Raw genomic sequence first — 72,089 nt, 5'->3', positions numbered from 1 at the left:
GCCCCATGTCAGCAAACTAAGACTTAATACCTCACTTAGTTGCACTTTCAGCCTCTCCCAGGGATGTAGTCTTACCCATCAGCCTGGAATTTGCTGGTTAGCACTAGTGAGGTAATCCACCTGATAGACCCCTAGAACCCTGCCATCCCCCAGAAAGATGAGATAATCTACACTTTCCTATAAGTCTCCTGTTTTCTACAGCTCTTCAGAGCTTTCTATTCGCTAGATGGAATGCTGCCCAATTCATGAATCGTTGAACAAAGCCATCTTTAAATTTAATAGGTTGAATTTTGTTTTTCAAAGACTCTTTAGGGCAAGCAGGGCAGCTGGCAACCAGGAATGACGTCTGGGGTCATCGGTTCACACAGAGATGTCTACGTTGTGTTCTGCAAGGCAGTGCGTGCCCTGACCCTCTCTTCTGTCTTTGAATCAAATCTATTATTGGCCAACACTTTGTGGAGCTGGGCTTCCTCTGAGGTTGCAGCTGAGTCGAGTCCTTCTCGGTGAGGACAGCTTGAGAACAGCGCTATGCAGACGGCCTTAGCCACAGCCGGCCTTGTGAGTCCATCCGCACCATCCAAACCACAGAACAGTGAGCAAAGCCAGGCTCTGTCTGGTGTTGGGAGAATAGAGCGACCGACTCTGATGCAAACAGGATATTCCTGCCTGCAGGAAGCACTGTGGCCACGTCAACACGGGTCCGAGTTTGGTTTACTCCATTGGATCAGATAGAATGCCAAAATGGATTCTTCCAGAGCTTAGACAATCTGTTCTCTCTCAGGCCAAACATGGAACAGGATTTTAACAGACTGCTGTGCCTTTTCCCAAGAGTGAGGAGTGGCCCAGGCCAAGGACCCATCCTCCTCAGGATCCACAACAGGAAGCTTCTCAGTCTCAAGGGAAGAATGAAGATGAGAGTTCTCAGAGGGAAGGATGGACATTTTAGGTGGAAGTCTGCATATTATTTGTGTGGCAAAATGAAAATAGATTTTTTTTTAAATTTAATTTAACTTTTTAAATACTTTTGCTGAGGAAGATTCCCTCTGAGCTAACATCTATTGCCCATCTTCCTCTATTTTGCATCTTCCTCTATGTATCACCATCACAGCATGGCTGATGAGTGGTGTAGTCTGCGCCCAGGATCCAAACCCATGAACCCGGGCCACTGAAGCAGAGCATGCCGAACTTCACTACGCCATGGGGCCGGCCCAAAATCGATTTTTTTTCTGATTGCGTAAACAATACTGCTTACTTAAAAAATATCAGACAACTCACAAAAGGGCTCAATTGCAGACAGAAGTCAAAAGGACAGCACAGTGACCTCCCTTGGTGTGTTCATCAGTTGTAAATGAGACTATGTATTATGCAAATTAATTGAGCGTGAATGGAGGTGGGCATGGTGCCCATGGTGCGGTAGGGAGCAAGTGTGACCTGGCCACATGTGCTGTGGAGTCTCAGTGGGCACAAGACCTAGCCCACAGCTATGGCATCCCCTACATCAAGATGTCGGCCAAGATGTGCCAGGTGAGCCAGCTTCCCACCCCACAGCTCACCAGGGACCCATCACACCTGCCCCAGCTGGGGAACAGTGCTCACTGCCATCTCCCCCTCCACACAGGGCAGCAGCTCTGGCTCCAGCTCCAGGACCCAGCGGCCCCATGCTCTCTAAGTCTCCATGAACAGCAAGGCAGCGAGGGAGGCCAGGGCTGGGGTGTAGGCTGACACAGGGAAAGGTGGAGGTCCCTGGAGAGAGCTACCCTGAGCCAGGCCAGAGCAATGACCCTGGAGACGTGGCCCCTCTGCCCCCAGAGTACCCTGTGGGCCCCTGTTGTCCCTTACCCCTTTGTGGGCTGTTGGGGACAGGGTAGTAACTCAGCCAGGAGCTGGATGTAGGGTGATCAAGCTCGGAGCCGGAGCTGGGGGCTGCCCTGCTCTGTAGGGGAGGGGCTGAGGAACAAGTCCTGTCTGATGGAGGTGGCCCTGGGGCCTACTACTAGCAGGGCCTGGCTCCTTGTATGTGGGGGTGCAGAGTGGGGAAGAGGCTGGATTCTGCTTGAGCCCATGGCAGGGCCCGCAGGTAGTCCCCACTGAGCTGGTCCCTCCTTCCCAGGGCGTGGAGGTCACCTACATGCTGGTACGTGAGATGGGGCAGCACCAGGTGCATGAGCTGAGCCCCTGGATGGGCGAGGGCGGCGGGGCCGCATGAGCTGCAGGTGCTGCTCTCCTGATGGTGACACCACTGTCTCCACTCTGACAGCTGTGCTGGTCCTTGTGCACAGACGCAGGGCGTGGAGGTGCGGATGTAAGGAGGAGGTGCAGACAGAGGAAGGAAGGAAGTGCCGCCTGAGCCCAGCCAGCCCCAGGTGGAGAGAGTGACCCAAGATCTCCAGGACGCTTTGCACAGTCTTGAAGTGACCCCACTGGACCCCAGCTGTCACCCTCCTCCAGCCCTGTCCTGCTTGGTGGGCACAGGTTGGATCGTAGGAAATTATTTGTTGGTCTTGACTCTGGCGCCAGGCCAAGGTTGGGAGGCTGCAGTGTGTGTGGCCTTGCAACAGGCAGGGCAGGAACTTCCGCTTCGTCAGTCCAGTGGCCCCTCTGTGGGGACAGCTGACAGAGGCTGGTCAAGTGGCCCAGATCTCACCGCCCTCAGCCTCCTGAGGCATCCAGCACTTCCTGGAGAAGCTCTGGGCGCTGCAAGAACAGGCCAGTCTTGCATTTTAACACAAAAACACTTTATTGATCTTTAATCAGCAAGAAGGAAATGGAGGTCAAGTGCGTGTGCCTTCCCCTGCGAGGGAGGCCTCTTAGGGAATGTGGAAACCAGATTGGGGGTGGGCGTCCGCCACCCTGGAGCCTCCTTCTGACTCTAGGTGGGGTCACATTTCCTGAATTTTGGGGATCCTGAAAGACAGTTGCCCATGACTGCAGAGTGAGGGACCTGGGCCCCTAGCCCCACACCCACCAGCATAGCTGTCCTCCTGCCTACGTGGAGCAGTGGCTGTCAGTGCTCTAAGGAGGGCGCCAGCCCCATCAGCTTGGCCTCAGGGTTCTGCCCCATCATGCCAGGTGGCTGCTCAGGGCGTCTGGCTGTCCCTGCCACCTTGTGTGAGGGTGGGCTGGCCCAGCTGCCCCGGCCGCCCCCTTCCTGGGGTGGCCTTTTGCTCCCAGACCTGTCTTAAATCACTGACAAGGCCTTGGGGGGCATGCCCAGGCCCCAGTTGGCCACATACTGCTCCAAGAGGGCTCGCCCTGCTTTGGGCCAGAATCCGGGATTGGCCAAGGCCACACAACTGGGCCTTCCTGGGACTTCTCCCGTCCCAGGGCCTGGGATTCAGGCCAGGCCAGGTCCCTTGGGTCAGGGACTTGTGCCGTGCGAGGGGGGCACTGTCCTCTAGGGAGGCCAGCATGAAGAGCACTGCATGCTACTGGCTGGCCAGGGCTTCAGGGCCACTGCCCTCTCTGTCACCTTCTCCTCCAGAGGATCCCAAGCATCCAGCTTTCCTGTGGACACGCAGGTCAGGGGTGGTGGGGACATGGTAGGGCTCCATCCCAGCCATGCCAGTCAGTGTCCTGAGAGGGATGTTGGCTGCAGGGGCCACAGGCCAGGTGGGGCATCCTAGGCCCCATGGCGTGTCTTCAGGGGGCTGGGTGGGACCTGTTGCTGGGGCCTCTGGGGTTGCAGGGCCGAGCCCATCATACATGCCAGGGGTGGCACAGGCAGGTGTTGAAGGGAAAGAGACCCAGCGTGCAGCGCGAAACTGGTGTCTGGGGCCACCTGCTGGCAGCCTCATGGTTCACTGGGAGGTTTGGGAAGGAACGCCACTGCCGTGGCCTCAGGCAGGCCAGATCCAGAGCCTCCAGGGCCCCCAGAGAGACAGGCAGCCATGGGCCCTACGGAGGCCCCCTCATCCTGCTGCTCCTCAGCCTTGGGGACAGCCTGGCTGGGCTCAGGTCCAGGCTGCTCATGCTGAGCAAGTGGTTCCTGGATGGCCAGCCTGTCCTCTTTGGGGAGGGTCCCAATGCTGGGAGAGGCAAGGAGAGGCCTGGGCACTGGGGACACTCACTTCTGGCCCAGGGGCATTGTGGGGAAGTCTTCCGGTTTCTCTGAAAGTGAGCAGACTGGGTTAGCATCTCTACCAGGCTGTTTGGCCCAGGCAGGGTGGGGCCCCATGGGGTCCTCGTGGCTCCACGTGTCCGCCCTGGCCTGACCCTGAGAACAACCCTCCAGGCTGCTGATCCCAGTGTCTGCAGCGTCTGCCCTGACCCCCAGCCCTGGCCTGGTTTGCCGAAGCTTCTTAGAGCAGAGGATTTGGAAGAGGAGTGGGCGGGGAGGAAGGCCCTGGAGGCTCCCCCGACTATTCACTGCCCCAAGAGGGGGAGTCGCAAGGGGACCATGCACTTGAGCCCACCTGGTGAGGGGGCAGGTCGCACTTCATCCTTTGTAGCTCAGCCAGTGATCATAGAGGTGCTTCAGCACCACGTCATCCCCCAGGGCCCAGGGCTGGGCCAGCCTGTTTTGCAGAAACTCCTGCAGGCCTTCCAGGGGCAGCGCCAGGAGCCGTTCTAGGTGCATGAGTGTGTGTCAGTCCGGGGGGCCCACTGGGAAGGCTCAGGCCCCCACCCTGCCCCCCATGGCATGTTGTGAGGGTGGCTGCTGGGTTCTGCGTGGCGCCTCAGCTGGTGGTCCCACTGGGCCCAGAAGGGCCACAAGCAGTGCCTTGGCAGGGGGAGGCCTGGGCAGCACAGAGCCCACCCCTTGCTGCTGCTTCTGTGGAGGGTGCCCTGCCCAGCTCAGGCCAGAGCAGTGGGCCACCGCCCCCTTGGGCACACTCAGGCTCACACAGGCTCATCTACTTCTGTGCACCTTGAGGACAGTGTATGCCGAGGCCGTGAGCGCGCACTCACCTTCCAGGATGTAGGCATCTCAGAGGTTCAGGGTGAGCGAGAAGGAGGTTTTGTGGGGACAGCTGGCATGGGAGGGGCAGCCTGAGCCTGGCCCACTGGGGGTCTCGGCACCGGGCAGGAACCCCCATTTGCCTCTGGGCCTGCATCAGACAAGGTCCCGCAGCTCCTCATCTGGGTGAACTCATCCCGATGGGGCTATGGCTGCTGGATGAAGGTGCTCCCCACCAGGCCACTCAGGGTCCTAAGGGCCTGGACCCCATGACCGCTAACCTGGGAGATAACAGAGACCGCCCCCACCCAGTGGGAAAACACCTGAGAGGAGGGAGTCATGGGCCACAAAGCTGGCCAAGGGTTCGTCTACACCCCGGGCTGACCCAGCTTCCTCCAGGACCCAAGGTGGAAGCAGCTCGTCTCCTGGGCCTGGAGGTGCATGGTCCTCCTCAAGGAGGGCCCTGGGCTTCGCCAGGTGGAGCCTGGCCCCGGCTGCCCCTCGGGCAGGGCCTGGCTGGGGCTGAGCTCTGCCCTCCCCGGGCTCCGGGGGCTGGGAGCATCTCGGGACAGGGTCTCCCCCGGCAGCCTCACCCAGTCAATGAAGCACTGAAGGAACCACTTGGTCACGGGAATCCCAGAGGTCATCTGCTCCTTGTCCTAATGGAAGGGCAGAGGCTGCTCAGGGCCCCCCCAGTGGGTGCAAACCTCCCTATTGCAGGGGCCTTTGCAACCACTCCCAGGGGCTGAGTGGATGCAGTTCCTGTAGCCCCACCCAGACCCTGCTCACCCTGGCCCCACCAGAACAAGGAAAATGAGTCCAAACTCTCCAGCCACAGGAGGGCTCGGCCCACCTCCCCTGGCCCCTCAGCCAAGGAGACAGCGCCTGGGGGAGGAGGTGGGGCCGCTTCTGCTCACCACGCGATGCTTTAGTTTCTGGCAGTGTTTGCTGAGAACGTGCTCGTGATGCGCCTGGAATCTCGACAGTTTCGGGAACCTAGAATGAAGCCTGAGAAGCCCTCAGGCCCCCAGCCAATCGGAGCCTGCTCACAGTGGGGTGGGGTTGGGCACTGGTAGGTGCCCTCCTGAACCCAAAGCCTCCCCTGCCTTGCAGTGACCACACTGTGTGCCCATGCCTTCCGGAGCCCTGGCTGGACACACACTTCCCAGAGAGCAGGATTGCCTTTGAGGCTCAGGGTGGCCTGGGACAGAGGACCCCCTCACGGAGGCCCAGCCCGGCTGGTCCCCTTGCGGAAGGTCAGGTAGACATCCCGGCCCCAGCGCCCTCCCACGTCCTTATCCCCACTCTCGTCACCACAGGGACCTGGAGGTCCCAGCCCTGAGGGGCAGGGAGTCCAGCCCGCGGGTGGGTGATGGGGTGTGCACGGCCATCTCCTGGGCTCTGGAGTCAGGCTGGGGACACAGGGCAGGGGGAGACGCTTTCATCTGGCCGTGGGCCCAGAGGCAGCTGGGCAGGCAGCCAGATGTGAGGCAGAAGGACCAGCAGGGATGGAAGAATCGTCTGGATGAGGACGGGGTCGAGGGCTATGGCTACAGGACCCAGAGGGCTGTTTGGGGAGGCAGTACCTTTCTCTGATTGGCACATGGACTGAGTGGGGGTCCCAGGCCTCCTCGCTGCTGGGGGAGCTCTGCAGGGAGGCTATCCTGGGCTCTAGTGCTCATCTAGCGGTCCACTGTGGCCACCTACAGTGCATGGCGTGCCTCTGGTTTGTCATCAGTTGGGCCAGTGTCCAGAAGGCATCCTCCTCACTCAGAAACATGAGCAGCATGGCCACGAGCTTGCTCATGCCCTGGCAGCAGCCTGCCTTCTATGTGAACCAGACACACCTGGAAGGACACATTCAGAGGCGCCCCCTGCACTTGCATCTCAGCTTTCAACAAGCTCCTGAACAGACTCCTGCCCAGCCCAGGCTCCCAGGGCCCCGAGGGCGGAGGTGAGGATGCGGTGGGGCCACCGAGATGCACTGGGTCGGGAGAGCTGCTGCACCACGTCAGGTGCCAGCACCACGCAGCCCCAGGCCTGAGCTCTGGCGTGTCCTGGGCCCCCTTTCTCAGACGAGGGATAGGCGCCTCAGTTTGCATGCCAGCGTGATGAGGACCAGTGAGGTCTGGAGCCTCTGCTACCAGTGCAGGCCCGGGGGCCGGACCCTACTGTAGGCAGCCCGTGGAGTCATCTCAGCTGGTGTTCCTCGAGGGAATGTTCTGGAAAGAGCAGGCGGAAAGGGGAGCAGCCACCTCAGAAACCACTTCACTGTCCTCGGCACTCTTATGGAGTTTGGGTTCATGGGAAGCTTCATCCCTGCTGAGTCTCTGATTAGTTATTTGGCATCTTCAGGATCCACACTCAAGCGTGATGACAGCAGTGATGCTGAGGCCCTGCGTGAACCTGGAACACGTTTCTACTGAGACGAGTGTCCAGCAGCCCCGATGAGCCTGGGGGGCCTGGGACAGCCCCCAGGGCGGAGCTGTTTCTGAGTCTGAAAAGGGAAGTCTGCACCCAGCCCTCTCTCAGGTTGAGGGTAGAGAGCAACCATCACTGCTTCTCTGTGACAGTGTGAGCTGGAGTCCCAACTAGTGTGTCCTGTTTGATCACGGATACTCTTAAGAGGCAAGGACCCCGCGGGACACCACACCTGGGCGGCCAGGATGCTCACGGTGCTGTACGTGGAATAGGCCAAGAGCACGTGGAACAAGGCTTGTTGCCTAGGAAGGGGGTGACAGAAGGCGAGTTTGTTTTGCTGATGTGAGTTCCATTTTGTTTGACGGCACAGATGTGATTAAGAAATCAGCGAAATAAGCAGTGAAGTTTCCAGGGCACCTCGGTGTTTAAAAATACTTTGCTCAAAGTCTACAAACAAAGAAATGCAAATATCTCAGCTGTACTGTTTGATGAGTTGTTGTTTTCTTTCCCTCTTTTTCATTTGCCTACATTGGGTTTTCACAAACATGTAGAGCTGCCACATCCACCCCTCCAGCTCTGAAAGGGGCAGCTTCTTCATCCTGAAAGTTCCCCTTTGCAGCTGTTACTGAATGTTCGGTCTATGAACTCGGCACCAATCCAAATAACGAGAACAGAGTTTTGGGTGAGAAGGAAAAAAAACAGTTTAAGTACTTTCTTTTCCAGGCAAAGGGAGTACCAGTTGTCTAACACCTTAGGAACCGCTGGCTCCCCATTAGGACGTAGGTAAGGGGTTTTTAAAAGTTTGCAAGGAATGTGGCTGCTTGTAGGGAGAGGGGAGCCTGTGACCTTGTAAGCATTTTCTCACCGGCCTGCTTTTGGCCTTGTGAGGCTGTTTGCAGGGCTGAGGGGCCGGGGTGGGGGGTAGTAAGGGAATCTGCAGGTGGATGTCCTTGGTTGCTTCCTTGGTGGATGGTGGATTCTGCTGCCAGGAAACTGAGGAGTTGGGGCCTGGGAAGCTTCAGTTTCTTGATATTCTCTGGACATCAGTTTACCTGTAATAAACTTCAAGGACCTGTGATCAGCCAAAGCTTTAGTGTGAGGCCACCTGGGCTTTAACAATTTGTAACTCCTATTTGGTTGTGAAGCTCAGGGAGTCAGAGGTTAAAGAAACATATTTACCTATGAGTAACTGAAGAAGCAGGGAAAGAGATGAGAGTTTTCAGTTTTAACCCCATGCATGCTGGGTTCACTGTAGGGGAACTGATATCAAGGCTGGTATTAATTAAAAGCCTGTAACACAGCCAGGCACTCCCCACTCCATCTGCCCCTGGAAACCAAAGATTCTTCTCCCCATGGCTTTGCCTTTTCCAGGATGTTCTGTGAATGGAATCATGTGTGGATCTGGCTTCTTTCACTTAGTGAAATGTATCCAAGATTCATCCACACTGTTCAGTGAATCCATAACTCATCCTTTTGATGACTGAATTGTATTTCATCTTATAGATTACCACAGTTTATTCTTTTCTGTGGCATGTAACATCTTGGTTGCTTCCAGTTTTTAGCGATCATGAATAGTGCAGGGAATGTTGCATGCAGGTTTTACATGGGCATAAATTTTCAAATAATTGGGTAGATATCTGTGAGCACTTTTTGGTCATATGGTGAACCCATGTTTAGCTTTGTAAGAAACCGGTAAACTGCCCTCCAAGGTAACTGCACCATTTTGACTTCCCACCAGCTGTGAATGGGAGTTCCTGTTGCTCCAAATCCTTGCTGGGATTTGGTGATGTCGGTGTTCTGGATCTTGGCCTTTCTAATAGGCATGTTGTGGCAGATCATGGTGGTTTTAACATTAAGCACTTTTTCATGTATTTTTCTGCTGTGTGTATATATACACACACACACTTAACATATATGCATATATATCTATATATTCATCGTCTTTGTTGAAGTGTCTGTTCAGATCTCATGCCCATCTTTTATTGGGTCATTTGTTTTATTATGGAGTCTGAAGAGTTTTTTATTCTTATTCTTTATGAGTCCTTTAGCAGATATATGATTTTCAAATATTTTCTCCCCCTCTGTAGCTTTCCTTTTTCTTCTCTGAACAGTGTCTTTTGCAGAGTGCAAGTTTCTCATTTAGATGAAGTCCTATTGGTCAGTTCTTCCTTTCATGGGGGTCTTCTCTCTAACTTGACCAGCCTCTTCCTTGGCATCTGTGGCTTTACCCTCTTCCAGCCATCTGGTTTTCCAGTGCCACGAAATGAGTTACCCCCACCCTGCAAAAAAGTGAGAGGTTTAACATAGAGTCACAAACTGGAACAGAGCCACACCCATTCATTTACAGATCCAATAGGCTTTTCAAGACAATGGCAGATTGTCCCCAAGTCGAAAATACTCGCCATCTGGCCCTCTACAGGAAGCCTCATGGATTATGTGCCCAGGTCTGCAAATAGGCAGGGCTTGGCAGGAATGGCTGGGGTCACATAAACCCTGGGCTCCTGTCTCTGTGAGGCCCGCTGCATGCCAGCTATGTCCATGGGTGATGGACATTTGGAGTGGTGGCTCGGGTTTCTGAGGGCTAGTGTAGGCTGACTCACCTTGGACCCAGCCTCAGAGGTTGGCAGGGACACAGCCATACTCTCTGGGCCAAGTCAGTCATGGAGCCACCCAAGTTCTGGGGGCACATGAAGCCCTCTCAGGGAAGGAGTGTCAATGTCTTGTTGTAAGAAGCATGTGTATGGGGTGGGGGTATGGAGTGGCCCCTGTTGGGAGAGACATTCCATGCCTCCCTGGCTGCGCCTAAGCACTGGCCTTAGCTCAACCCCTCTCCTCTTTCTCTCCTCTGAGATGGCCTCTCTGAGGTGTGGGCCTTTGAAGAGTGTCTCCCAATCTTCCCTCTCGGTCCACACAGAGCTATACCTCCTGTGGGCTAGCTACATGCACCCCAAATCTGTCACAGCAGAAACTGCACTCCTGTCCCTCCCATGTGGTCTGTCATCAGTCAAGGTCTTCACCCCACACCCAGATACTCAACGAGAAACCTGAGCTTCTGGTTGGTGAGCTGGTTGGGAAGATGTGAACACTGACTGGATAGTAAGGAATTATAGTAATCTTTGAGGTGTGCTTGTGGTATCCTGGTCATGGGTAAAAAAAGAACCCCTGTTTTTAAAATTCATACTGAGACTTTACAGATAAAGTGAGACCAGATGTCTGGGGTTTGCTGTGACACATTTGATGCTGGGGCAGGGTGTGGTGAACACAGGAGATCGGACTGGACAAGAGTCACTAATATGGGACCTGGTGACTCAATTTGGAGGTTCATCATATTATTCTTTATTTTTATAAATGATGGAAATTATCTAAAATCAAAAGCAAAAAAGTTGGATGGTGCACGGAGGTGACATCAGCAAAATGGCGGAGTGAGCAGACCCAGGACTCTCTCCCCTCCAAACTACAACAAGTGAATTTCAACCAGTAACTCCAATAATACAGATATCATCAGAGACCCACAGCAGCAAAATGACGGAGGGCAGAGAGGCTGGAGCCCCCCTCGGAGGAGCTGGAACAGGGTAAGAGAGAACTTCGCTCCCTCCCCTAGAGACTGGGATTGCTGCGGTGGGTGAGGGAAGGAGCAGGGGAGGGGCTGCGCGGCTGCGGGATCATCCAGGACTTCCACTCCCCATGCAGCAGAAATCCGCTAACGGGAAAGCTTTCGCATGTGGGGACCCCATCAAGCCAGGGCCCTGGGAAACCAGAGAGCAAGAGCTGATCAGAATCCAGGTCGGCGTGCAAAAGAAAGTGCCCCTCCTTCTCCAACCAGGGCTGGGTGCTGCCATCTTGGCTGAAGGCTCAGGGCTTAGAACACACGGCTCTCGACACCCCCCCCCCATCTAGTGGCGACAGGCTGTAACTGCAACCTAATTCTACCACCATGTGCAAAAACTGCTCCTCTACCGTTCAGCAATTTATAAAAGCTCCAGACCAGAAGGAAAACAATAAAAATAAAGAATTAAGTCCCGATAACTTGGAAATAGGTAAACTAAGTGAAAATGAGTTCAGAATAGCTATCATCAAAAGACTCAATAAGGTAAAAGGAAATATAGAGAAACAAGTCAACAAGTTCTGGAATTACTTCACAAAAGAGATTAAAACCATAAAGAAGAATCAATCAGAAACACTAGAGATGAAAAATACAATGGATCAGATAAAACAGAATACGGATTCCCTGAATGCCCGTGTAGACAACATAGAGGAGAAAATTAGCATAATCGAAGATAGACAGGCTGAATGGCTCCAGACAGAGGAAGAAAGAGAACTAAGAATTAAAAAGAATGAAGAAAATCTCAGAGAAATAGCAGATTCAATGAGGAAATCCAATTTAAGAGTTATCAGAACCCCTGAGGGCATGGAAAAGAAAAATGGAGCAGAAAGTGTGCTTAATGAAATTATAGGAGAGAACTTCCCCAATCTAGGGATTGAGGGAGAAATGTGTGTGCAGGAAGCTTTCAGATCTCCTAGATTTGTCAATGTAAAAAGACCTACTGCAAGGCATATAGTAGTAAAAATGGCAAAAAGGAACCCCCATCAGACTTTCAGCAGATTTCTCTACAGAAACCTTACAAGCTAGGAGAGAATGGAGTGACATATTCAAAACTTTAAAAGATAAAAATCTTCAGCTAAGAATACTCTATCCAGCAAAAATATCCTTCAGATATGAGGGAGAAATTAAATCTTTTTCAGACAAAAATTAAGGGAATTTGTAACCAAAAGTCCTCCACTACAAGAAATCCTCAAGAAGGCTGTCATACCTGAAAAAACAGAAAAAGGGAGAAAGGGGTCACAAACCACAGAGTAGGGAGACAAATACATAGAACCAGAATAGGATAGCAAATATTCAACTATAGCATTAGGATAAAGGGAAGGAAACCACCAAAACAAAGACAATCTTATCACTCTAACCACAAACTCATAACACGAATTGGAATAAGAGATGAAAATAATAATTTAGGAGGGGAAGAGGAGAGGGACTAAATCAGTCTAGGCCAAGTAAATAAGAGACCACCAGAAAATGGACTATATTATACACGAGATTCTAAATATAAAGTTCAGGGTAGCCACTAAACTGAAAAACAGAACAGAGACACAAAACGTAAATAAGGAAAAAATCTAAGAAACCCAGCATAAGAAATTGCAGAAGTCAATGGGTAGGCTAAAACACACAGGACAAGAAACAAAGGTAATGCAGGAAAACCAGATAACGAGTGACAGAATGACAGCATTAAGCCCTCATGCATCAATAATCACCCTCAATGTAAACAGATTGAACTCTCCAATAAAAAGACAGAGTGGCAAAATGGATTAAAGAACAAGATCCAACAATCTGTTGCCTCCAGGAAACACACCTCAGCCCCAAGGACAAGCATAGGCTCAGAGTGAAGGGGTGGAAGACAATACTTTAAGCTAATAGCAGACAAAAGAAAGCAGGTGTCGCAATACTAGTATCAGACAAAACGGATTTCAAAATAAGGCAGGTAAAGAGACACAAAGAGGAACAATATATAATGATCAAAGGGACACTTCGTCAAGAAGAAATAATGCTTATAAATATCTATGCACCCAACACAGGAGCACCAAAGTTCATAAAGCAACTATTAACAGACCTAAAGGAAGATGTTTAAAACAACACAATAATAGTAGGGGACCTCAACACCCCACTCACATCAATGGACAGATCATCCAGACAGAAAATCAACAAGGAAACAGTGGAGCTAAAAGAAAAGCTAAAACAATTGGACTTAATAGACATATATAGAACACTTCATCCAAAAACAGCATAATACACATTCTTCTCAAGCGTGCATGGAACATTCTCAAGGATAGACCATATGTTGGGAAACAAGGCAGGCCTCTACAAATATAAAAAAATTGAAATAAGAACACATCTTTTCTGATCATAATGCTGTAAGGCTAGAAATCAATTACAAGAAAAGAGCTGAGAGAGGCACAAGGATGTGGAGACTAAACAATACACTATTGAACAAGCAATGGATTATTAAAGAAAGAAGAAATCAAAAAATACCTGGAAACAAATGAAATGATAACATGCCATACCAACTCATGTGGGATACAGCAAAAGCTGTATTAAGATGAAAATTCATCGCAATACAGACACATCTTAACAAACAAGAAAAATCCAAAATCAGCAATCTTAAACTACACCTAACTGAATTAGAGAAAGAAGAACAAACAAAGCCCAAAGACAGCAGAAGGAGAGAAATAATAAAAATCAGAGCAGAAATAAATGCTACTGAAACGAAAAAGGCAGTAGAAAGGACCAATGAAACAGAGCTGGTTCTTTGACAAGCTAAATAAAATTGGCAAACCCCTAGCCAGACTTACAAAGAAAAAAAGGGAGAAAGCTCAGATAAAATCAGAAATGAAAGAGGAGAAATAACAACAGACTCTGCAGAAATACAACGGATTATAAGAGAATACTACGAAAAACTATATGCCAGCAAAATGGATAACCTAGAGGAAATGGATAAATTCTTGGACTCCTGCAATCTCCCAAAGCTCACTCAAGAAGAAGCAGACAATTTGAACAGACCAATCACAAGGAAAGAGATTGAAATAGCCATGAAAAGCATCCCACAGAATAAAACCCCAGGACCAGATGGCTTTCCTGGGGAATTCTACCAAACTTTCAGAGAGGATTTAATGCCTATCCTTTTCAAGCTATTCCAAAAAATTAGGGAAGATGGAACACTTCCTAACGCATTCTACGAGGCCAACATCACACTGATACCAAAGCCTGACAAGGACAGCATGAAAAAAGAGAACTACAGGCCAATAGCGCTGAAGAACATAGATGCAAAAATTCTCAACAAAATTTTGGCAACCCAAATACAGCAATTCATCAAAAGAATCATACATCATGATCAAGTGAGATTCATACCAGGGCCACAGGGATGGTTCAACATCCGCAAATCAATCAATGTGATACACCACATCAACAAACTGAGGAATAAAAACCACATGATCATCACAATAGATGCATAGAAAGAATTTGACAAGATCCAACAGCCATTTATGATAAAAACTCTGAACAAAATGGGGATAGAAGGAAACTACCTCAACATAATAAAGGCCATATATGACAAGCCCACAGCCAACATCATTCTCAATGGGCAAAAACTGAAAACAGGAACGAGACAAGGATGCCCTCTATCACTACTCTTATTTAACATGGTACTGGAGTTCCTGGCCAGAGCAATCAGGCAAGAAAAAGAAATAAAAGGAATCCAAATAGGGAGGGAAGAAGTGAAACTCTCATTGTTTGCAGACGACATGATCTTACATATAGAAAAACCCAAAGAATCCATTGGAAAACTTTTAGAAGTAATCAACAACTACAGCAAAGTTGCAGGGTATAAAATCAATTTGCATAAATCAGTAGCATGTCTATACTCTAATAACAAGCTAACAGAAAAAGAACTGAAGAACACAATACCATTCACAATTGCAACAAAAAGAATAAAATACCTTGGGGTGAATTTAACTAAGGAAGTGAAAGACCTATACAATGAAAATTACAAGGCTTTTCTGAAAGAAATAGATGACAACATAAAGAGATGGAAAGACATTCCATGTACATGGATTGGAAGAATAAACATAGTTAAGATGTCTGTTCTACCTAAAGCAATCTACAGATTCAACACTATCCCAATCAGAATCCCAAGGACATTCTTTACAGAATTAGAACAAAGAATCCTAAAATTCATACAGGGCAACAAAAGACCCCGAATTGCTAAAGCAATCCTGAGAAAAAAGAGCAAAACAGGAGGCATCACAATCCCTGACTTCAAACTACAAACTACAGTAATCAAAACAGCATGGTACTGGTACAAAAACAGGTGCACAGATCAATGGAACAGAATTGAAAGCCCAGAAATAAAACCACACATCTATGGACAGCTAATCTTTGACAAAGGAGCTGAGGGCCTACAATGGAGAAAAGAAAGTCTTTTCAACAAATGGTGCTGGGAAAACTGGAAAGCCACATGTAAAAGAATGAATATTGACCATTCTTTCTCACCATTCACCAAAATAAACTCAAAATGGATCAAAGACCTAAAGCTGAGACCTGAAACCATAAGCCTTCTAGAAGAAAATATAGGAAGTACACTCTTTGACATCAGTATTAAAAGGATCTTTTCAGACACCATGTCTTCTCAGACAAGGGAAACAATAGAAAGAATAAGTGGGACTTCATCAGACTAAAGAGCTTCTTCAAGGCAAGGGAAAACAGGATTGAAACAAAAAAACAACACACTAACTGGGAAAAAATATTTGCAAGTCATACATCCGACAAAGGCTTAATATCCATAATATATAAAGAACTCACACAACTCAACAACAAAAAATCAAACAACCCGATCAAAAAATGGGCAGGAGACATGAACAGACATTTCTCCAAAGAAGCTATACAGATGGCCAATAGGCACATGAAAAGATGTTCATCATCGCTGATCATCAGGGAAATGCAAATCAAAACTACACTAAGATATCACCTTACACCCATTAGAATGACAAAAATATCTAAAACTAATAGCAACAAATGTTGGAGAGGTTGTGGAGAAAAAGGAACCCTCATACACTGCTGGTGGGAATGCAAACTGGTGCAGCCACTATGGAAAACAGTATGGAGATTCCTCAAAAAATTAAAAATAGAACTACCATATGACCCAGCTATCCCACTACTGAGTATCTATCCAAAGAACTTGAAGTCAGCAATTCTAAAAGTCCCATGCACCCCAATGTTCATTGCAGCATTATTTACAATAGCAAAGACGTGCAAGCAACCTAAGTGCCCATCAACAGATGATTGGATAAAGAAGATGTGGTATATATATACAATGGAATACTACTCAGCTGTAAAAAAGAACAAAATCGTCCCATTTGCAACAAATGGATGGACCTTGAGGGAATTATGTTAAGTGAAATAAGCCAGATAGAGAAGGACAATCTCTGTATGACTCCACTCATATGAGGAATTTAAAAATGTAGGCAAAGAGAAGAGATTCTTGGCTACCAGGGGAAAGGTGGGGTGGGGGGTGGGCACAAAGGGTGAAGGGGTGCACCTACATCACGAATGACAAACATTAATGTACAACTGAAATTTCACAAGATTGTAACTTACCATTAACTCAATAAAAAATTTGAAAAAAAAAAAGTGAAAACAACCCAAGTGTCCACCAAGCGATGAAGGGATAAACACAATGTGGTGTATACATACAATGGAATATTATTCAGCCTTAAAAAGGAAGGAAATTCTGATACATGTGTCATTGCAAATAATCAATAACCAATCTATAGATAAGAAAGAGGGATATTTATTGAGCCTAAAGTGAGGACTAACCCAGAAGCACTCCCTTCTGCAGGGAAGAAAGCCTCTGGAGAAGCGTGGTTCACAGCATTTCAGAACAAAGAACATACATCAATCATGACAGGAATACAATTTTTTTCCAAAGTCACAAGGAGATGTTTTGCTGCAGTTTAGCACATTCACAGCAGGTCAACTTGACCTTAGTTCTCTGGTAAGAAGAGCTTATCTTCAAAGAAGTACTGGTATTGGCATCAGAAAAAGGGAGACACTACATCCTTAATCTTTAAAGGGCGCATTGTTTCCTTGGGGAAAATGAAGCAGATGTACAATGCATGTTTGGTGGGCCATAAGTCACGCTACTCTGGGAAAAACAAGTTTTATGTCAAATTACATTTAAACTAGAATGGTTTCCCCATTTACCTCAATATATGAAAAGTTCTTCTTCTTATTACATTCAATAAAATGGGTGAACTGTGAAGACAGGCTAAGTGAAATAAGCCAGACATAAAAGGACAAATACTGTAGGACTCCACTTATATGAGGTACCTGGAATAGTCAAATTCAGAGAAACAGAAGGAATGATAGAGGTTACCAGTGTCTGAGAGGAGGAGGGAAATGGGGAATTATTGTTTAATCTTACAGAGTTTCCATTTGTACTGATGAGAAAGTTCTGGAGATGGATGGTGGTGATAGTTGCACAACAGTGTGAATGTACTTAACTCCACTGAACTGTACATTTTAAAACTGTTAAAAAGGTAAATTTTGTTATGTATGTTTTACCACAATAAAAAAAAAGAGAAAAGAGTAGTTTCCCCAAGTATAAATAATCTATATGGTATGATCACATCTATTTTTTATGCAAGATAAAATGTGTATATTATGAGTATATGCAAACATCTTCAAGGAGAAAGAATATACTCATCAGTAATATTAGCTCTGATTCTCACTGCTGTAGTGGGAAGATGAGAGATTTCTTTTTCTTTGTTCTTTTCTTCTCCTTCCAAAATGATTCAGTGGGAAAATAAAAGTCTTGCTTTTAAGTGTAAAAAAAAAAAAGAAATGTTATGAAACAAACAAACAAAAAAGCCTTTGGTAGAATAGATTCATTATTGATAATTAATAATTGTTAAAAGTTCATGTTTAAGTAAAATTTAGTTTTTGAGAAGCAAATATCCCTCAATTTATATAATAAAAGAATATTTATTTTTTAAAGCATAATTTGACCGTCAACTGTCAAATATTCTTCCTAATAGTCACCACAGTTTCCTCAAGTCCCATTGTCAGGAAATGTGCTGGACACTAGGGTCAACTAAGTCATGTTTTAGGCAGATCTCCTGCCACACAGCAGCTTACAGTTTTAGTGGGGGAGACATAAAGAAAGAAAACCAGCACAATGGTCTAATAAGCACTCTAGAAGAGGAGGAATCTAGGGTGCTATATGGCACCTGGGGATGAATTGCACAGTGTAGGGCGAGTGGAGCATGTGGAATAGGGGATAACAGGGATATATAATGGGGATAGTAAAGAACTTAAGTGAGTTAAATGAATACGTAAAAGGGGGCAAATATGGCTTTAGTGAGAGTAACATCATCTGCAGCTCGGTAGAGGAAATACCCTGGAGCTCACTGTCAGTCTTAAAATGTTTTTCCAGGGGCCAGTAAATTTCATAGTCACCAACCTCAACTTTCTAAGCTGCTGACTCAATTTTAATTGTGCCAAAATCTATAGCATTTTTCTAAACTGCAGCCAAACCCTCTCTCCTTGCTTCCTAGGAAAGTCTCCCAAAGAAGGAAGAGTTTGTTCTAACAGTTACAGAGAAATGCTGTGTCCCTGTTGGTCTTTCCTGAAATGCCCCTTCAATTTCTCCCTGTCTTATTTCTGTCTAAATTCTCTTTTCTCTTCACGTACAGTTATATCTCATGGATTTTATTATATTGATATGATTTCTTTTTTAAGATGAGGGTCTGGCAGAGAGGTGCTGAGGAGTAGTATAAGTCAGTAGGGTTCTTTTTCTTTCTTTTTTTTTTTTTTTATTTTTTAAGCTTTTTTTAAAGATTGGCACCTGAGCTAACAACTGTTGCCAATCTTCTTCTTCTTCTTTTTTTTTCGCTGCTTTTCCCCCCCAAATCCCCCCAGTACATAATTGTTAATCCTAGTTGTGGGTCCTTCTAATTGTGGCATGTGGGATGCCGCCTCAGTGTGGCCTGACGAACAGTGCCATGTCCGCGCCCAGGATCCGAACCGGCGAAACCCTGGGCCGCTGAAGCAGAGAGCACGAACTTAACCACTCTGCCACAGGGCCAGCCCCTGAGACATTGTTTTTTAAAGAACTGTAACACCACCAAAGCGCGAGTACCTTTCCCCACATTCTGTTCAATAAATGCTTGATAACACTTTTGTCATTCAGGTACCTCATTATTAGTTCAATTTTTATTTACATGTTTCGCTAAACTAGGTAATGTTCCCTACGTTTCTTTTCCATGAAAGTTGAGTTTTTTTGACGTGTCTGATGCAGTTGCCTTCCTTGTTTTTCTACTGAGTGATTTATGAGAGCTCTTTCCATATTACAGAAACTATCACTTGATCCTTTAGCTGCAGTACATCTGGTTTTTTCTTATTGTTGTTTTGGTTTGTTGTAGTCTATAATCTTATTTTATTATAGTATCTTTGACCATACAGTGAGGTTTAGATTTCTATCTAGTCTAAAGGGACAAGATAGCTAAATGCAATATGCCATCCTAGTTTGGCTCCTGAACTAGAATATTTTGTTTTCTTATGCCATAAGTCACACTATTGGAAAAATCTGAATAAGGTCTGTAGATTAGATAATGGTACTTTATGAATGTTAATGCCCTGGTTATGATCATTGTACTGTGCTTACACAATATAATATCCTTGGTTTTAGGAAATGTACACTAAACTATTAATGTGACATATCTGACTTAAACAGCACAGAAAACACACACATATATTTGGAGAATCTGGGGGAAACTATAAGGGAACTCTATGTACTAATTTGTACTTTTTCTATAAGCCTGCAATTATTTCAAACTAAAACATTCATAAAATGCCAACATAAAAAGGAATTACAACTTTCCTTCATGTGGAAAAATTACTACAGATATAGGGGAAATATTTACTAAATATAAAATTGACCAATACTGTTATTTAGAACACAATGCGCTAACACACACACATTCCACAAATCGTTAAGAGAAACAGGCACATAGAGAAAAATGAGCAGGTATGTGACAGATCACCTAACGAAAATATTTTGAATGGCCAAAATTTATAAGGAAGTTACCCAACTTCATCCTGCTTCAGGAAAATGCATGAGTTAAATTCACACGTATCCAAAATTGTCAGTAATTAAAAATGTTGGCATTTTCAAGAGCTAACAAGGATAGAGATTAATGGAAACTCTCACATATTGCTGCTGAGAGTGTAAATTGTTATAAGCATTTTGGAAAACTGTTTGGCATTATGTAGAGAAACAAATGCCCCGTGACCCAGTGATCCTACTCTTAGATCTATACCTTAGAAAGAATGCATGTGTGCACCAGGATACACTTACGAGAAAGGCCAAAGCACCCTTGTTCATAAAAGTGCCAAATAGGAAACCACCCACCAGCTGTCCATCAGCTGTTGAATGGATGTGTAAATTGTGGTGTATGCATACAATGAAACTCCCCACAGCATGAAAATGAATAAACTACAACTACGCACAAAACATGAATGAATCTTTTAGAAAATATTGCTTGAATAAAGGTAGACACAAATGATCTATGGATTCCCCTCTTTTGTGCCCCTTAATACTGACGTTCCTCAGAGTTATGAAGTCTCTCAGGGAATTAGGTGCTGGAGAAAGCCCTATGGGTTGACCCAAATCCAGACAGACCCTCACAAATGGCTTCTACTCTTAGTCATCATTTCCATGCTTTCTGCTCCCCTCTCCATGATATCCTGAGCACTTGAAGGACTTGCAGAAAAGTTTCTCTCCCACATACTCCTAATTGCTTCTTTGGATATTGTCATATACTTTGAACTTGTTTTTAATGACAATTAGTCGGGGCAATAGTGTTTAAGTTATTCTTAATCCTCTATGCAGATGCTGTCACGCATTCATAGATGACTTGGAAATCATTGGTCTGGTAGGAAGGGGATAAGGGAGTAATAAAACCATCACTCAAGGCTCCGTGCCTCATCGAGATCACATGACAGACTCACCTTGTCACCACAGGCTCACCATCGTGGTATCAGAGGTGGATATCCTCTCCTTTTTACCAAGACATGGGGTAATCAGAAACTTGAGGAATAGATGAGATATGGGAAGGCTACTCTGTTGCTGGTTTTGGAAGTGAGACCCTAAAAAGCCTTTCACATGAAGTCAGGAGTATTTCCTGTGTGATGCAGACTGTGCTGTATCTACCTCACCCGACCCTGTACAAACCCAATTACTTCCACAGGCTGCCAGAGACTCTCCTTGATCACATCCCTTTTTAAGTCTGAATTCTCCTCCTATTTCTTCTTTCTTTATTCTCTTCCCTTCCCCTTTCTCTTGACTAAAAGTTAGTGATATTGACCCTGAAGTGAGTTCGCTCACCTGTTGTGCAGCAAGCCAATCTCTGACACTGGACGTAGTGGAAGAAAGTAGGAATTTTATCATCGCACAGCACTGAGCAAGGAGAAAGGGCAGCTAACGCTGAAATCCCAAACTCCCCAAAAGCTAAAAGGAAGGGTTTTTATTTGGGGTTTCAGGTAGGGGAGGGGGAGCATATGGCCTTGCTGGTCGGAGCTTTCCCACCAGCCTGTCTTTGGCCTTGAGACTACTTGCAGAGAGGAGGGAGCCTGTGACCTTGCTGGTCAGCAGCTTTCCCACCAGCATGTTTCTCTTTGCAGGGAGGAGATAATGAGTCCAAGTGCTTGTCCTTGGCTGTGTCTGTCTCCATGGAGGACAGTGGATTCTGGAGCTGGGAAGCCAGGGAGTAAGCAGGGAATGAGTGTTTTGGTTTTAACCCCAAATATGCTGGGTTTAATGTAGGGAAACTGATATCAGGGCGGGTATCATTAGTAGCCTTAAAATTATATGCACAAAAATGAATATTTACATCCCTTCTTCCAAAAATCTTTTAAGTAATTAAATGAGATAAAATCTTCTAAAAAAAAAATATGGATCCTCACACTTTTTAGAAACAGATTTTACATAATGAAATGGGAAAATGTCCATGCATGGAGACATGGAATGTACATAATGAGTGTGAGTGCCTCTTCTTTCCCTTTGGACTCTGTCTGGGTGAGAATCAGTGTGAGAAATAGGGTTATAATGAAAATTTCCTTCAGTTAGTCACTTGAGAAAAAGTTTTGGGTCAATCTGCATTCTCCTCCTTTAGATTGTGGAGTATCAGGGGAAATCTCCACTGCTCAGTCTGAACTCCTCACAATAGCCAGAACCATTAAAATCCAGATTGAAATCCAAATGGAGAAAGCTGCTCATTAACTAATTATCGTCCCTGATGTCCTCTGAATCTAAGGAGAGTTTTAGGACATAAACACATGATTCTAGAAGGAAGGTGCAGGAGGGTCCTAGTCACGTACATTCAGATCCCAAATGTGTGGCCCTGCTGTCTGTTCTGTCTTGCAGTAGAACCTCAGATGGTGTCTTGAAGGGAAAGTAACATGGGAGGGGGAGTGTCAGGCTTAGAGCCCAACAGAGACTGGGATTCAGAGAAATACACCCAACATGGAGCACAGCACTGCCATGCCATGCCTGAAACTGCTGTTTCTGAAAATATTTTCTTCTCTTTGTGAATCTATCTGCTTTTGTCAACTTTCTTGACATCAGAGCTCAGAGACTAAGTTTGTTGGCTTAGAAAAATAAACCATTATTAGAATTCTATTTTGATTATCCTCAAGTCCATCTCATTTCAATTTTGTTGGAAAATGAGCATTGTGTTCAATTCCTGACCTGCAGTTACGTCAGTTCTGAATTCTCATTGTTGAAGACATCATACTGTCCCATCTGTCTCAAAATCTGGATTTTCTTCAATCTAGATTTTAGTTTCTCTCTTTATAGCTCCCCTCTCCATTCGTTCTGATGAATTGCTTTTCAATTCTCTATAGCTTGAGGAAGTTGTTGATTTAAAACACGATTTTTGTTAAAAGGGATGATTCATAAGTTAGTGCTTTCTATATTCAGGTTACATCTACAACTCTAATACTCTAATTTTCCAGAATTTTGCCACTTCCTGATATTTTTTATCTTTGATTTCTAACATGATTCATTCTCTCTCTCTGCCCCTCTCCCCCACCCCCTTCTCTCCACTCTGTCTGTAGGTCACTCTCTCTTGCTTTGCAATGTATTTACTCACTGTTTCCCTAATGCATGGTCATATCTTGTCACAGATTATTAAATGTGTGTATTGACTCTGTGTTAAATTTCCACAAAGGAGAATGATGAGCCATCTGGAGTATCTTCCTAGACTTGAAATCTTTTTCAGGTAGATTTATTCACAGTGAAATGATGAGAAAATGTTCCTTTTTGAGTTCAGGACAAGGTCCTGGCTGTCAGACATACTGTATGTCTCTGTTTCTTATATTATTTAGTGGAATCCTCAAGGATAAAGTTGTTTGAATTTTGATATAGTTATGAAGCCTAATCTTTATAGTGTGATTACAGATTGTATTTCTGTCTTTTATCTGCTGTTTCATCTTCCTTCTGAAAACCTCATGTTGTCTCTTCACATTGCAGAGTCAGGGAGAATATATGTGGCCTCGCAGGGGATAATAGATAACACAGTACACAGGAAGCTCCCAATTCAGGCAGAGATGCCAAATGTCATCATGGCATCTGGAATATGGTTAATGATTCTCTAACTGGGAGAGCAGGACATGATTAGGAAGTCAGCACTGTGCCTTCACAGAAAAAAATTCTGTGACCTGCATGAAGAGGAAATAGCTTTCCTCTTAAGTTAAGGAAATAAGCATTTATGGAAGAGATTGAATAATTTTACATAGCAAAAGTAACAAACAACTTTATCAGTTTCAAAATTCAAATGCTTTCCTAAAATGTTTTTTCTAATTTAGGCAGCTTTCATCTAACATCATCCTGTTTCTTGAACTACCTTTCTATTTCTTTTTCTATTCCTCCTGCTCACAAATTTCTGTTCTTTGGGAACCAATTAAATTATATTTTTGTGTCTCAGTGACTGGATTACAGAGAGGGAATGGACTGATGCGTGCTATCAGGTAATTCAATTGTTTTACAAATGGTAGAGATATAAGGTGGTCACAGATTTAGAAATTAAAGAGCTTAAAGGAAATGTGAGGGCTAAGAATCAAAACCTACACTGTTTCCCCCCTCCAAAAACCCTATGACAATGGCATTCTGTCTTGAGAGTCCAGCTAGTTTGAGACAAGACAGACATTTGGCCCCATTCCATTTCTTCTTTCACTACGAAACTCCTTAGGTTGGTGTAGAGATCCCAATTTACTTGCCATGTGCAAGAACACACAGAAGTTACTTGCGTTGTGGAGAGCTGTCCACCCACTTCTGAGAAATAGACAAGAATGTGTTTGGCTTTCTCCATTCCCACCGCCATTCTCTTGGTCCAGGGTTTCCACAGCTCTCATTTAGAGCATAAGGACAGGCTCATATCAGTCACTGCTGTCACCAAATGGACCTCAACCCACCAAATCTTACCATGTTATACTCTGTCGAATGGGTAACACCATTCTCTTCCTACAGATAGAAATACAAGTTTCTCATTAGTGACTCTCAACTTTGTCCTATTAATCTGTGTGCCTAAGCCTGCATCATTATTGATTGACTATCATTATTGTAGCTTTATATTGTCACAACAGGACAAGAACCCCTCATTTTTTAACTAAGACTCCCTTAACTTTTTTAATTGTGGAAAATACATATAACATATAAAATTTACCATTTTTAACTTCAGTAGCGTTAAGTATATTCACATTGTTGTGCAACCAATGTCCAAAACTTTTTCGTCTTGCAAAACTGAAACTCTGTACTCATTAAACAACAACTTTCCATTTTCCCCTCCCTCCAGCCCCTGGCAAACCACCATTCTACTTTCTCTTTCTATGTGTTTGACTACTCTAGATAGCTCATACAGATGGAATCATACAATATTTGTCTTTTTGTGACTGGCATATTTCACTTAGCATAATATCCTCAAGGTTCACCCCTGTTGTAGCATGTGTCACAAATTCCTTCCATTTTAAGGCTGAATAATATTCCATAGTATGGATATACCACTCTGTGTGTATATCCATTCATCCATCAATGGTTACCTTGTGTTGCTTCCACCTTTTGGCTATTGTAAATAATCCTGCTATAAACATAGGCATACATATATTTCTTCTGCTTTCGATTCTTTTTAATATGTACCAAGAAGTGGATTTGCTGGATCATATCATAATTTTATTTCTAATATTTATTTCTAATATTTTTAATGAATTTCCATACTGTGTTCCATAGAAGCTGCCCCATTTTACATTCCCACTAAGAGTAAACAAAAGTTCCAATTTTTCTACATCCTTGCTAAAAGTTGTTATATTTTAGGGTCTTTTGTAAGTAGTCATCCTAATGGGTATGAAGTGATATCTTATTTGGGCTTTTATTTGCATTTACCTGATGATTAGTGATGTTGAGCATGTTTTCATGTGTTTGTTGCCCATGTGTTTGTCTTTGGAGAAATATCTATTCAAGTCCATTGCCCCTTTTTAAATCATGTTATTTTGTTGTTGTTGTTGTTGAGTTTTGGAGTTCTTTACATATTCTGGATATTAACCCTTTATCAGATATATGATTTCCAATTATTTTCTCCAACGCCTTTTGTTAATTTTTGAGTTCTAGTCTGTGTGAACTTCGGAAGCTGATGATCTTTTTTTTTTTTTTTTTTTTTTTGGTAATTCCTTTGGGAATTAGAATTTCATTTATTTTAAAGAATAATTTGGAAAACATTGAATTCTTTGCAATCATGAGATTTCACATCCAATAATAGGGTATATCTCTTCATTTATTTAATATTCTTTTTTCATTCTAGAATAATTTTTTCAAGTTGCCTCATTTGATTTTCACTCCTTGAAACTTAAAAATTAAATTAATGTGCTGAGATTACAGCACATCATTTTTTATACCTTGAGCTTGTATCAGGGAAGATATTAAATTTTTACATTAATTCTAATTGGGATTCATTTAATTGACTTTAACAGGCATATTATATAACTAGATATGAAAAACAGTGATAAGTTATTATTCACCAACATTTTGCTCTATTTTAAGTTTCCTACAGAATTGATTACATGATAAAATTTTTGAACAGTAGCATTTCTAGTAACCATTGTAATCTTGTTTCTGACTTTAATGGAAATGAGTCTGCTGCTTCACCATCTTGATATGGAACAATTCTTGCATTCTATAAGAACATTTTTTATAGAGAGATCATTAAAGAAATGTTGAAATCAGTTTGTTCATATCATATTTTGGATATCTGCATCTCTATTCCTAAGTGAAATTAGGCCTTAAAATAAAACTTTCAAAAAAATAAAAGGAGACAAATAAGCACAACAATCAACAGTGCTTTAAATATATGACAGAAACATTTGAGTCAATAGGCAGAATTTTTAAAAATTGAGGATATTTAAATATCTCAACCATTAAGTAAGTTTCACTTAATGTATGTAATATGAACTACAGAGCTTAATAGAAGATATCCATTAATATAAAGAGCAAGCTTATAGAAGATATTTATTTGTGGGAAACATTCATAAATATGATGAAGAGATGAACACTGGATTGAAGCCACCTTGATAAAAGTTAACACATACGTATTTTTCTCTCCAGGGTCTGTTGAACCTTAATAAATTAATCTTCCCTTAGATGGAGACAGAATGATGCCCAGGAACTTGACAGTGGAGATTGCATTCTTCTCCTAGACTGGAGCAGGAACACTGAGCATTTCCTCATTTGTTTCATTATATCTTCCCTGTGTTCACTGGAAAGGGTGTGATGCCCAAAGACCTGATTCTGAAGCATCTGACTTTAGCCAATTCCTTGGCTATTATCTCCAGAGGAATATCTGAGACAATAGTAGCATTTAGTTTGAAACAGTTCCTAGATGACAGTGATGTAAACTTGTCTTCTACCTGTATACCGTCTACCTCCTGAGTTGCTTCCAGGCAATCACAATCAGCCCCAATAATACTAGTTGGGTGGAGCTTAAACACAGAGCCACAAAGTACATTGGTCTCTCCTCTTTACTCAGTTGGCTTGTGCATTTGCTTATATACATCATGATTCCCATGAGAGTGACTGGCCCTAGTCACAACAGAAACATTACTGACACAATGAATCTTGGGTACTGCTCCAGTTTGTTTCTGGCACAATTGTAACTCCACTGTATGTTTTCATGCTCCACTTCATCTATGTTGTGTTTGGGCCTCATGGGCTGGGCTAGCAGCTCCATGGCAAGCATCCTCTACAGGCACAAGAGGCAAGTATAGTATATTCACAGCATCCTGTACAGCCCCAGACTCTCCCCTGAGAGCAGAGCTCCCCAAACCATCCTGATCCTGGTGGGCACCTTTCTCACTTTCTCCTTGCTTCCTTCCATCTGGGTTCTTCATACGCAGCTATCGGTTCTGGCTGATACACACCATTGCTCTTGTGGAAACATTTTCCCTCACTTTTACTCCTTCATGCTCATCAGTAATAACAACTCTGTCTCCAAGTGATACCGACCCTGATGTTAGTTTCCCTACATTAAACCCAGCATATATGGGGTTAAAACCAAAGCGCTCATTCCCTGCTTACTCCCTGGCTTACCAGCTCCAGAATCCACTGTCCTCCATGGAGACAGACACAGCCAAGGACAAGCACTTAGACTCATTATCTCCTCCCTGCAAAGAGATACAGGCTGGTGGGAAAGCTGCTGACCAGCAAGGCCATATGCTCCCCCTCCCCTACCTGAATCCCCAAGCAAAAACTCTTCCTTTTACCTTTTCGGTGAGTTGTTTGGGATTTCAGCGTTAGCTGCCCTCTCTCCTTGTGCAGCACTGTGCAATAATAAAATTCCTACTTTCTTCCACTATGCCTGGTGTCAGAGATTGGCTTGCTGTACAACATGTGAGTGAACTCACTTCAGGTTCGGTATCACAAGCTCTATTTTCCCTGCTGGGGGGAAAGGTAGTTTCCTCTAAATTTGTCACAAGTTCTGGTGGTTTGTGTTCTCTGAAAAATATTCATAAGTCCATTTATCCATTATGGAAGGCTAAGCCTCCACTATGGAGCAGGGACTCTTAGGGAATTCAGTGGTGTAATAACTTGGATGGACCCAGTAGCTCAGCCCTCCCAGAGGTTGTGACATATTTCAGTGATAGTAGGACACACATTTCTCTTCATTCTGACAACTCTGGGATTGGGAGACACCATATACTGCATATCATCACATATTGTTGCTGGCTATGCAGCAGCTGTGAAGTAGATTTTACTGCTTGCACAGGACTGATCCTAGCCCTAGTACTTTAGTTGAGTGAGACAAATGAGGTAGGAAAAATTACCCGACTTCCCTGGGAATGTAAGCAGTTTGAAAGTAAGAAGAGACTGTGTGACTGATTCCCTCATCATACAAAACTATCATGAAGACACTTTCTATAAGGGTCTCTTTCATAATTGGTGGCATCGTAAATTTAGTTAACCAAAAAAGATAGTTTAGCCAGTACATATTCTATAAGCATACATCTATACAAATTATTACAAAATTTAAATTACTGTAAATGCTAGAAGGTCAAGTTTGGATGAATATGAGAAAATACAACCAGTGGACTTGATCTAGTCTGAAGGCTCTGGAAAATTCCCTGAGAATATATCTTTTTATGTCTAGAATGAATATTCTTCAGTGTTTTACTAAGTGTTGAGTGCTGGGAAGAGCATTATAAAGAGAGAAAAATGTGTGAGAAGGGCTGGTACTGGGAAGGGGGTGAGCAATCAGGAAGCTGAGATAAAGAGCAGAGATGGAATGGAGGATAATTCACATCAAGATGCTGAACTGAGTGTATATAGTCATTTGGGGAAATATTAACTTAGCTGACCCATGAACCCAATGTATGCAATTTATAAATTTGAAATCATTTTTAACCAGAAATTAAATCCTGGTTTTATATAAACTACAATACTGTGATAACATTTTTTACATGGTGGTAAAATCAGCAAGAAAATGTAGTTCCATTTTTAAATTATATTATTAAATAAGTCTATTGTTCAAAAAGTCATCTTGATAGAGATAAGTTATAAACTTTCAAAAATATATTTTATAAACAGTATGTACATAAACCAAATGTTTAAAGACTTGAAAGTAGGCAAAAATTTGTGTGTCTCCTGTTTCTTCTTATCTAGTAACCTATAAATCAAGGCCATTATTCAAAATCAGTTTAGCAAATTTTTCTTGAAAAATAGCCTTCAGCATGATTATATTTAGCAATGTAAAGCCCCAACCCATTGTAAAGCATTAGAAGATTAATATTTATCTTTATGCTACATTAATTTTTTTCTTACATTATCAACAAGTGTCCTTTTCAAAAGGTTAAAAAATTTTAGTTGTTTTGTTTTTAACCCTTAAAGTTTGGTTAACCTTCAAGTATTTTTCAAGTCAAGCCTACTAGAATTTTTCCAACCATGTTTTTGCATCCTTTGGCTCAATCAAAAGATGGACTGATCCTTGGACTGTGTGTACAGAGGACAAGAATGAGTGATTTAAGAAACTTTTCTTTTCCCACCTTGGATTTCGGAAGTCCTTGACAACGTCAGAGATTTGAACACAACCAGGTTGAACGTCCATTTTCTAGAAATGTGTCTCCTCTACCAGGAAGCTGCAAACTCAAGGGACATTGAGTTATTTCAGCCAGTTCAGAATACTAGAGAGAGGGAAAAAGAAAGGAGAGGAGGGCTACAAATAGAAAAAAGAGGGACAGGGTTTGCACAGATTCACCAGCAAGGAAGTTTTCAGCTCCTCATAAATTACCTGATGCCGGGCTCCCCTAAGTGGACCCTGCAGTACAGTTTACTTACAGGACAAAAAGGAAGTAAAATTCTGTTTAACCAATGGTCCTCTTTCTATACTTGTTATAATGAGGCTTCCAAATGCAATTTAGACTCTAAGACCGCCTCTTTGAAAGACGTGCTCACAAAGGATACCTCCTTAGGTAGACCTATCAGTTGCTAGAATGTCAATTATACTGTTTCCAGGTGCATGAATACAAATTAAATATAAGAGGCTTAATTTTCCCTGCTGAAAGTGGGGAGATTCTCCTCGTCCCTTTTGTCTGAGTATTTAGCTTAGAGACGGTGTAAGCACCTTCTCATCTCTTTAAAATGCATCCCTGTGCTCAATAGAATGGATATAGAAGGAAAGTACCTCAACATAATAAAAGCCATATATGACAAACACACAGCCAACATCATACTCAATGGTGAAAAACTGAAAGTCATCCCTCTGAGATCAGAAACAAGACAAGGATACCCACTCTAGTCATTCTTATTCAATGTAGTACTGGAGATTTTGGCCAGAGTGATTAGGGAAGAAAAAGAAAGAAAAAGTATCCAAATTGGCAGGGAAGAAGTGAAACGCTCACTGCTTGCAGATGACATGATTCTATATATTGAAAACCCTAAAGAATCCATCAGAAAATTATTAGAAGTAATCAACAACTACACCAAAGTTGCAGGGTACAAAAACAACTTAGAAAAATCAGTTGCATTTCTATACTCTAATAACGAACTAAGAGAAAGAGAACTCAAGAACACAATCCCATTTACAATTATAAAAAAAAGAATAAAATATCTAGGAAGAAATTTAACCAAAGAGGTGAAAGACCTATACACTGAAATCTATAAGACATTAATGAAAGAAAGCAATGATGACATAGAAAAATGGAAAGATATTCTCTGGACGTGGATTGGAAAAATAAACATAGTTAAAATGTCCATATTACCTAAAGCAGTCTACAGATTCAATGCAATCCCAATCAGAATCCAATGACATTCTTCACGGAAATAGAACACAGAACCCTAAAATTTATATGGAACAACAAAAGACCCCAAATAGCCAAAGCAATCCTGAGAAAAAAGAACAAAGCTGGAGGCATCACAATCCGTGACTTCAAAATATACTACAAAGCTATAGTAATCCAAACAGCATGGTACTGGTACAAAAACAGACACACAGATCAATGGAACAGAAATGAAAGCCTAGAAATAAAACCACACATCTACGGACAGCTAATCTTCTACAAAGGAGCCAAGAACATACAATGGAGAAAGGAAAGTCTCTTCAATAAATGGTGTTGGGAAAACTGGATAGCCACATGCAAAAGAATGAAAGGAGACCATTACCTTACGCCATACACAAAAATTAACTCAAAATGGATTAAAGACTTGAAGGTAAGATGTGAAACCATAAAACTCTGAGAAGAAAATATATAGAAGAAGAATATACCACTCTTTGACATCACTCTTAGAAGCATCTTTTCGAATATGATGTCTACTGGAGCAAGGGAAACAAAGGAAAAAATAAATAAATGAGACTACATCAGACCTAAAGAGTTTCTGCAAGGCAAAGGAAACCAGGAACAGAACAAAAAGACAACCCACCAACTGGGAGAAATTATTTGCAAATCATATATCCCACAAGGGGTTAATCTCCAAAATAGATAAAGAACTCATACAACTCAACAACAACAAAACAACCTGATCACAAAATGGCCAGAGGATATAAACAAACATTTTTCCAAAGAAGATACACAGATGGTCAAGAGGCACGTGAAAAGATGTTCAACATCACTAATCACTAGGGAAATGCAAATCAAAAGTACACTAAGATACCACCTTACACCTGTCAGAATGGCTATAATCACCAAGACAAAAAATAACAAATGTTGGAGAGGTTGTGGAGCAAACAGAACCCTCATACACTGCTGGTGGGAATGCAAACTGGTGCAGCCACTATGGAAAACAGTATGGAGATTTCTCAAAATATTAAATATAGAAATACCATATGACCCAGCTATCCCACTACTGGGTATTTATCCAGAGAACTTGAAATCAACAATTCAAAGAGACTTATGCACCTGTATGTTCATTGCAGCACTATTTACAATAGCCTAGATGTGCAAGCAACCCAACTGCCCATCAACTGATGAATGGATAAAGAAGATATATATATACACAATGGAATACCATTCAGCCATCAAAGAAGACAAAATCGTCCCATTTGTGACAACATGGATGGACCCTGAGGGTATTGGTTTTTTTTGTTTGTTTTGTTTTGGTTTTTTTTCTGCTTTATCTCCCCAACCCACCCCCCCCCCCCCCCCGTACTCAGTTGTATATCTTAGTTGCAGGTCCTTCTAGTTGTGGGATGTGGGACATCGCCTCAACGTGGCCTGACGAGCGGTGCCATGTCCGCGCCCAGGATCCGAACTCTGGGCCATCGCAGCAGAGCGCGCGAACTTAACCACTCAGCCACAGAGCCAGCCCCGAGGGTATTGTTTTAAGCAAAATAAGCAAGACAGAGACAAACAAACCCCGTATGATTTCACTCATATTTGGAAGATAAACACACCAACAAAGAGAACAGATTAGTGGTTACCAGAGGGGAAGGGGGTCGGGGGTGGGCATAAGGCATAAGGGGGCACATATATATGGTGACTAACAAATAATAACGTGCAAATAATACTCCATGACCCAGAATGTCTTTTTTTTTTTTTTTTTTTGAGGAAGATTAACCCTGAGCTAACTGCTGCCAATCCTCCTCTTTTCGCTGAGGAAGGCTGGCCCTGAGCTAACATCCATGCCTATCTTCCTCTACTTTTTTTTTATATGTGGGACGCCTACCACAGTGTGGTGTGCCAAGCGGTGCCATGTCAACACCCGGGATCTGAACCAGCGAACCCTGGGCTGCTGAGGAGCGGAACATGTGCACTTAACCACTGTGCCACCGGGTGGCCCCCAGAATGTCTTTCTTAAGCACCTGGGAAGTATCTCTATAAAATGGAAAGATCCTGAGCCATTGTTCTGAAACTCAAACATCAAGGGAGACAGCTCGTCTATCTCCCGGGTCCCATGGGAGGGTGGGAGCCTAACGTCGGTGGGTGCCTTGTTCCAACTTGAGAAACTACTTCCTGTCATACAGATAAAAGAAGTTTGTTTTTTCTCCCAATAAAGAAAATAAGCTAACACAGATGGTCACCCCAATTACCAGCTAAAGTTAAGATAAACTCTGTGTGACATGTGGTCCAAGGAGCCCTCTTACTCGAGGACTAATTATATTTATCTTGAAAACATGTATAATGGGTTATATTTTCCTGTCTGCATAAGGGGGTGAGATTTTTTTCCCGATTGCAATTTCTTAGCAGATTGCTTGTGGGGTACATCACTTTCTGGTTTAATATTTTTTCAATAATGTGGCATAATAAGAAATATATTTGGTGTTTATCCCTGGTTCCTGGCACAGAGCTGCTAAAACCTTTGGAGTTTCCTGAGTGGTAGGAGTATTTTTTGTCATTCCTGAAAATCCCCCTTTTGATCATACTTGAATTTATGTAAAGAGGTGATGTAGGGTGGGCCCCTAAATAGCCTTAGGGTGGGGCTGGCTATCAGGAAGACCAAGTGATTAGAGGGTGGGAACTTCCAGCTCCACCACAACCTCCATTAAGTGGGGGAACTGGAGAGTAAAGCACTATAAAAATTCTTGTACAAGATGTGAGGAGCTTCCAGGTCTGTAAACATGCAGGGAGGGTGGCACACCTCAGTTCCATGGGGACAGAAGCTCCTGCACTGGGGGCCTTTCTGGACCTCACCTTATGTACTTCTTCATCTGCCTCTTAAACGTACAGTAGTCCCCCTTATCCACGGTTTCGCTTTCTGAGGTTTCAGTTACTCGGCCTCAATCACGGTCTGGAGGCAGATTATCCTCCTAACATATTGTCAGGTCAATAGTAGCCTAATTCTGGGTCACAATGCCTGTCATTGACCTCACTTCATCTCATCATGGAGACACTGTACCATCTCACATCACAAGAAGGGTGAGTACAGTACAATAAGATATTTGAGAGAGATCACATTGACATTACTTTTTTTACAGTATATTGTTATAATTGTTCTATTTTATTATTAGTTATTGTTGTTAATCTCTTACTGTGCCTAGTTTATAAATTAAACTTTATCATAGGGATGTATGTATAGGACAAACCACAGTATATAAAGGATTTTGTACTATCCATGGTTTCAGGCATTCACTGAAGTCTCGGGACATATCACCTGCAGGTCAGGGGCGACTACTGTAAATGTTTGCAAGTACTGTGAGCTGCTCTAGCAAAATAATTGAACACAAGGAGGAGATTGTGAGAATCTCTGATTTACAGCCAGTTTTCAGAAGCACAGATGATAACCTGGACTTGCGATTAGCATCTGAAGTGGGGTGCAGTCTCGTGGGACTGAGTCCTTATAACCTGCAGGATCCAATGCTATCAGAATTGAGTTGTTTGCTGGTCTTGGAAAACACACACATTGCAAATAATAAAAGTGTTTTGTGTGTCTGCTAATTTTGTGGAGAGGATTTGTGGGTTGAGAGAAGATGTTGTTTTTATTTTCCCAACAGTCACCATGATCAAACAGCACATAAAACATTGACCAGCTTACAGTAGTTTTGCTTCCTTAAAACAGGTTATTGATTAATCAGACCTTGATCAATAACAGAAACGGCACTGTGCACGTGCTAGGCAGGAACCCATGGCCCCAGGATGACCCTGGAACCAAGAATCTTCAGAAATATTGCCACTGGAGCCTTTTACAAAGCAAGAAGTCTTTGAATAAGGATAATCTGGCTTCCAGCAGCTTCATTACTATAAATGGACTGATTTGAGACTAGCCAATCAGCTTCTGCCCCTAACTCCATAAATTTCACCCTGAACCCTGGATTGTGGAGACAGAGAGCCTTCCCTGTGTCCTTACCAGCTGACCTCACAATAAAGCTCTTTCTTTTCTCAAAAGCTGGTCCCATAGTGTTGGTTTCTATGCATGTCAGGCAGTGAGCCCTTGCTCAGTAAAAATGACACACTTGTCTGCTGAGACCAAATCTCACTAATTTCATCCATATCTAAGGCACAGGATTATGGGAAAAGGGCAATTAGTTAAACAGTATCACAGATTTAATAAGCCAGATCTATTGATATAAACTTTCTATTTTCAAGTATATGGGGAAACCATTCTGGTTTGAACATGATTTGGCCTGAATTTTATGTGAACCAAAGAAGCCTGACTTACAGCTTGTCAAACACACACTGTACATCTGCCTCAATCATTCCACCACAGTAAAGAATGTACTCTTTGAAGGAAAAAAAAAAATCATGCCTCCTTTCATTTGACACCAGTACTCTTTAAAGATAAAGCTGAATGCCTCCTTTCCCACAGTGCCATGGCCACATTGACTCGCTCTGTACATGTTGATCTGTAACAAAATATCTCCTTGAATCCTTGAAAGAATGTACCCCGTCATGCTTGATGTGTATCTCTTTGCTTGGAAATGGTATATAACTGGGCGATAAACCACACTTCTTCAGAGTGCTTTCTTCCCTTGCAAAGGCTGTACTCCTGGGTTTTTTTTTTTTTTTTTTTTGAGGAAGATTAGCCATGATCTAACTGCTGCCAATCCTCCTCTTTTTGCTGAGGAAGACTGGCCCTGAGCTAACATACATGCCCATCTTCCTCTACTTTATATGTGAGACACCTACCACAGCATGGTTTGCCAAGCACTGCCATGTCCGCACCTGGGATCCAAACCGGCGAACCCCAGGCCGCCAAAGCAGAACATGCGCACTTAACCGCTGCACCACCGGGCTGGCCCCTTGCACTCCTGGGCTATCGTCCTCAGTTTGGCTTGAATAAAACTCTCCAGAATAGAATTATTATTGACTATTTATGTTGACACTAGGATATGACAAGCTCGAAAGAGCAAATGATGCAGCAACTTCAACAAATAAATAATAAGAATTAAAAAGGTAAGTGGAAGGGCCAGCTGGCGGCGCAGCGTTAAGTTTGCACATTCTGCTTGGGTGGTCCAGGCTTCGCCAGTGCAGACCTATGCACCGCTTGTCAGGCCATGCTGTGGTAGGCATCCCACATAGAAAGTAGAGGAAGACGGGCACAGATGTTAGCTCAGGGCCAGTTTTCCTCAGCAAAAAGAGGAGGATTAGCGGCAGATGTTAGCTCAGGGCTAATCTTCCTAAAAAAAAAGACAAAGAAAAAGGTAAGTGGAATCTGTAAGTTAAGATTTATGAGACACAGCTACTGAAAGCTATCAGAATACATTTTGATCCTAATTGCAATTAATCTGATTTAAAAACACATTTTTGAGACAACTGAGAAAACTGAGCATTGATAACATATATATTACATTTAAAATATTTTTGTGTAATGACCATTGGGTTACAAAATAGCCCTGACATTTTAAACATGTAATCTCAATGCATTCCTATGCATTAAATCTCATGTCTGACTAAATAACCCACTAGTATATATGACAGAGGAAACAAGAAAGCTATGAAATGATAAATAATGGTGGAAGACTGGGAAGGTTTCCTCTGGCTTCATAACACAGTGTTTTCCATTTTTGCATATATTTTTAAATAGCTGTAACAAAAAATAGACTGTATCTGTCTTAGTTTGAGCTGCTATAACAAAAGACCACAGACTGGATAGCTTATAAACAAAAGAAATTTATTTCTCACAGTACTCGAGGCCAGAAGTCACAGATTCAGGTGCCAGCATGGTCAGGTCAGGGCATTTTTCAGGGTCATTAACTTCCTGTTGCATCCTTAACATGGTGGAAGGGCTTGGGGATCTCTCTGGAGCCTCTTTCATAAGGCATCATTCATGATGGCTCCACTCTCATGATTTAAGCACTTCCAAAAGGCCCCACCTCTTAATATCATCACCTTTGTGGGTAAGGATTTCAACATGTGAATTAGGGGGGAACACAAACATTCAGACCACAGCAGTGTCACTGTATCATAACTTTCTTTGTTGAGAAGGATGAAATAAAAAGGGCAGGAGGGTCCTTCTGGTTTCCAGTCCAGCATGTAAGAAGTTGGAAGTTGCCGCTCCATCCTAACAAGTAAAAAGATGAACAACCTGGAAAAATAAATAACTCCTCTTAGATTCCTAAAAGAAGTGCAGTCACAGGGCAAACCATTGTCCCCAGATAGGAGAGACTGACAGGCAAATACAGAGAATCACAAGTTACTGAAGCAGAAACCCACAAATTGAAACCATGGCAGGAGCCAGAGCCAGGGTGGGCAAACCTGAACTGTAATGGACAAATTGCTGGAGGCTCAGTGAGGACAAGTCTGAGGGCTGAAAACTCTGGGGGAACCAATCATGGGGAGCCCCACACTTTCACTGAGTTTTATCCCCTAGAGTTTAACCTGTTTCTCACAGTGACTATCAGAGAAAAACTCAATCATAGTTCCAGCAGAGGGAAAGGAAAAGGAACCTTTTTCAAATATGCCAAAGCCTTCTGTTCTGTACCAAGTCTGCCCCCAGGAGAAACTACTTAAGCAGAGCCTAACTTGCTCAGGTTTTATCAGAGCCCAAGTGACCTGGGGGAAGGGAAGTACCCAAACTCCAGTCAGCCTTATTCATGAAAGAAGGGAACAAAACCCATCCAACTCCAGCCCACTCTAGCCATCCAGTCTCACCTAAGGTGGAGATGGGACTGAAAGGCATGCATGAAGTTCAAACTGCAGAAGCATAAACTCACTTAAAGACTGACACTTGTGTTATGTGGCAATAAAAAAATTTTTTAGGGCCGGCCCAGTGGCACAGGGGTTAAGTTTGCACGTTCCACTTCTCAGCAGCCCGGGGTTCACCAGCCCGGATCCTGGGTGTGGACATGGCACCGCTTGGCAAGAGCCAAGCTGTGGTAGGTGTCCCATGTATAAATCAGAGGAAGATGGGCATGAATCTTAGCTCAGGGCCAGTCTTCCTCAGCAAAAAGAGGAGGATTGGCAGTAGTTAGCTCAGGGCTAATGTTTCTCAAAAAAAAATTTTTTTTAAATAAAAGAAAGCTTCAAACAACAAACAAAACTTCCTAAGCTTGGAAACTTTAAAATACACCCCTAAGACCTCACAGGTTAAAGAGGACATCACAACGCAAAAAAAAAAAAAAAAAAAGACTGAGACCTAATCGTAGGGCTAACACTTACCCTTCTCCGCACGCCTCAACACCACACAATGAAAGGCTATTTACAGCAGTTCTTTTTACCCAGTACATCATGCCTAGCTTTCAGGAAAAATTACAAGGAATAAAAAAAAAAGTTTGAAGAGACTGAGCAAGTATTGATACTGGCTCAACACAAGGTTGACATAAGGGAAGCCATATTGTAGAAAAGAAACCATATTGTATCTTTAAATGACCTCTGATTGACTAGCCCAGACATGCTCTGTAGATTTTGTGACCCCTCCCAGCTGCCTGAAGATGATAACTTTTGTTCTTTTGAGTTCCTTAGGAACGTGATGACTTCGGGCAGAGAGCCTGTGCTGATAGCCATCATCAATGACAATTGAAAGATCAGGGCACAGGGTGTTGCTCTATTCTCTGATGCATATCCAGTGAAACAAAAGACTACAGGAACTGGGAACAGAGTCCAGCCACCTGCCCCACCTGGAGACCAGTCCCGTATATAACTGGCCTGTAGTCTTTGTTCTGTAAGATGGTTCTTTCAGACATGAGTCCGCCATCTTCTCACTTGCTAGCAAACTGTAATAAAGAAACCCCTTCTCTCCTACCACCTTGCCTCCTGACTATTGGCGCGTCTTGCGGCGAGCAGAGGACCCCCACCTTGGGTGGTAACAATAACAACATATGCTACCTTTGTAATGGCTATTGAAAATGGAAAAGACTGTTAGGAAGTCATTACTCTGTAAATATCCATCAATTTCTGGTCATTCTTGTTTTGTCTCTCCCAGGCACTTAGTGGTTGATTTTATTTGTAATCTCAGGCATGTCATTTCATACATAACCCCTTCAAAATGTGTTTCTAAATGCAAAGGCTCTTATATAACTCCAATAACTTTGTCAGATAAAATCAAAATATTTAAAATATGGTAAATTGTTATAAGTGCTGAATCTTGTCAGTTGTAGTCATTATTTAATGCAGATTGATTGTAATCCAGATGCAAAATTTACCTTTAGGCAATTATTAGGTGTGCTCTACAAGTCTTTTAACCTATATGTATCACTTCCCACTTTTTAATTCTTATTCTTGATGAAGTTGCTAAGCCATCATCCACTACAATTTTCCCAAACTAGATCTGGATTGTTCATTATTTCATACTGTTAAAAATGCTCACCCTTCTGCACACCAATGACTGTTAGCGAACCAAAAGTGACTTCACCTCCCGGTGAGTTAAAATCAGACTCTCAGCCAGAAGTAGTCATCACACAAAGCAGAACTTATTTGCAGCAAAGAAGAGGCTATGCCAATCACTTCCAAAGTTGTGGTTGTCCCAGAACATGGGAACGCAGGGGCCTTTTATTTGGCATGGGGCCTAAATATTCCAGAGGGAGAGGTGAGCATTCCCTTGCACAGGCTCATTTGGAAAACATGCTTCCACATACACTGCAGGTGATGGTAATAAGGCCGAAGCTCCTCCTGGAGTGATCTTAGCATTAAAAATAAAGCAAAGGTCACAGGCATTGCTCTTGTACTGGGGCCTGTTCTGGTGCAGGGTAGTTGGTGATTGCATCTCTTAAACAGTTAAATGCCTCCAAACCCACCCTTGAGCTCCTCAGGGCAATTAGTTGGTGATATGACTACTAATCCCCAAGGACATTCCCTTGTCCTCTCCCTAAGGAATTGCAATTAGTCAGCCATTCCTGAAAATGGCTAAATGTGGGCTGACGCCCTCCTGTAAAATTCATCAACATCTTGCCCTCCTGCTCATGTCAAACCCCTGCTCACATGTCCAAGTGCCCAGGTTGTGCCAAGGTGCACACCCAGCTCCCTGATCTGACCATGAGCACATCAAACTCGCAGTGATAGGAGTGTGGTGGGGGTGCAAGTGTGTTCTCTTCATGCCAGGCTGCACTGGCCTCATCTCACTTGGTCCATGAGGACTAAGTGATTGTGTGTGTGGCCCAGACATGACCATTGGGTGTCCCTATCATGTCTGTCCAAGAAGTCTCTATGGAGACTGCTGTGCTGTGTCAGTACCTCCATCCACCTCACAGGTCCCTGGTGTGCTGTGCATATGCCAGTGTGTGTAGTTCACGTGTGCCACAAATCTCTTGTTGAGGATGTGCTAAATGCAAACGTGGCTCCAGGCTGCGCTAAGGGGCATCAGCATTCCATACCAGTTACCCTTGTCCCTAGGGTGTATGTGAGGAATCCCCAAGTTGTGCCAATGTATCACACACCTGTCCCACTGTGTTCCACAGCTGTGTTACACATCTTTGGTTGTGACAGTGTCCCACCACACACCTAGTGCCCTAATGCACACCTGGCACATAAGGGCTGTCTGCAGTGTGGAAGCAACAGACACACTGTGTTTCCAAGTTTGTCACCATCACAAAATTGTCATCTGGAAAAGACCTTAAGCATCCACCTCATAGACATCTAGTATACAGAAAATATGGGGGAAAGTGAACATATTAAACGGAATCAGAGATTCAATGAGCTAAACTGAGGATGTGGCAAATACTAATGAACAAATGGCTTAGCAACGTCAACAGACAAATAAGAAGAAAGAGGCTTCCTTACTGCCTCTAGTAGCCACGGTGGCCACGAGTTTATCGCAGTGGGCTTTGGCCACTGTGGCAGCCAGAGTGGCCACCATCTTGGGACTCAACTTAGATTCAGGGACGTCTTCACCCGCAGCCTTCTGAAGACTGTAGCTCCTGTGTGACACAGTGGAGGCCACAGGAAAGGACTGTTTATCCTATCTTCTGGATTCTGTGATAGTGTTTTTTGGAATTTAGTGAAACTCTATATTTTGTTGACTGGGATTGCAGTGGCATTGGCATAACTCTGGTGAATGTATTCATTGGTGAAGCTGAGTTAGCAGAAATTCCAAAAGGCTATGTTCCAGGACACTGGGAATATTTCAACCATCCTCTATCAAGATGAACTTCCTGTACTTTCTTTGATGTTCCTGGGAAGAATCATGAAAAAACAATGCCTATCCTTTAAATGAAGCCAAAAAGGCTGAATTACAGTTAACAGCTGAAGGTATAAAAACTAATGTGTGCCAGGACTATGATCCCCATGTCAGTATCTGGGCATTGATAAGAAACACTGATTATTCTCCAAGAGCAACCCCCACAATTAATCTTTCATTTCTCCAAAGCATATTCTCTTTAGGGGAAAATAAATTAATATATTCTGTATTTTTGCTCTGTGTGATGAATAAAAGACCCTCTTCCCTTGCTCTATTTCTCAATGTTGGTTCAGATTAAGGCTTTCTGGGTAGGTGTGATTTCAGTCTTTTTTCCCCTAGCTTTATTGAGGTACAAATGACAAATTAAATTCTAAGACATTTAAAGTGTACTTCATGATGATTTGACATATGTCTACATTGGGAAAGGCAGATTAAGGCTTTTGGGGTTTTGGCTTCCTCTTCTGAGATTTAATTTTTTTTTTTAAACTCAGGGAAATTGGAATTTGTGAACTGCTAAATGCATAACCTTGAAAGGCTGTTTTATTTATCGAACAAATGGAAGTTAGAGAAGTCTAATTATATTAAGTACCAGGAACTATATAGTGCATACATATCTGTACAAATTTAGACATCTGGATTATTCAGGGGCACCTCAGGATTTTAAATTAAACAATAAGTATTGAATCAATTACATAAAACATTAAGACCTTAAACAATTTTTTTAGTGAAAAAAAAGAGGTAAGTGGTACATATAGGTGAAAAGACTTAAGACATACCTGATAAAAGCCACCCAAATATATTTTGTATCTTGATTGGAACCAATCTGCCTTAACCAGCTAATCCAGTTAACAAAATTCAGGACTAACATATTTATCATATTTTAAAATATTTTTGTGTATTCCAGTTATCAGAGTTATAAAAGTGTCCTTATGGCTAGAAATGCATTCTGAAGAGGTTATGCATGAACATATCTGGGATTATAGGTAAAATAACCCACTAACGTGTATGGGGATAGACACGAGAACCACCATGAAATAATGATGATGAAAGATTGGGATGGGTTCATGGGTTTCATAATATTCTTTTTGTTTTATAGAAATATTTGAAAATAGCCATTACAAAAGGTGGAATATGTCCTTGTGCCAGAAATTTTATGTGTGGAGAAGGAGGAAGTGAAAAGGGCAGGAGGAAACTTGATTTCAGGGGTGCAAACATGTACGGAAACATCCAAATGTACACTTTAAATATGTGCAGTTTAAGTCAATTATGCTGAAACTGTTTTTTTTTAAAAACATTTAAAACTTGCCACTCTAACCATTTTACTATTTTATTATTATCTATGCTCTTGAGGGTATTTGTGGCTACTGTATCACTACTTTGGAAAGAGAACATAATGGTCTACTACTGGAATATCTTGCCAATTCCATGCTCAGTGACATCATTTTGTTAGGTTGAAAGTGACCACAACAGGAGTATTTACACCAGGGAAACTGATGGAGCCTAAAAACCTAGGCTTGACGTAATGTATTATTGAATGTTTTAGACTTCAGAAAGTGGTGGAGGATATGTTAACAGTGCAGATTAAACTTAAAACTGTATGGTGTAGGGGCTGGCTTGGTGGCATAGTAGTTAAGTGCACGTGCTCTGCTTCAGCAGGCCAAGGGTTTGCAGGTTCAGATCCCAGGCACAGACCTACACACCACTCATCAAGCCATGCTGTGGTGGCATCCCATATACAAAATAGAGTAAGATTGGCACAGATGTTAACTCAGGGACCATCTTCCTCAAGCAAAAAGAGGAAGACTGGCAACAGATGTAAGCTGAGGGCCAATCTTCCTCACAAAAAAAAAAAAACCCAAAAAACAAAAACTGTATGGTGTACTTAGGCCTTGAATTGTACATAAGACAAAAAACTGAAGGAACTTTCCTTCCAGTACTCAAAAACAACTGTTCCATATGGCAAAGAAGTCACTCACATCATTGATGAATGTGTGAAATTCCAACTTATGTCTTTGCTGTTGCACTTTATTTATTAAATAAATAAATTCATAAAAAGAAAACAGGCAAAAGATTATCAGCAGATATTTTACCAAAGATAAACAGAGGGCAAAGAAACGCATGAAAAATACTCAACATCATGAATTCTTTCAAAAATAGTGTTCAAGACAAACTGAGTTGCCAGACACACATACCAATGGCTAAAATTAAACAAGATTGACCACATCATGTGTTGGCAGGGAGGAACTGGAATTCTCATACACTGTTGGTGGGAAGGCAAAAGAGAACAACCACTTTAAATCAATTTCACGTTTCTTCAAATGTTAAACAGGAGGTGACGTCAGCATCATGGTAAAGTGAGTTATTCTCTTTGTTTCTGCCCTCTAAGTTATAACCAATCGGACATCCAATGACCAACAGAGGATTCCCTACACAGCGAAACAGGGTGCCTAAGAGATGCATGCATCTATACATCTGAAAGTGGGTGGACTGGCCCCAGGAGGCAGTGGAATTAGAGGAGCAGCTCCCTCCCCCTTCCCCTGCAATGGCAATCCAGGGTACAGATCCTCACACTGGTATGCACACCTGTGAGTGGATGTTGCAAGGACAGACATTGTGTGGCTTGGTCCCTGTCCCTCCCGTAGCAGACCTGAGGGACATGCCTTTAAAAGCAAACATTGTGCAGACAGAAACAGCAGGCATTGCTTGGACCCTGTCCCTACCCCAGTGGTTCCATCATGGGCACCTGTGAGCATACACTATTGTAGAAACACGAGGCATGGCATAGGCCCTGGACTTCACCACCCAGCACAGACAGGTGTGCACACACCCTGAGAATTCGGAACACAGCAGAGCCAGTATCCCAGCCCCCTCCTCTTCCTGCGGCATTGGTGGGCCCTTTCCAACAGTGGAGACTATACAAAACTCAGATTTTCCCTGCTGGGACAGGGCACCCTGACCTGAGTTATAAAAACACCCCAGCTAGTGCCAGGACCAGAGGCTGTAAAAGCAAGCAGCAACACCCATCTCTCTGCTTAGCCCCTGCCTCACCCCCTCAGCAGTGGCAGGTGGAACCAGAGGCTTCAGGACCACAGCAGAACCAGTGACCCAGTCCCCAGTGGCAGCACCCCTGACGTTGATTCTACTAGCAGCAGGGGCTTCATCCAACCACCTGGGACCCTGACAGCAACAGCGACATCTGTGAACCCAGTGGCCCTGATAGTAGTACAGCCAGCACCCCCAGACACCCCAAGAGCAGCAGCACAGATGGTCACAGGGGAGCAGGATCTGAGCCTGTGGAGAGCTGACAGAGAGCCAGCAGGGGAACATAAGACCCAGCCAACCCCACAAAGAGCAGAAGTGTTTGCAGCCTGGTGAATAGGTGGTGACACCTGAGACTGCAGCAACATCATAAGCAGCAAGTTACCAGCAACCGCAGAGGTACAGTACAAGGAGGGCACTGACAACACCTCTAGCAGAGGCAGCGGAGGATGGAAAGTGCAGGCTCTCAAATACAATCAGAAGCAACTCACAACCAAAGTAACCAAAGCTTTACCCAAGTAAGAAAGGTAGTTAATACCACAAATACAGTGCCAGAGGATCAAGGGCCATGAAGAACTATAGCATCACAGCAGAACAGAAAGGAAATAACAACTCTCCAGAAGTCAAACTTGAAGTCACAGGAGATTACAGTCTTACAGAGAATTCAAAAGGTGTCACGAAGAAAATCAACTAATCTTCAACAAAGGAGTCAGGAACATACAATGGAGAAAGGAAAGTCTCTTCAGTGAATGGTGCTTGGAACATTGGACTGCCACAGGCAAAAGAACAAAAATAGACCATTATCTTACACCAGACACGACAAAAAATAACAAGTGATGGAGACAATGTGGAGAAAAGGGAATCCTCATACACTACTGACGGGAATGTAAAGTCCTGCAGCCACTACAGAAAACAGTATGGAGAGTTCTCGAAAACTTAGAAGTAGAAATACTATATGATCCAGTTACTCCATTGCTGGGTATTTATTCAAAGGACATGAAAACACCAAGTCGAAAACATATATGCACACCTACGTTCATGGCAGCTTTACTCACAATAGCTAAGACTTGGAATCAACCAGAGTGCCCATTGACTCATGAATAGATAAAGAAGATGTGGTATATATACAATGGAATACTACTCAGCCATAAAAAGACAAAATCATGCCGTTTGGAACAAAATGGATGGAGCTTAAGGATACTATGTCAAGCAAAATAAGTCAGACAGAGAAAGACAAATATGCATGATTTCACTCATATGTGGAAGATAAACAAACAGATAAGGAAAACAGATTGGTCCTTACCAGAGAGGAAGGGGGTGGGAAGGGTGTGAAAGGGGTAAAGGGGCACATATGTATGGTGCCAGATAAAAACTAGACTTGGAAGTAAACATGATTCAGTCTACACAGGAGCTGAAATAGAATATACACGTGAAATTTACACGATGTTATAAGCCAATATGACCTCAATAAAATATATTTTTTTATAGTTAAAAGTTGGCCAACACTGTAACAGTCTGACTTATTAACACTAGAGAAATAAAACATATATCCATATAAAGAATTGAATGCAAATATTCATAGCAGCTTTATTTGCAATACTGCAAACCTGGAAATAACCCAATTGTCCCTAAACAGATGAATGGGTAAACAAAGTGGTTATCCGTAGAACAGAATATTACACAGCAATAAAAGAATTAACTACTCACATAAGCATCATTGTTGAATCTCCAAAGAATTATGCAGCATGAAGGAAACTGGTAAAAAAAAAAAAAAAAAAAGTATACACCTTATGATGCCTATGTTAAATCAGAGAAACATGAACTAATCTATTGAAAAGGAAAGTCAGTCAATGATTGCCTGGAAAGCCAGGGAAGGCAGAGATGCTGGGAGCCGTGGCTACATCATTTGATCGGCTGTTTGACAGGGTCCAGCCGATTAATGCCTAGGGGTGCAGGGTCGCCCCTTGGTGAAGAATAACCGGCCAGCCCCTCACATAGTTCTGAAACCTGTGCTGCTTCTAATTGCCCTTCATTCCTTTTCCTTTCCTAACCTCCAGTTTTCACTCCTTTGGGTGGCTGCTTGGGAGGCACTACCTCCTGGGAAAATTAGATATAGTAAGAGAATGTGACCACCGGCAGGTAACTTTCAAGATATTTTTCAGTTAATTATTGGAGCAGCACACAGTCCCATTTGAGACAATCAGAAAGGAATCCTGCCCAGATAAGATGTCGAATTAGGTTTATGGCCTCTGTCTGGTTAATGTTTCCTTCTCCCTCCAGTTCTTTGTCTAAATATATATGCATCGTCCTTCTAAGTTTGTTGGTTAATTGGATGATGAAAAAGTATCTACATATTATTCTTGACCTTCTGCTTTCTGTTAAAATGTTATAGAGGTTTTCTCCTAAAAGCAATAAATAACAAATAATTGATGAGTAGAAGGGCCGAGGGGTGCAAGAATGCCCCTCGGTGAAGAAAGGCCGGCTGACATCCCTGATATTTTCTGAATTATATGCATGCTTTCTATCAAGGTTATGTCTATACTTATTTCTGTTTTTTATTCTTGAAGATGTATAGTTTAGCTTAGCTTTTCAGCCCTTTACTTTACTAACAAAATGATACTTTCTCCGGCAGTGTGCTTAAGGGACTGTTAGCTCCACAATCTAAAAGACAAAGGAATGCTTTCACCCCCTAAAGGGCGCAAAAATGTAAAGATGTTTAACTGCCCGCCGAGAGTCCAGATAGCCCTGGGGATAAGACACCCTGGAGTCGCCTTTTGTTCCCATTAACCATCTACACTAATGGTGTAAATGATTGAGGGAGGCAGGGATGGCTCCACCAGGATGTAACCAGACAGACTGCTGTCCTGTCCAGAGGCCTGGACCTTCTCTCTTTGATTTAACTTTACCATGAATTACAACAGATGCCTAGGTACCTATCTCTTTTAGCTTAGAGACAACAAACAGTAGTTAATTGTGGAGAAGACTACCATTAACCTTATGCTCTATAGAATAGAACGCTAATAAATATTCTTGTGCTCGTTTTTTACTTCCTTATCTCTCCCAGAATATTCGTAGAACTATTTCTGTACTAATCCTGAAAAATATATAAATGACACGTGCACAGTAAAGTCGGACTTGCTAACACCAACCCAAGTCTCACGTCCCCTTTATTTTCCCCTCATTGCGCCGACGCCGTCCATCCCTCAGGAACCTGGACTCAGCCGGGGCGGGACCCCGGCACAGAGAGATTATAAAAGCACGAGGTAAATATGTGGGTGACAAATAAGTTCATTTTTATGAGTATGACAATAGTTCCACAGCTTTATACATGTCAAAGCTTACCAAACTGTACACATTAGATAAGTGCACTTTGTGCCTGTCAAACATACAAATTATACCTTAACCAAGCTTTCAAGTGGTTCCTAATGAAAGCCTAGGTGTCCCTGTTTTCTTAGAACATAAAGTTGGCAACCCTATATGGACCTCACCATCTCTCTCCTCACACCTTGGGAGGGGCAGCCTTGCCTCAGTGGCAGCAAATAATGGCAAGCAATGAAGACTGCTGCCACCTGAATCAACAAGAAAGCTGGCTGAGTCACAAGACCCATCCTTGGAAAACTGGATCACCCTTCTATCTATCCTTGTTTTCTTCCCTGTAGAGCAATGGCCAAGAGGTGAACAGACCAGAGAGGCTACGGGAATTCACCAAACTTTAGATGATTTTCTCTGTCAATGAACTCAGCTACAGGAAATAGTTACAAAGGTTCTGAGAATTTCTGTACACATGGATCACACAAGCGACAGTACCAGAATATCTATGAACTTTTAGAAGAGGCACATTCCACCCTAATTTACTGCAATCTTCTCCACTCCTTAATCCAGGGTTTCTGTACCAATTACAATTCCAGCAGACCCTATAATCTTAGAATCAATGACATTAGCATATAAAATTTTGTATATCATGGCAAATGGCTCCTCTGCAGGTCCTGGGGAAGAGGTCTCCTCAAAATGCTGGGAACTATGTGTTCCAGTTGTTAACAGAAGCACAGGAGGTTGTCATAACAAAGGTCCCCCTGGGGACCTCTGGCCTCCCACAAAATTGTGGCACCAAACCTCAAATTAGGACCATGAAGCCCTCCAGACTTTCTTTCAAGGCCTTGGGCAGCAATGCAAATTAGACCAATATTGGACGAAGAGCTATTTCTGCCATCATACCATCCCTTCTGAAGGACAAAAAGGTTGGGATCCCCAAAGAATGTGGTCACCCCTACATGCTAACACATCACAATTCTGCTTTCAAATCACACCACAAAGTGAACTATTAAAGGTGCCAAACCAAAAAGACCTTTACTGGGGTTGGCCCAGTGGCACAGCGGTTAAGTGTGCACGTTCTCCTTCAGCGGCCTGGGGTTCTCCCGTTTGGATCCCAGGTGCAGACATGGCACCACTTGGCAAGCACAGGCATGCTATGGTAGGCATCCCACATACAAAGTAGAGGAAGACAGGCACAGATGTTAGCTCAGGGCCATCCTTCCCCAGCAAAAAGAGGAGGATTGGCAGCAGATGTTAGCTCAGGGCTAATCTTCCTCAAAAAAAAAAAAAAAAGACCTTTATTAAAAGAACATAAACTAGACCAATGTCATCAGTTCCTAGGTTGATGAATTAGAACCTGAAGAGTCCATCACAAGCCTGATGTGAAAACAACCATGTCCTTGAAAAAGGTAGTCCTTCTTAGTAAGTTGAGGATGGGTCTTCCTGACTGAAACTGGGTCAGGTCTATTCTTTAAAGACAGAGAGAAAGGAACGAGGATCCTGCAAAGGGCTCATAATTTCCTCAAGCAAATGGGACAAGAGAGGTCAGCTTCTCTGACCACATCAGGGTGCCGACTGATGTACACTGTTGAGGTGTGCCAGGGAGTAAAGGAGAAATGGCTTTAGCAACAGAAACTGCAGTGATATAAATCTGGCAATAGCCCTGGGCATGTTGGTTAGTGTATTACATCTCATTAAAGCCTCCCACATACCTGAAACTTATGAGGAACCTTATACAGTCTATTTTCAGATAAAAGAAGCTTACAGTCAGGAAAATGTCTTTCACACACTCTCCTCCAGCATTATTACACTGAGTGAAGAAAGAAATATTCCTAGCACATTTAAAGTTTTTCTCCAGTGTGAACTCTCCGGTGTCTAAGGAGGTTAGATTTGCGGCTAAAGGATTTGCCACATACACTACACTCATAAGGTCTTTCTCCAGTGTGCACTCTCTGGTGTTGAATGAGGTCAGATTTGTGGGTAAAGGGTTTCCCACATTCACTGCAGTCATAAGGCCTTTCACCAGTGTGACCTCTCTGGTGTTGAATGAGGCTAGAGCTTTGACTAAAGGATTTCCCACATTCACTACATTCATAAGGTCTTTCTCCAGTGTGAACTCTCTGGTGTTGAATGAGGCTAGCACTTTGGCTAAAGGATTTCCCACATTCCCCACATCCATAAGGCTTTTCTCCAGAATGAACTCTGCGGTGTTGAATAAGGCCAGAGCGTTGTCTAAAGGATTTCCCACATTGACCGCACTCATAAGGTCTTGTGCCAGTATGAATCCTCTGATGTTGAATGAGATCAGATTTGCGGGTAAAACACTTTCCACATTCACTGCAGTCAAAAGGTCTTTCTCCAGTGTGAACTCTCTGATGTTGAATGAGGATAAATTTGCGGCTAAAAGACTTCCCACAAACACTGCACTCATATGGCCTTTCTCCAGTATGAACACTCCGGTGCCGAATGAGGTTAGAGAACTGTCTGAAAGACTTCGCACATTCACTGCACTTATAAGGCCTTTCACCACTGTGAATTCTCTGGTGTTGAATGAGTTCAGATTTGCAGCTAAAAGATTTCCCACAATCACTACACTCATAGGGCATTTCTCCAGTGTGAACTCTCCCATGTCGAATGAGGTTAAAGATCTGTCTAAAGGATTTCCCACATTCACTGCATTCATAAGGTCTTTCTCCAGTGTGAACTCTCTGGTGTCGAAAAAGGCTAGAGCTTTGTCTAAAGGACTTCCCACATTCAATACACTCATAAGGTCTTTCTCTAGTGTGAACTCTCCAGTGTTCAATGAGGTTAGATTTGTAGCTAAAGGATTTCCCACATTCGCCACACTCATAATGCTTTCCTCCAGTGTGTTGCCTCTGGTGGTAAATGAGTTTGGATCTGTGGATAAAGATTTTTCCACATTCACCGCATTCATAAGTCTTTTCTCTAGTGTGAGTTCTCCGGTGCTTAATAAGGTCAGAGACTTCGCTAAAGAATTTCCCACATTCACCACACTCATATGGCCTTTGTCCAGTGGGAACTTGCTGGTGCTGAACAAATCTGTAGTTGCAATTGAAGGCTTTCCTACATTTGCCACCCTCATAAAGCTGTTCTCCAGAGCAGACACTCTCATGCTGAACAAGTGTATGGTTGTGGTTGGGAGCTTTTTCACATTCACCCCTTTTGTCATGACTTTTTCCACTGAGAAAGGCCTGCCCACTCTCACTGTAACTGTGTGGTGTCTCACTGTAGGGAACGGCCTGGTGTTGGAGAAGGCTTAAGGTGGCCAGAGGGTCCTCACCAACCTCCCTACAGCTGAAAGGCTCCCCTGACACATACAAGCTGCAGCTTGTCACAAACGAGGCCCTGTTCACATCTCTATTCCAGGGCTTCTCTCTACTGTCCTGCCTCTGTTGCTGGTGAAGATTTCCACTGAAACAGAGACATCTCACACATGTGCTGCCCAAGTTTGGTTTCTGCAAAGGGTGTATTGTTTGGTGCTCAGCGTCATGCAAAATATCTTTCAGGCCTAGGATGCACATCTCACAGGAGTGGGTGTTCTGGGTGGATGGACCGGTTGTGGAAGCTCTGACTTGTAAGTCTCCTTCTGCAGATACATTCTGCTCAGAAGGAGCATCCTCATCTTCTGCTCCATGCCAACAACCTGAAAGCAGAAAAAAGCTGAGGAAACGCATGTTGACTTTGGTGGAGGGGGAAACCCCAGGTGTGTTGGACACAAGTTGGGTCCAGAGACTGTTCTGAGGACAAGGGACCTGGGGGCAGGTTGAGAAAGGGGCTGCTTGGCTGTACTGGGCCTCTGAAGATCACAGAATAGGGGCCACCTCACCAGACAAAGGACACAAAAATGGGGTGGACCACATGGAGGAGTAGCAGAGTCTCCACTTCACTTGTCTGCCAACAGCCTTAAGCAAGACTTGGTCTGCTGGTGACATGGGCATGCTGTGTGGAAGACTGGTTGAGTCCTGTCCCAGTAAAACTCAACTGAAACTCAGTAGATGGTATTCAAAGACTATTTAAAAATATGTGTACACCTCATGACACACGTGCAGGTAAATGTTGGCGAATATTTCAGAGGAACAGATGACACACGCCACAAAGGTGGAGGTAGACAGGAGCCAAAAGTTACAGATGAAATGACAAGTCAGCAAAGTGTCAAGTATGGGGAGAACAGGTAGAAATGAGGTGTGGCCAGTGGCACTTGCATCAACACAATATTAGAGGGGCCAGCCTGGTGGCGTAGTGGTTAAGTTCGCACATGCTACTTTAGCAGCCAGGGGTTTGCCAGTTTGGATCCCGGGCGCAGACCTAGCACTGCTTATCAAGCCATGCTGTGGCAGGTATCCCACATATAAAATAGAGGAAAATAGGCACAGATGTTAGCTCAGGGCCAATCTTCCTCAGTAAAAAGAGGAGGATTAGCAGCAGACGGTCAATCTTCCTCAAAAAAAAAAATCTTTTTTAAACAAACAGAAACACTACTGGACACGTGGTAGGTTCCTGGTATGATCTGAAAATAGACTTGATGTCATGTCCACCCCTACTTGCCACTCACCAGAGCCAGGCTTCCTCTGAGACCACCTGGTCATGTCCACCATGTGAAACAACCAGGGTTTTCCCTGCACCCTCCACTGTGCAAATACTCAGAACATGAATGATGCAAGATTTAATGAAAGACAGCATAGGTGAGTGGCCAGCACTGGCCCAGAGTCACTCGCCATACAATGGTATTCAGGAAAGAAAATACTACAAAAAAAAAAAAACAAGAGAAGAAGTGTCTTAAAAGAACAGCTCATGGTTCATGGCAGTAATGACCATGACCTGGCACAGGTAATCACAAAGAAAACTTAGCTAGAGGAAGGGGGCAAAACTGGAGGCCACAGATCCAGACATGGTCACCCTGCCAGGGAGAGGGCAAGCAAGAAGGGATCCATTAAACTGACTGTGAGACTCCTGACTCCCAGACCCTTCCCTGCACTTTTTGAAGCCACAGGTGTTAGGGCTGCTTGGGGAGTCCATTGCTCAGGAGATGACACACAGCTCAGCACTGGGAGCCACAGCATATATGACAAGAAAGTAGCAGGAAAGCAGCAGAGCCCACGGTCCACCTATGGGAAAGACAGAACTAACTCTGGGGAAGAAAGGAAAGGCAGGACATCACCTCAGGACACCAGGACGGATGTAAAGGTCTTACCCAGGGATGCTACAAGAGCAAAGGTCTCCAGCATCACATCACAGTACAGGAGTCTCTGAGCCTCATCGAGGAGCCTCCACTCCTCCTGGGAGAAGCTGATGGCCACATCCTCAAAGTTCATACCCTGTCATAAGGGGGACAGTTCATTCCATGATCAGCTTCTCTCCTAGGATTCCAAGTTCATCATATCCCCCATCCTCCACATCCATCCTCTGCTCACTGTACTCCCCACCTCAGAGGAGATACCAGGCCTCAGTGCTATGGGGGCCACTCTCTCCTTATATTCCCATTGATAATGTGTCCTCTCACAGCAACAACAGGCAAATGGGCAGATAGATGGTATCTGAGCTCTGGGTCTGGCATGTAGGCCACACTGACTCTTGTCAATGTGGTGGGTGTCACAAACATAGGTGAGGGAGAGATGCTGACCACAGGGAGGGTGTGAATGACCTGATACAGGTCTTGTCAGGCAATACTTGTGAGTCTCTCAGGTCATCCTTTCAAGACAAAAAAACACAACATCATCCTTTACTCTTATGATGCCAATTCAAGGGCCTGGGGGCCATCACCTACCTCTTCACATGCACATCGTTATTTCACCCACACTTCTCTCCCACATGCACAGTTTCAAAGGTCACACAACCCTGGCATGATGGGGACAGTTTGTTTCATGATCACGTTCTTTCCCAGGATTCTAATATCACAACCTCTCTAATCTATCCCTTGCTTACCCTCACCCCTTCCCCACATCAGGGAAGATTTCCAAGCCCAGGTGATAATGATGGTCACTGTCTCATCATGCTCCTACTGACCACTGTGTCAGTCCTCAACCACAACAGGCAGTGGGGCAGGTAGATGGTATTTAAGCTCTGAGCCTGGCCTGTACAGCCCCAACACTCTCTTTCAGGCAACTCCACCAGAGGGCCCCAGATCGCTCATTTCTCCTACACCCCACCAAACATGGGCTCACCCTTCACTCTTATGCCAGTACCAGGACCCTGGGACCATGAGTTCACACTCTCTCTCCAAGTGGACATCACTCTTTCTACCACACCTCTGTCTCACAACCGCACTTCCACAGCTACAGCCACCTCCTGCCCTACACCACAGTCATCTCCTTGATCTCTCCATTCATCACTTAGCACATGTGCTCCAAAGAACGCTTGGCAAATTCAAACAGGGTCAAGTACCAACCCAGCTCTGATGGTCCCCACTGACAGAGGCAGCCTTGAGTCCTGCTATCAAGGCCTCTCTCTCTGACTGATCTTTGCTTCAACCTCACCTACTGAGAACCACATCAGATTTCAGATACACATTGCCCTCCTCCACTTGATGTCCCCTGACCAGTCAGCTTTCCTGTCTCCACCTAACCCTCATTCAAGGCCCAGCCCCAGTGGCCCTCTACTGTATGCCCAGGGACTCTCACGGATGATTACTTGTCCCCCTAAGTTAACCTGTCAGCCTGACTGGAACACCCAGGAAACACCAAGGTTTATAACAAGATCTTGGTGAGGCTGTAGAGCCAGTGTATAAGCACCAGCTTCAGCCTCAGAGTCACCTTACTTGAAATCCTATGCCTCTGCATCCATCTCATGTCCACTCATTCCTCGAAGGCCTTGGCCACATGTGGAACCATATGCCCCCCACCCACCCTCTCCCTACCTGTGTTGTGACAGTCACCTCCCACAACCAGGAGCCCAATGGGGTCACCCTCTTTTTCCTGGCCTACTATTACCATTATTATCCTGACCAGGATCCTCCATCTTAGAGTGACCATAGCTCCTCTCTGGTCTACCCACTCCATCACCCTTTGGAGAAGTCTCCATCCCGAACTCCTCCTCAGGTTCCAGATGCCCAAAAACTGGTCTCTGGAACATCTCACATCCTGAGCAGGCCACAAATAAAACTTCTAATAACCCCAGTGAAAAAAATTACTCTCAGTTGGACTTCCCCATTTCAGTTGAGGGAGCTTCCACCCTTCCAGCTGCTACAACAAAACCTTCAAGTTATCCCTGACTCCTCCCTTTCTCTTTCTCTCAACCTCAAAATTAGAGATCTGAGGCAGCTATACCCAATACACTGATCCAGAATCCAATCAATTCTCCCACATCCACCACCACCACTCTGGTCCAGCTACCATCACACTCACCCAGACTATAGCAGTAGCCTCCTTCTGATCTTCCTACCCCCCACCTCCCACCCATACTGTTCTCCATGCTGCAGCCACAGGGAGCAGGATGAGACCCGGGTCAGATCACCTGCCTTCACTGCTCCCTAGATCCCATTGCTCCCATCACCTCCAGAAGAGACACCCAACTTCTTACAAAGCTGTTCCACACCTGACTCCCGCCCTACTGCTCCCAGTTCCCATGAGAAAGAGAAGATACCTGCAGGTCCCTGAACCAGTTCAGCCTCCCCTCCAAGCCTGTGCACCCTCTAGGATCCACGCCTGGGACGAACTTCCACACCTCTTTCCACTGGTTGTCAACAACAAGAACCATTCCAAAGAACCCTAGACTTGGACTTAGAACCCTGGGCTTGCTGCCTGTTCCAGTTTCCCAGGCTCGAGGGCTGGAAGAGGGGCAGAACAGTCCCAGGACACCAACATCCGAGAGACCGTGTGGGTGGGGTGAGTGAGGACGCGGGGGGCCCTGAAATGAGCCCCACACACCAGGAGCCCTAAGCCATGCTGCACTTCCAGGGAATCTGGGCGAGGAGGGAGGTCCTCTGACAGACCGGTAACCACAGCCAGGAAACACGGGCTCACGCCGCTCTCACCGCCGCCCAGCCCTGGAGCGGGTGACCTCGGAGGACAGCAGTCCCTCTGGCCTCAGTCCTCAGAGCAGGCTCCTCCCGCTCCGCACGTGCCAGGACCACCCTCCCTGCGCCCAACTGTCACCGTCTGTCCACGCCCTGTGCTCCCCTCGACCGGCTTCTGGAAACCGTCAGAACCTTCTCTCGGGCAGCGGCCCTCCTGTTCCAACCCGCCTGGCTCCCAGAGTCCTGAGGACGAAGGCAACACGCCTCGGGCACAACTGCGTCTCATTCTCTGTCGCCTGCGGACACGACACAGAGCCTGGGGTCCCCTCCGCCCGGGGCCCTCGCACAGAAGGAGCAGCCCCTCCCCTGCCGGTCCAGGCCGGACCCCACCTCACACTATTCCCTGCGGACACAACGCGGACCCGGCGCCCCGCCGCCCGGGACCCCTGCCCGCAGCCACAGGCCCCACGAGCGCCTCCCAGGCCCGGTCCCGGGGCCTGGGCTGCAGGCCCGGGAGCAGCGCCCGCCCGAGGGCTGGAGCTCGGGCTGCGCTGCGGGCGGGGCGGGCCGGAACCGAGCGCTCACCTGAGCCGGCTCCCTCCGCGCGGCCGCCGCCATCGGCCTCGGGGGCGGAGCTCCCGGTCTGGTGCGGGTCACCCGGGGCGCGCCGCCGCCAAGCCTCAGACCCGCTCTGAGCAGCGGGGACAACGTCTTCAGGGCCTTCTTCGTCGCGACCCAGCGCTACAGAGCCTCTCCCTCAGTGAACAGACTCCAGAGAAGCCAAAATGACCGCCACGAGGAAGATGCCGGAAGCCCCGCCCTCACCGGACCCGCACGCACGGAAATTCCCCTGTCCTGGATTCTCATTGGCTCAACTCCTCCCCGTTTTCGCATTGCTCTCTGGATAGTGTAGTTTCATCAGCTGCACAGCGGGACGGCTGTCTCAGCCGTTGACCTGTGCCAGTAACGGTTTGGCGGCACAGCTAGTGGCGCTGGGAAATGAGGACTTGAGCCTTCACGAAAAAGGGAAGTGCTTACTACTTAAAGGGGCGTTTCCCAGGTTTCTGCGGAGTGTTATCTGCGACTCATCACTTAAGTGTATAGAGACATCATTTTAGACTCGCTGAAGCTCAGAACGCCCCCAGAGGCTAAAAATATTACTTAAATTATTCTCAAAGGCTGCAAATCCAAATGGATACATTCTCTTTCAGATACGTACTTCATTTACTCTTAGCTGGAATGTAGTATTTTCTTGCTATTCAAATGCATGTCGTCAAAAGCATTCATCTCTGGCTCTGGTTCCCACAGAGAACATCTCTCCTGCCTGTACTCAGTGATCGTGTCCAAATCACACAGCAACACTGTTTATCTACTCAATATTTCTTAGTCGATATCCAAAGGTATGTTCAATTCCTTTATGAATCAGACATCTATCTCAACCTGAGGGCAACTTTTTTTTTTTCTTGAAGAAGATTAGCCCTGAGCTAACCGCTGCCAATCTTCCTCTTTTTGCTGAGGAAGACTGGCCCTGAGCTAACATCCTGCTCGTCTTCCTCTACTTTATATGTGGGACGCCTGCCACAGCATGGCTTTTGCTGAGCGGTGCCATGTCCGCACCCGGGATCTGAACCGGCGAACCCAGGCCGCTGAGAAGCAGAAGGTGCGCACTTAACCGCTTCGCCGCGGAGCCCGCCCCTAAAACAGGATTTAATAACTTGCTCTCAGGGGCCGCCTGGTGGTGCAGCGGTTAAGTGTGCACGTTCTCCTTCAGCGGCCCGGGGTTCTCCGGTTCAGATCCCGGGTGCGGACATGGCACCACTTGGCAGGCCATGCTGTGGTAGGGGTCCCACATAAAATAGAGGAAGATGGGCACGGATGTTAGCTCGGGGCCAGTCTTCCTCAGCAAAAAGAGGAGGATTGGCAGCGGTTAGCTCAGGGCTTATCTTTCTCAAATAAATAAATAAAAATTTGAAAAATAAATTCTCTATGGGATAGTGGCTACAGCGTTCTCAGGCAGAGCACATGTGCAAAGGGGGCATCTGAACACCCATCATCTTCTTGCTAGGAAGGGATTATCATTATTCCACTGATTGCCAGGACTGTTGTACATGATGAATTGATGTTATCTCAGAAAAGAGTTGTGAAATGTCAGTTACAGAGACCTGTTAATAATGATCATGTAGTTATTCAAAGAGAGTGTAGAAATAGCTCTGGAGAAACACCTTTGCAGGGTGAAAATGTGAAGACCCCAGATGATTTTTAACAGAAGATATAGAAGTCTGAGAAGAGGTCAGAGATAAATTGAGCCTAAGCTTGTGTTGTGATTCTTTTCACCAGTTTCATCCTAGTTGATCTGTAGTGATTTCTCTCGGCAGGTTTAACTTACAATTTCATAATGACTCATGGCAAAGAAGTTTTCTAGGCCTGATGACCACTGATATACATTCTTTAATGAGGATTCTGCTCAAATATGTTGCCTATTTGATTCTTTGTCTTTTTCATATTGATTTCTAGAATTTCTTTAATATGCAAGTCCTTTAGGCAAATATTCGTATTTGTTTTTGTCACTATGTTGCAATTTTTAATCAACTTTTTTTTTAGTTTTTAAAACCAAACTTAATTTTGATTAAACTTTACTATTGAGATAGTCAAGAACAACTTTTTAAAAAAATTTTTATTGAGTTAATGATAGGTTACAATCTTGAGGAATTTCAGTTGTATATTATTGTCTGTCAGTCGTATTGTAGGTGCAACCCTTCACCCTTTGTGCCCACCCACCACCTCATCTTTCCCCTGGTAGCCACTAATCTGTTCTCTTTGTCCACATATTTAAAGTCCTCATATGAGTGGAGTCATACAGAGATTGTCCTTTTCTATCTAGCTAATTTCACTTAACATAATTGCCCCAAGGTCCATCCATGTTGTTGCAAATGGGACGATTTTGTTCTTTTTTACAGCTGAGTAGTATTCCATTGTGTGTGTATATATATATATATATATATATACACACACACCACATCTTTTTTATCCAATCATCTGCTGATGGGCACTTAGGTTGCTTCCACATCTTAGCAATTGTAAATAACACTGCAATGAACATTGGGGTGCATCGGACTTTCGGAATTGCTGACTTCAAGCTCTCTGGATAGATACCCAGTAGTGGGATAGCTGGGTCATATGGTAGTTTTATTTTTAATTTTTTGAGTAATCTCCATACTGTTTTCCATAGTGGCTGCACCAGTTTGCATGCCCACCAGCAGTGTATGAGGGTTCCTTTTTCTCCACAACCTCTCCAACATTTGTTACTATTAGTTTTAGACATTTGTGTCACTCTAATGGGTGTAAGGTGATATCTTAGTGTAGTTTTGATTTGCATTTCCCTGATGATCAGCGATGATGAACATCTTTTCATGTGCCTATTGGCCATCCATATATCTTCTTTGGAGAAATGTCTGTTCATGTCTCCTGCCCATTTTTTGATCGGGTTGTTTGATTTTTTGTTGTTGAGTTGTGTGAGTTCTTTATATATTATGGATATTAAGCCTTTGTCGGATGTATGACTTGGAAACATTTTTTCCCAGTTAGTGTGTTGTTTTTCTGTTTCAATCCTGTTTTCCCTTGCCTTGAAGAAGCTCTTTAGTCTGATGAAGTCCCATTTGTTTATTCTTTCTATTGTTTCCCTTGTCTGAGAAGACATGGTGTCCGAAAAGATCCTTTTAATACTGATGTCAAAGAGTGTACTGCTTACATTTTCTTTTAGAAGCCTTATGGTTTCAGGTCTCACCTTTAGGTCTTTGATCCATTTTGAGTTTATTTTTGTGAATGGTGAAAAAGAATGGTCAATTTTCATTCTTTTACATGTGGCTTTCCAGTTTTCCCAGAACCATTTGTTGAAAAGACTTTCTTTTCTCCATTGTAGGCCCTCAGCTCCTTTGTCGAAGATAAGCTGTCCATAGATGTGTGGTTTTATTTCTGGGCATTCAATTCTGTTCCATTGATCTTTGCACCTGTTTTTGTACCAGTACCATGCTGTTTTGATTACTGTAGCTTTGTAGTAAGTTTTGAAGTCAGGGATCGTGATGCCTCCTATTTTGTTCTTTTTTCTCAGCATTGCTTTAGCAATTTGGGGTCTTTTGTTGCCCCATATGAATTTTATGATTCTTTGTTCTAATTCTGTAAAGAATGTCATTGGGATTCTGATTGGGATAGCATTGAACCTGTAGATTGCTTTAGGTAGAATGGACTGTTTTCGTTTAAAGATTTTTAATTTTTTCCTTTTTCTCCCCAAAGCCCCCTGGTACATAGTTGTATATTCTTCGTTGTGGGTTCTTCTAGTTGTGGCATGTGGGACGCTGCCTCAGCGTGGTTTGATGAGCAGTGCCATGTCCACGCCCAGGATTCGAACCAATGAAACACTGGGCCACCTGCAATGGAGGCTGCGAACTTAACTACTCGGCGGTGGGGCCAGCACTAGAATGGACATTTTAACTATGTTTAGTCTTCCAATCCATGTGCATGGAATGTCTTTCCATCTCTTTATGTCGTCATCCATTTCTTTCAGAAAAGCCTTGTAATTTTCATTGTATAGGTCTTTCACTTCCTTAGTTAAATTCACCCCGAGGTATTTTATTCCTTTTGTTGCAATTGTGAATGGTATTGTGTTCTTGAGTTCTTTTTCTGTTAGTTTGTTATCAGAGTATAGAAATGCTACTGATTTATGTAAATTGATTTTATACCCTGCAACTTTGCTGTAGTTGTTGATTACTTCTAAAAGTTTTCCAATGGATTCTTTGGGTTTTTCTATATATAAGATCATGTCGTCTGCAAACAGTGAGAGTTTCACTTCTTCCCCCCGATTTGGATTCCTTTTATTCCTTTTTCTTGCCTGATTGCTCTGGCCGGGACCTCCAGAACTATGTTAAATAAGAGTGGTGATAGAGGGCATCCTTGTCTCATTCCTGTTCTCAGGGGGATGGCACTCAGTTTTTGCCCATTGAGAATGATGTTGGCTGTGGGTTTGTCATATATGGCCTTTATTATGTTGAGGTAGTTTCCTTCTATTCCCATTTTGTTCAGAGTTTTTATCATAAATGGCTGTTGGATCTTGTCAAATTCTTTCTCTGCATCTATTGTGATGATCATGTGGTTTTTATTCCTCAGTTTGTTGATGTGGTGTATCACGTTGATTGATTTGCAGATGTTGAACCATCCCTGTGTCCCTGGTATGAATCCCACTTGATCATGATGTAAGATCCTTTTGATGAATTGCTGTATTTGAGTTGCCAAAATTTTGTTGAGAATTTTTTTTTTATTAATATTATGGTAGATTCCAACCTTGTGAGATTTCAGATGTACATTATTGTTAGTCATGTTGTGGGTACACCACTTCCCCCTTTGTGCCCTCCCCCCAACCCCCCTTTTCCCTGGTAACGACCAATCAGATCTCCTTGTCAATATGTTAACTTCCACCTATGAGTGGAGTCATATAGAGTTCATCTTTCTCTGTCTGGCTTATTTCGCTTAACATAATACCCTTGAGGTCCATCCATGTTGCTGCGAATGGGCCAATTTTGTCCTTTTTTATGGCTGAGTAGTATTCCATTGTGTATATATACCATATCTTCTTTATCCAATCATCTGTTTCTGGGCATTTAGGTTGGTTCCATGTCTTGGTTATTGTAAATAATGCTGCGATGAACATAGGAGTGCAAGGGACTCTTGGGATTTCTGATTTCAGGTTCTTAGGATAGATACCCAGCCATGGGATGGCTGGGTCATAGGGTATTTCTATTTTTAACTTTTTGAGAAATCTCCATACTGTTTTCCATAGTGGCTGTACCAGTTTGCATTCCCACCAACAGTGTATGAGGGTTCCTTTTTCTCCCCACCTCTCCAACATTTGTTACTATTTGTTTTAGATATTTTTGTCATTCTAATGGGTGTAAGGTGATATCTTAGTGTAGTTTTGATTTGCATTTCCCTGATGATTAGCAATGATGAACATCTTTTCATGTGTCTACTGGCCATACTTATATCTTCTTTTGAGAAATGTCTGTTCATGTCCTCTGCCCATTTTTTGATGGGGTTGTTTGTTTTTTTTGTTGTTAAGCTGTGTGAGTTCTTTGTATATTATGGAGATTAACTGTTGAGAATTTTTGCATCTATGTTCATCAGCGATATTGGCCTGAAGTTCTCTTTTTTCGTGCTGTCCCTGTCAGGTTTTGGTATCAGTGTGATGTTGGCCTCGTAGAATGTGTTAGGAAGTGTTCCATCCTCCCTAATTTTTTGGAATAGCTTGAAAAGGATAGGTATTAAATCCTCTCTGAAAGTTTGGTAGAATTCCCCAGGAAAGCCATCTGGTCCTGGGGTTTTATTCTGTGGGATGCTTTTGATGGCTGTTTCAATCTCTTTCCTTGTGATTGGTTGGATCAAATTGCTTCTTCTTGAGTGAGTTTTTGGAGATTGTAGGAGTCCAAGAATTTATCCATTTCCTTTAGGTTATCCGTTTTGCTGGCATATAGTTTTTCGTAGTATTCTCTTATAATCCGTTGTATTTCTGCGGAGTCTGTTGTTATTTCTCCTCTTTCATTTCTGATTTTGTTTATTTGAGCTTTCTCTCTTTTTTTCTTTGTAAATCTGGCTAGGGGTTTGCCAATTTTATTTATCTTGTCAAAGAACCAGCTCTTTGTTCCATTGATCCTTTCTACTGCCTTTTTTGTTTCAGTAGCATTTATTTCTGCTCTGATTTTTATTATTTCTCTCCTTCTGCTGACTTTGGGCTTTGTTTGTTCTTCTTTCTCTAATTCAGTTAGGTGTAGTTTAAGATTGCTGATTTGGGACTTTTCTTGTTTGTTAAGATGTGCCTGAATTGCGATGAATTTTCCTCTAAATACAGCTTTTGCTGCATCCCATATGAGTTCGTATGGCATGTTATCATTTCATTTGTTTCCAGGTATTTTTTGATTTCTTCTTTAATTTCTTCAATAATCCATTGCTTGTTCAATAGCGTATTGTTTAGTCTCCACATCCTTGTGCCTTTCTCAGCTTTTTTCTTGTAATTAATTTCTAGCTTTACAGCATTATGATTGGAGAAGATGCTTGTAGTATTTCAATTTTTTTAAATTTGTAGAGGCTTGCCTTGTTTCCCAACCTATGGTCTATCCTTCAGAATGTTCCATGCACACTTGAGAAGAATGTGTATTCTGCTGTTTTTGTATGCAGTGTTCTATATATGTCTATTAAGTCCAACTGTTTTGGCTTTTCGTTTAGCTCCACTGTTTCCTTGTTGATTTTGTGTCTGGGTGATCTGTCCATTGATGTGAATGGGGTGTTCAGGTCCACAACTATTATGGTGTTATTTTTGATATCTTCTTTTAGGTTTCTTAATAGTTGCTTCATGAAATTTGGTGCTCCTGTGTTGGGTGCATAGATATTTATAAGTGTTATTTCTTCTTGATGAAGTGTCCCTTTGATCATTATATATTGGCACTCTGTGTCTCTCTTTATCTGCCTTATCTTGAAGTCTGTTTTATCTGATATAAGTATTGTGACACCTGCTTTCTTTTGTTTCCTATTAGCTTGGAGTATTGTCTTCCACCCCTTCACTCTGAGACTGTGTTTGTCTTTGGAGCTGGGGTGTGTTTCCTGGAGGCAACAAATTATTGGATCTTGTTCTTTAATTCATTTTGCCACTGTGTGTCTTTTTATTGGAGAGTTCAATCAGTTTACATTGAGGGTGAGTATTGATGCATGAGGGCTTAATGCTGTCATTCTGTTGCTCGTTTTCCGGTTTTCCTGTGTTTCCTTTGTTTCTCGTCCTGTGTGTTTTAGCCTACCCATTGACTTCTGCAATTTCTCATGCTGGGTTTCTTAGATTTTTCCTTATTTATGTTTTGTGTCTCTCTTCTGTTTTTTAGTTTAGTGGTTACCCTGAAGTTTGTATTCAGAATCTCGTGTATAACATAGTCCATTTTCTGGTGGTGTCTTACTCCCTTAGCCTAGACTGTTTCAGTCCCTTTCCTTCTCCCCTCCTAAATTATTATTTTCATCTCTTATTCCAACTTGTGAGTTGTGGCTAGAGTGATAAGATTGTCTTTGCTTTTGTGATTTCCTTCCCTTTATCCTAATTCTATAGTTGAATATTTGCTATCCTATTCAGATTCTATTTGTCTCCCTACTCTGTGTTTTGTGACCCCTTACTCCCTTTTCTTCTTTTTTCAGGTATGAGAGCCTTCTTGAGTATTTCTTGTAGTGGAGGTCTTGTGACTATGAAGTCTCTCAGCTTTTGTTTGTCTGGAAAAGATTTAATTTCTCCCTCATATCTGAAGGATATTTTTGCTGCATAGAGTATTCTTGGCTGAAGGTTTTTATCCTTTAAGGTTTTGAATATGTCACTCCCATCTCTCCTAGCTTGTAAGGTTTCTGTAGAGAAATCTGCTGAAAGTCTGATGGGGGTTCCTTTGTAGGTTATTTTCTTCTGCCTTGCTGCCCTGAGTATTCTTTCTTTGTCCTTCATTTTTGCCATTTTTACTATGTGCCTTGCAGTAGGTCTTTTTACATTGACAAATCTAGGAGATCTGAAAGCTTCCTCCACACACATTTCTCTCCCAATCCCTAGATTTGGGAAGTTCTACTACTTCATTGAGCACACTTTTTTTTTATTGAGTTATTGATAGGTTACAATCTTGTGAAATTTCAATTGTACATTAATGTTTGTCAGTCATGTTGTAGGTGCACCACTTCACCCTTTGTGCCCACCCCCCACCCCACCTTTCCCCTGGTATCCACTAAACTGTTCTTGGTCCATAGTTTTAAATTCCTCATATGAGTGAAGTCATACACAGATTATCTTTCTCTCGCTGGCTTATTTCACTTAACATAATTCTCTCAAGGTCCATCCATGTTATTGCAAATGGAATGATTTTGTTCTGTTTTGCAGCTGAGTAGTATTCCATTGTATATACATACCACATCTTCTTTATCCATTCGTCTGTTGATGGGCACTTAGGTTCCTTCCACGTCTTGGCTATTGTAAACAGTGCTGCAATAAACATTGGGGTGCACAGGACTTTTGGGATTGCTGACTTCAGGCTCTTTGGATAAATACCCAGTAGTGGGATGGCTGGATCGTATGGTAGTTCTATTTTTAGTTTTTTGAGGAATCTCCATACTGTTTTCCATAGTGGCTGCACCAGTTTGCATTCCCACCAGCAGTGTAGGAGGGTTCCTTTTTCTCCGCAACCTCTCCAACATTTGTTGCTATTAGTTTTAGATATTTTTGTCATTCTAACGGGTGTAAGGTGATATCTTAGTGTAGTTTTGATTTGCATTTCCCTGATGATCAGCAATGATGAGCATCTTTTCATGTGGATTGAGCACACTTTCTGAGCCATTTTCCTTTTCCATGCCCTCAGGTATTCCGATGATTCTTAAGTTGTACTTTCTCATTGAGTCAGCTATTTCTCTGAGATTTTCTTCAGTTTTTTAAATTCTTAGTTCTCTTTCTTCCTCTGTCTGGAGCCATTCAGCCTGTCTATCTTCGATTATGCTAATTTACTCCTCTATGGTGTCTACACGGGCATTCAGGGAATCCATATTCTGTTTTATCTGACCCATTGTATTTTTCATCTCTAGTATTTCTGATTGATTCTTCTTTATGGTTTTAATCTCTTTTGTGAAGTAATTCCAGAACTCGGTGACTTGTTTCTCTATATTTCCCTTTACCTCCTTGAATATTTTGAGGATAGCTATTTTGAACTCCTCTTCACTTAGTTTGCCCATTTCCAAGCCCTCAGGAGCTACTTTTGTATTTTTATTGTTTTCCCTTTGGACTGGAGCTTTTATAAATTGCTGGATGGCAGAGGAGCAGTTTTTGCGCATGATGCTATTATTCGGCTGCAATTACAGCCTGTCACCACTAGATGGGGGGGGCGAGAGGCTTGTTTTCTGAGCCCTGCGCCTTCAGCCATGATGGCGGTGTGCAGCATGGTTTGGAGGAGGAGGGGCACTTTCACTCAGGCTGACCGTATTGTATCAGCTCTCACTTTCTGGTCTCCTGGGGCCCTGGCTTGCTGGGGTTCCCCCACATGAAAGCTTTCCCCTGTTAGAGGGTTTCCACTGCATGGGCGTGGGCGTCCTGGATGATGCCCCAACACACGGCCTCTCCTCAGCTCCTTCCTGCACCTGCGGCAGGGATCCCAGTCTCTAGGGGCAAGAGCAAAGTTCTCTCTACCCTATTCCAGCTCCTCTGAGGCTGGCTGCAGCCTCTGCACATTCTGTAGTTTGGCTGCTGTGGGTCTCTGACGATTTCTGTTATTAAGATTGTTTTTTCGGTTGGAATTCAGTTGCTCTTTTTGGTTGTACTTTGGAGGGGAGAGAGTCCCCGGTGAGCTCACACTGCCATGTTGCTGATGTCACTCCTCCTTTAATCAACATTTTTGAGGTCATGTATGTATAGATGTTATTCCAGTGTTTTCAGAGTTGTCTTTGCTTATAACTAGCAATTCCTCAATATTCAAAAGTTTTAGGGGCTGGCCTGGTGGCAGAGTGGTTAAGTTCACATTCTATGCTTTGGCAGCCTGGGGTTTGTGGGTTTGGATCCCAGGCATGGACCTAGCACCACTCATCAAGCCACACTGTGGCAGCATCCCACATAAAATAGAGGAACATTAGCACAGATGTTAGCTCAGTGACAATCTTCCTCAAGTAAAAAGAGGAAGATTGGCAACAGATGTTAATTAAGGGCCAATCTTCCTCACACACACACACACACAAAACCTTTAGTTAATAATTCCTTTATTAAACTTCCTCTATTCTTATGACTATGGAGTCTCTTTCTCCTGATTGGACTCTAACTGATCATGAATTGCTTCTGGCAGTTGTCCTATTAGGTCAACCCATAAGGATGGGATTTGGGGATTGGTTTGGCCATGCCCTTGGGCTTGAAGGAAGTGCTGATCATCTAACCAATGGGAAGTAGGATACTAGTGACCCATGGTATGCAGTGGCATCATAATTCATCTATGACCTGGGATTGATTATGATGAAGGGGCAACTGTAGCACATGCCTTGAGACCAAGTGGGTGCTGCAATGAATACTAAGGCAGTGATGGTGAGTACAAGGAGCGTGGTCTGGGAAGGATTCTTTTGAGTTCACATTTTTGCTGACAAAGAGAAAATAGCAAGCTCAGCTTAAGTACCAGTATGAGAAACAGAAAATTACCATGATACCCCTCCCAAGCTCTGATTTCTTTTTTTTTTTTTCGGTTGGGAAAGATTTGCCCTGAGCTAACATCTGTTGCCAATCTTCCTCTCTCTCTTTTTTTCCTCCCCAAAGCCCCAGTAGATAGTTTTATATTCTAGTTGTAAGTCCCAAAGAAACTCCGATTTCTGTAGCTGCAGGGCTCGTATTGCTGGAAACCAAAACTTTCAACACATGGCTTGCTGAATTAAAGTTACAGTTGAATACACAGTATTACAGTTTCTCATGTGAAAGATAGGGCATTGATTGATAAAGAGGGATTCTGAATTTTGGAATGGGGGACATCTGGTTGGTGCAGAAGAAACTGACAATCTAGAACCCTTAAGTCACTCTGAGTCTCTCTTACCAGGTGTCTGAGGAGACCAACCTTCCTCTGCTAAAATCACCTGGGGCCGAGGCCTGTAAAAGAATGCCAATTCTCCACCAGAATTACCACAACAACCCATAAGTAGTATTGTTGACACAAATAAGCCATAACCAATCTATCAATTAAAATTAGGGTGAGTTTATTATGAGCCAAGTTTGAAGACTACAGCCCATTGAGGCCTTGTCCCACAAGGAAGGAAGCCCACCCAAGAAGTGGGGTGTACAGAGTGATTATATACCACCTTGGAACAAAGAGTATACATCACATATGATAGGAATGTCCCTTTTACTACTGTCATGAGATGCTTGGCTGATACAGCAGGTCAGTTGTCACAAGGTGAGCATGGCAGGTTGGTAACTAAATCTTAGTTTCCAAGAAGAGATGCTTATCTTCAAGGAAATGTTAATATGGGGGAAGCTACAACCCTATCTTTAAGGGCATCATTCTTATGTTTGGGACATTGTAAATGTTTAAAGACGAAGCATAATCCATGGTCAACAGGCCACATCAGGCTTTTTCAAATAACAAGGTCAGGACAAACTACTTTTAACCCAAATAGCTTCCTCATATACTTTAATATATCCTATTGTTTTCATGTGTTTATTTTGTTTATTTCATTTGTTTCATTTTCCCCCTTTTGATCTCTGATGTTTCAATAAAAAGCACTGATGATCAAAATATCGTCCCTTGGTGCCTGCCCTGGGTCCATCGTGTTCCTCACTGTTAGGCTTTTATCTCATTTGTTTGCGTAGTTATTCACATTGGGAGCAAATAGTTGGACAAGCATTTATATTAACAGAGGAAGCATTTCATAAGCTATATAATTTTTCAATTTATTTTAGATTGTTGCACATTGTACATGTGCTTTTACATGATGCCTCATGATTACATCGTTTACAAAAATAAAACAGTTATAGTAATGATGACAATTCAGTATTGTAAACAAGTTAGTTTTGAAATGAGTTCTTAGGCATAGTCTTTACCAGAAAAGAAAATTCAACTGAGGGTGTCAAAATGGTGGCATAGGAAGACTCTGAACTCACCTCCTCCCACAGACACAACAAATTTACAACTACTCTTGGAACAATTACCCCTGAGAGACAACTGAAAACTGGATAAAAACAACCCCACAACAAGGGACATGCTGACTGAGGTAGAAGAGGCAGAAATTCCTTTCTAGAGAGGAAAATGCCACATTTTAGCCACAGTGCTTGATGGCTGGGAGCAATCTTAAGGTAGAAAGCTTTTCCTGGAGGAGCGGGGGATCTGAAAATCAATGAAACTAAGAGCTGGTTCTTTGAAAAGATAAACAAAATTGACAAACCTTTAGGCTGAAATAATACCAAGCATCTTTTCTGAACACAGCAGTATGAAACTAGAAATCTACTACAGGAAGAAAAATGGAAGAGCCACAAATGTGTGGAGATTAAACAAAATGCCACTGAACCACTACTGGGTCAATGAATAAATCAAAGGAGAAATCAAAAAATACGTGGAGACAAATGAAAATAAAAATATGACATGCCAAAATTTATGGGATGCAGCAAAAGAAGACCTAAGAGGGAAATTTCTGGTAAAACAAATGAGAAAAATCACAAATAACCAATCTAACAGTGCATCTAAAGGAATTGGAAAAAGAAGAACAAAGACCCAGACCAGTAGAAGGAAGAAAATAATAAAAATCAGAGCAGAAAGAAATGAAATAGAGACTAAAAAAAAAAAGAAAAGAAAGAAAAAGTCAATGAAACTAAGAGCTGGTTCTTTGAAAAGATAAACAAAATTGACAAACTTTTAGCTAGACTTACCAAGAAAAAAAGAGAGAGCTCAAATAAATAAAATCAGAAACGAAAGAGGAGAAATTACAATGGATACCTCAGAAATACAAAAGATTATAAGAGAATACTATGAAAAGCTATACACCAACAAATTGGATAATCCAGAAGAAATGGATAAATGCTCAGAATCATACAACTTTCCAAAACTGAATCAAGAAGAAATAGAGTATTTGAATGGACCAATCACTAGTAAGGAGATCGAAACAGTAACAAGAACCTCCCCAGAAATACAAGTCCAGGACCAGATGGCTTCCCTGGAGAATTATGCCAAACATTCAAAGAAGACTGAATACCTATTCTTTTCAAACTCTTCCAAAAAATTGAAGAAGAGGGGAAGCGTCCTAACTCATTCTACAAAGCCCACATTACCCTGATGCCAAAACCAGACAAGGACAGCACAACAAAAGAAAATTACAGGCCAATATCACTGATGAACATGGATGTAAAAATTCTCAACAAAATACTAGCAAATAGAATAAAACAATACATTAAATATCTGCAAATAAATCAATGTGATACACCACATTAGAAGAATAAAAACCACAGGATCACCTCAATAGATGCAGAGAAAGCATTTGACAAGATACAGCATCCATTTATGATTAAAACTCAACATAATAAATGCCATATATGACAAACTCACAGCTAATATCATACCCAGTGGACAAAAGCTGAAAACTATCCCTCTAAGAACAGGAACCTGACAAGGATGCCCACTTTCACCACTCTTATTTAACATAGTATTGGAAGTCCTAGCCAGAGCAATCAGGCAAGAAAAAGAAATAAAAGGGATCCAAATTAGAAAGGAAGAAGTGAAATTGTCACTATTTGCAGATGACATGATTTTATATATAGAAAACCCTAAAGAATCCACCAAAAAACTTTAGAAATAATAAATGAATACATAAAGTTGAAGGATACAAAATCAACACACAAAAATCAGTTGCGGGGCCGGCCCCATGGCTGAGCGCTCGTGTGCTCCACTTGGGCAGCTGGGGTTTCGTTTGTTTGGATCCTGGGCACAGACATGGCACCTCTCATTTGGCCATGCTGAGGCAGTGTCCCACATAGTGCAACCAGAGGCACTCACAACAAGAATATACAACTATTTACTGGTGGGCTTTGGGAAGGAAAAAAAAAGAAGATTGGCAACAGTTGTTAGTTCAGATGTCAATCTTTAAAAAAAAAATCAGTTGCATTTCTATACACTAACAAAGTAGCAGAAAGAGAAATTAATACAATCCCATTTACAATTGCAACAAAAAGAATAAAACACCTAGGGGTAAATTTTTTTATTGAAGTTCTGATAGTTTACAACCTTGTGAAATTTCAGTTGTATGTTATTACTTGTGAGTCACTTCACACCGCTTCATCCTTTGTGCCCACCCACCACCTGCCTTTCCCCTGGTAACCACTGATCTGTTCTCTTTGTCCATGTGTTTGTTTATTTCCCACATATGAGTGGAATCATACAGAGTTTGTCTTTCTCTATCTGGCTTATTTCACTTAACATAATACCCTAGGGGTAAATTTAACCAAAGAGGTGAAAGACCTGTACACTGAAACCTATAAAACATTGTTGAAAGAAACTGAAAAAGACACAAAGAAATGGAAAGATATTCCGTGCTCATGGATCGGAAGAACTAACATAGTTAAAATGTCCATACTTCCTAAAGCAATCTACAGATTCAGTGCAATCCCTATCAAAGTTCCAATGACATTTTTCACAGAAATAGAACAAAGAATCCTAACATTTATGTGGGATAACCAAAGACCCTGAATAGCCAAAGCAATCCTTAGAAAAAAGAACAAAGCTGGAGGTATCATACTCCCTGATTTCAAAATATACAATAAAGCTATGGTAATCAAAACAGCATGGTACTGGCATAAAAACAGGCACACAGATCAATGGAACAGAATCGAGAGCCCAGAAATAAGCCCACACATCTGCGGACAGCTAATCTTCAACAAAGGAGCCAAGACTATACAATGGAGAAAGGAAAGTCTCTTCAATAAATGGGAAAACTGAACAGCCACATACAAAAGAATGAAAGTAGACCATTATCTTATGCCATACACAAAAATTAACTCAAAATGGATTAAAGACTTGAATGTAAGACCTGAAACCATAAAACATCTAGAAGAAAATGTAAGCAGTACACTCGTTGACATCTGTTTTAGCAGCATATTTTCAAGTACCATGTCTGACCAGGCAAGGGAAACAATAGAAAAAATAAACAAATGGGACTATGTCAAACTAAGGAAACCATCGACAAAATGAAAAGACAACCTAACTGTTTAGAAGATATTTGCAAACCATCTATCTGATAAGGGGTTAATCCTCCAAAATATTTAAGGAACTCATACAACTCAACAACAAGAAAGCAAACAATCTAACTTTAAAAATGGGTAAAAGATCTGAACGGACATTTTTCCAAAGAAGATATACAGATGGCCAACAGGCACATGAAAATATGTTCAACATCACTAATTATTAGGGAAATGCAAATCAAAACTACAATAAGATATCACGTCATGTCCATCAGAATGGCTATAATTAACAAGACAAGAGATAACAAGTGTTGGAGAGGATGTAGAGAAAAGGGAACCCTCATATATTGCTGGTGGGCATGCAAACTGGTGCAGTCACTATGAAAAACACCATGGAGATTCCTCAAAAAAATTAAGAATAGAACTACCACAGGATCCAGCTATTCCACTGCTAGGTATGTATCCAAAGAACATGAAAACATGAATGTGTAAAGATATATGCACCCCTATATTCATTGTGGCATTATTCACAGTAGCCAAGACTTGGAAGCAACCTAGGTGGCCATCAAGTGACAAATGGATAAAGAAGATGTGGTATATATATAATGGAATACTATGCAGCCATAAGAAACTATGAAATCTGGCCATTTGTGACAACATGGATAGACCTTGAGGGTATTATGCTAAGTGAAATAAGTCAGATGGAGAAAGTCAAATACTGTATGATCTCACTCATAAATAGAAGATAAAAACAACAAACACACAGAGACGGAGATTGGTGGTTACCAGAGGGGAAGGGGAGAGAGGGGAGGGCGAATGGGGTGATTAGACATATGTGTGTGGTGATGGATGGTAATTAGTCTTTGGGTGGTGAACATGATGTAATCTACACAGAAATCAAAATATAATGATGTACACCTGAAATTTATATAACATTATAAACAAATGTTACCTCAATAAAAAATAAAAATAAATAAATTCTGTGCCAGGTAAAATAAATAAAGTAGTAAATAAGTAAATAAATGTAAATAAATAAAAAGAAAATTTGTCCAGGGTTGTAAGATCGATCGACCATCTCAAGTCACTGAGCAA

General features: G+C 43.1%; 1 protein-coding gene across 7 annotated transcripts; it reads right to left on the bottom strand.

Annotated features, from left to right (window-relative positions):
• Positions 1-36,480: 36,480 nt before the first annotated feature.
• Positions 36,481-56,088, bottom strand: LOC103563465 (zinc finger protein 551-like). Of its 7 annotated transcripts, XR_011522481.1 has the most exons (5): positions 55,850-56,088; positions 52,505-52,628; positions 49,005-50,956; positions 45,688-45,735; positions 36,481-36,915 (listed from the first exon to the last, which is right to left on the bottom strand). XR_011522481.1 is itself a non-coding variant. In XM_008538855.2 (3 exons), exons 1-3 carry the CDS (start codon positions 55,880-55,882, stop codon positions 49,134-49,136), a joined length of 1,980 nt encoding a protein of 659 aa, XP_008537077.1. In that variant the 5' UTR covers positions 55,883-56,088; the 3' UTR covers positions 36,481-49,133. The 7 variants fall into 7 exon arrangements, 2 of the variants coding, with proteins under 2 accessions (XP_008537077.1, XP_008537078.1); XR_011522480.1 differs by having other exon boundaries at positions 36,481-45,735; XR_011522482.1 differs by lacking the exon at positions 45,688-45,735.
• Between the last annotated feature and the right edge of the window lie 16,001 nt (positions 56,089-72,089).

Source organism: Equus przewalskii, chromosome 9 (assembly GCF_037783145.1).
Source record: "Equus przewalskii isolate Varuska chromosome 9, EquPr2, whole genome shotgun sequence".
NCBI lineage: Eukaryota > Metazoa > Chordata > Mammalia > Perissodactyla > Equidae > Equus > Equus przewalskii.
This window is presented reverse-complemented; position numbering and strand designations above follow the sequence as displayed.

Bases quoted from the DNA above. Each gene is read 5' to 3' on its own strand.
- LOC103563465 (XM_008538855.2), bottom strand. From the start codon at position 55,882: ATGGCGGCGGCCGCGCGGAGGGAGCCGGCTCAG. The intron at 52,629-55,849 runs GTGAGCGCTCGG...CCCTTATGACAG, and splicing joins CGCGGAGGGAGCCGGCTCAG to GGTATGAACTTTGAGGATGT. The intron at 50,957-52,504 runs GTAAGACCTTTA...TTCTGCTTTCAG, and splicing joins TGCTCTTGTAGCATCCCTGG to GTTGTTGGCATGGAGCAGAA.